Source organism: Mustela nigripes, chromosome 1, assembly GCF_022355385.1.
Source record: "Mustela nigripes isolate SB6536 chromosome 1, MUSNIG.SB6536, whole genome shotgun sequence".
In the NCBI taxonomy this organism is placed as follows: Eukaryota; Metazoa; Chordata; class Mammalia; order Carnivora; family Mustelidae; genus Mustela; species Mustela nigripes.
In genome coordinates, this window is record NC_081557.1 from 8,363,373 (window position 1) to 8,432,363 (window position 68,991).

At 40.9% G+C, this 68,991-nt stretch overlaps 1 protein-coding gene across 7 annotated transcripts; it reads right to left on the reverse strand.

Annotated features, from left to right (window-relative positions):
* Positions 1–9,680: 9,680 nt before the first annotated feature.
* On the reverse strand, positions 9,681–37,736 carry LOC132019787 (solute carrier family 22 member 10-like). 7 transcript variants are annotated; one of them, XM_059403394.1, is made up of 10 exons: positions 37,199–37,736; positions 35,887–35,990; positions 19,145–19,290; positions 18,865–19,033; positions 17,540–17,663; positions 15,719–15,834; positions 14,070–14,284; positions 12,541–12,649; positions 11,527–11,730; positions 9,681–10,192 (listed from the first exon to the last, which is right to left on the reverse strand). In XM_059403394.1, exons 1-10 carry the CDS (start codon positions 37,598–37,600, stop codon positions 10,132–10,134), a joined length of 1,650 nt encoding a protein of 549 aa, XP_059259377.1. In that variant the 5' UTR covers positions 37,601–37,736; the 3' UTR covers positions 9,681–10,131. The 7 variants fall into 7 exon arrangements, with proteins under 7 accessions (XP_059259377.1, XP_059259367.1, XP_059259396.1 ...); XM_059403384.1 differs by having other exon boundaries at positions 19,136–19,290; XM_059403413.1 differs by lacking the exon at positions 15,719–15,834 and having other exon boundaries at positions 14,070–14,154; positions 19,136–19,290.
* Positions 37,737–68,991: the final 31,255 nt, after the last annotated feature.

Consider the following 68,991-nt stretch of genomic DNA (forward strand, 5'->3'; position numbering starts at 1 on the left):
AGAGAGAGAGCATGAGCACGGGGAGGGCAGAGGAAGAGGGAGAAGCAGACTCCCCACTGATCAGGGAGCCTGATGCAGGGCTCAATCCCAGGACCCTGAGATCAGGACCTGAGCCAGTCAGACACTTAATTGACTCAAGCATAGGTTAAGTCAGACACTTAACCTCAAGCTTTTAAACAATAAGTTGTTTCTCCAAATGGGCAGAAATTTTACCCCACTCTCTAATGCTAATTCCTGGCCCTAGAGTCTCCAAACACTCACCCCACAGTAACTACCAAGTCTCCTCGAAATAAGACCCACCCATGGGCCTTATTACCAAAACCCTACTGTTTTGGTCTGCACTGACCAATGTAGCCCTAGCTCAGGGAAACTCAAAGCACACCACCCACACCCCCTAATAAGGGCATGGGCCCCAAGTCTTGTTGCTCTTTCTGTCTGCACCTGCCTTGCTCTCCCCAAGTTGCCCTTCAAGGTATGACCTCAAGTCGTAAACTTCTCTATGTTAGTTTCTCCTGTGGTCTTTTACTGAACCACAGGGTACCACCCAGTGTCCTGTGCTCCACTCACCAAATGCTAATTTAACAAAATTGTAAGAGGGCTACAGGAAAATGCAGAGCATGTTAATGGGAATTGGGTGAAGAGGAGCCTTGTTACGTAGCATTAGACAAGACTTACAGAACTACAGAGGTGGAGTTAAGGAGCTATGCCTGATGGCCCCATCTGTGTCTGTGTCTCATGTACATGATAAGATTGGCTACTTTGAACGGTTGCTACCATAAAAAATGAGGACTTTGGGAATACTGAAAGGAATAAAAATGTGGCTCAGAAAGAGAGGGCTGACAGAACCTTCTTTAAGTGACTGTCTGTGGCCGTATCCAGGAAGAAGCTCTAAAACTACAATTAAGACAGAGAATTTACCATAATTTCTAGCATCTCTTCATTGTTTTCTGATGTCACCATCCATTCCCCCAAATTGTTTTTCTTTTTATAAGAATCCTTTCAAGAATGACACCTAGGTGTCTCAGTTGGTGAAGTTGGTGTCTCAGTTGGTGAAGCGTCTGCTTTCGACTAAGGTCATGATCCCAGAGTCCTGGGATTGAGTCCCGAGTCGGGCTTCCTACTCAGTGGGGAGACTGCATCTCCCTCTGCTTCTGCTGTTCCCCATGCTTATGCTCTCTCTCTCAAATAAATAAATAAAATCTTAAAAAAAAAAAAAAAGAATGACTACAAAACACAAAGTAAATGAAATGTGTTCACTGGTAACCCTATTGCAAAAGGAGCATCGTGGGAAAACATGGCGGCGAGTCTTCAGGATAATTCTACTGCTCCATATCAAACTGGAAGGAAACTGACCCAACTCTCTCTCCACAGCATTACTTTGTGTTATTTCAATCCTTGACGGTGTCTAAGGGCTTCTTTAATAGGCCAATCTGTAATCCATTCTGGAGAATGCTTTGTGTGAGAAGCATTTTGACGAGAAGAATATTGTGATGTGCTGTCGGGGAAAGTGTTCTGTATTTGTTAGGTCTGGTGGGTTTATGGTATTAAGTCTTCTATGTCCCTGCTGATAGTCAGCCTTAGTGTTCTCTCTGTTTCATAAAGTGGGTTATGGAAAGTTCCAATTATTATTGTTGCATTTTCCACATCTGCCTTCGCTTCTGTTGATTTTTGCTTCATGTGTTTTAGGGTTCATGCTGATTAATATTCATGCTTATTATATCTTTCTAATGAATTGACCTGTTTATCATCCTTAAATGTCCCTCTTTTTCCTTTGTTGTTGTCTTTTTCTTTTTTTAAGATTTTATTTATTTGACAGGGAGAGACACAGCGAGAGAGGGAACACAAAAAGGAGGAGCAGGAGAGGGAGGAGTAGACTCCCTGCTGAGCAAAGAGCCTGATGCGGCGGTGCTCGATCCTAGAACCCTAGGATCATGACCTGAGCCAAAGGCAGACACTTAACAACTGAGCCACAGAAGCGTCCTGCCTTAGTTGTTATCTTAAAGTCTATTTTTGTGATATTTGTACAAGCACACTAGCTGTCTTGTGGCTGCTGTTTGAATGGTATGTCTTTTTTATAACCTGTTACTTCCCATTAATCTGTATCATTGAATCAAAAGTATATTTTCTGAAGACAGCATGCAGCTGGGTATTGCTTTTATCCACTTTGATTGGATTGTAGATGTTATTGATATGGTTGGCATCACATCGATTGTTTTGCTTTTTTTTTTTTTCCTTTATGCGTCCTAACTATTTTGTTCCTCTGGTCTTCTTTCAAAATCACCTTTTGTTTCAAGTGACTATTTCTAGGGTATCATTAAGTTCATTTAAGGATTTTTAACTGTGTTTTTTTTTTTTCCTCAGCGGTCGCTCTAGAGCTGAGAGCACATGTCATAACTTATCAGAAACAATTTTATGTTTGGATTCCAATATGACATAGAAACTTCACTCTGTTGTAGCTCTATTTCTTCCCTTAACCATTTTTGTGCTATTATTATTAGGCACACTAATGGGGGGTTTTTTAAGATTTGATTTATTTATTTATTTATTTATTTGACAGACAGAGATCACAAGTAGGCAGAGAGGCAGGCGGGGGTGGGGTGGGGGGTAAGAGGCTCTCTGCTGAGCAGAGATCCCGATGCGGGGCTTGATCCCAGGACCCCGGGATCACTACCTGAGCCGAAGGCAAAGGCTTAACCCACTGAGTCACCCAGGTGCCCCACACTAATGTGTTTTTGTAAGATTTTATTTATGTATTTATGGGGGGGAAGGGGCAGTGGAGGGAGTAAGAGAATCTCAAGCAGGGTCCACGCCCAGCGCAGAGCCCCGAGCAGGGCTCGATCTCACAACCATGAGATTATGACCTGCACCAAAATCAAGAGTTGGACACCTGAGTGAGCCACCCATACTAATATGTTAATAGGATATACTTTTCACAGTCTAAAATAGTCACCCCTTGCCTTCTTTCTTGTTTTTAAGATGCATTCGGTTAAAGAGAGCAGATGCAGTCCGTCTTCCCCAGGATCAGAACCCTCTTCCTTTCTTAAGGAAAGCTCTGTACCAACACCGCCCAGCAAACAGGCAATATCTGTTTCATTTTGGTGGTGTACATATGAATGCCTCTTTAAAACTGTCTTCTGTGGAGAGCCATGAAATAGATGCAAGGAGTCACGTATGCGGAGGTGCCCGGGGATTGAGGAAGCGAGACTGATTGGCTGGCTGCAAGCATGGGTGAGCCCGTGCTCGCAGCGTGATCAGGGAGAGGGGCGTGGACTAGATCGGTGATTGGCCGAGGTAAAGGATATAAAGCGGAGAGACTGTCGGGACAGAGGGAGAACTAATAAAGAAGCTTGCCACCCATCACGTTTGCCGGTCGTTCTTGCCGGCGAGAGCGACAGTCTTCTGTCCATAAATAAGTTCCATAGTTAAGAATTTTTAAATAAAAGAATGGGACAGGAGGGAGAACACGAAGCAGAATGACTCATGAGAGTTTTGTAACAAAAGAAAGATGATGGGAGTCAAGTCGTTGAGCAGATATGAGGAAGCGAGACCCCTTGTGAACATGAAGGGGTTGGCTTTGGGCAGGAGAAGGCCATGCTGAGCAACAGGAGAAAGGCAGAGTTTGGGGGTAAAGGTCAGAGTAAGAAGTGAGGTTCTCCTCTGCCACTTTCCCCTCACTGACGTAAGTAGCTGGGTTCTCAGCGGCGAGTACACACACATGAGAGGCAGTGTTCTAAGTTGGAGGAGAGACGACTGGATATGGAACCTGGACCTCCTCTAAAGCCAGACTGTACACTTACCTAGAAAGATAGCAAGATGGCCAGTGAGTCAAAAGGATTCACTTGGCATTTCCACTTTCACATTTCCTGAGAAAGTGAGCAACCACATTCATTGACTTGAGTCCCAAGCACAGCATGGAGAAAAGTTACTTCACACAACATGGCCAAGTCAGTTTCAAAAGGGGGCACGCAGCAGTTTCAAAAGGCACAGACAGAATGGGATCGGCATCCTACTCGGTATCCTACGGTTCCTACCCCTGACTCTGTGGAGTTTCCAGTCCAACAGAGCAGAACCTCATGTGGGTGAGGCCAGTGTAGTCAGAATTTTTTCATGGTGGGAGGTGAAATTCGGGGAGCCTTTGGGTGATCCCTGTCCTTAGCTCTGGTGTCCCCAAAAGGATACCTCGGCAGGCACAACAGCTTGCTTGAAGGAAGGATCTAAGGAGAGGAGGGCCGGAGGCACGAGGGGTCAGAGTTGGGGATACTGTTGGGCTTCCACAAATTGAAGTGAGGAGACCTTGAGGAGCGAAGTGAGCAGTGCCTGCAAAGAAATAAGAAACTAGGATCCGGGGTGCCTGGGTGGTGTCTGCCTTTGGCTCAGGTCATGATCCCAGAGTAGGCAGAGAGTATCACAAGTAGGCAGAGAGGCAGGCAGAGAGAGAGGAGGAAGCAGGCTTACTGCCGAGCAGAGAGCCCGATGGGGCACTTGATCCCAGGACCCTGGGATCATGACCTGAGCCGAAGGCAGAGGCTTTAACCCACTGAGCCACCTAGGCACCCCTGAAGAGTATGGACATTTTAATATGTATTTTTCTAATCCATGAACATGAAATGTCTTTCCATTTCTTTGTGTCATCTTGAATTTCTTTCATCAGTGTTTTATAGTTTTCAGAGTACAGATCTGTTGCCTCTTTAGTTAGGTTTATTCCTCAATATTTTATTCTTGGTGCATTTGTAAATGTGATGGATTTCTTAATTTTACTCTCTGTTTCATTATTAGTGTATAGGAATTGAACAGATTTCTGTACATCGATTTCGTATCCTGTGACTTTATTGAATTCATTTATCAGTTCTAGTAGTTTTTTTGACAGTCTTTGGGGTTTTCTATATATCGTATCATACCATCCACAAATAGTGACATTTTGACTTCTTCCTGGCCAATTCAAATGTCTTTTATTTCTTTTTGTTGTCTAATTGATGTGGCTAGAACTTCTAGGACGATGTTGAATAAAAGTTGTAAGAGTGGACATCCTTGTCTTGTTCCTGACCTTAGGAGAAAAGTTCTCATTTTTTACCATTGAGTGTGATGTTGGCTGTATGTTTTTCATATAAGGCTTTTAGTAGGTTGAGGTATGTTCCCTCTAGACCTGCTTTGCAGAGGGTTTTTATATGAATGGATGTTGTACTTTGTCAAACACTTTTTCTGCATCTATTGAAATGTTCATATGGTTTCTATTCTTTCTCTTATTGATTTGCAAATATTGAATCACCCTTGAATCCTGGGAATAAACCCCACTTGATCGTGATGTGATTTTTTTTTAATGCATTGTTGGATTTGATTTGATTTGCTACTATTTAATCTCTATATTCATCAGATTAAATCCCTGGCAGTCGTTTCTTCCTCTTCTTTCTTTTGGGGGTGAGTTCCTCCATCTTGTCATTCTGTCTGGGTCACTGTGTGTGTTAGGAAAGCCTATTGTATTCCCGCTCCTGAGAGTGATGGTTGCATTAAGAAGAGGTCAGATACATTCTTGGGCCTGTTTCGGGAAGTGTTTCAGAGTATGCAATCTGAGGTTGCGTTTTGCCTGCTTCTTCCCTTGAGTCAGTCCCCTGCAGAGTTTCTCTTTGCCTGTAGGGGGAGTGTTTAAAACTTGTCCTCCGCATGGCAAATTCTAACTAGGTGTGTTTTGGTCGGCTTGTTAAAGGAAGCTAGATCCTATCTCCCCTAAAGCTGAAGCTTGGCAGCAGCACTCTGTGATCAGTAGACTTGGTGTGTGCATGTGCTGGTTTTTTAGGGGAGGGGGCTCCTGCGATGGTTCTCAGCCTGACTTGCCCTAGTAAAGATGGATCTGCGGGGCTCAGGGCTTGGTGTAAGAAGCTACGGTCTCCACTAGGGGCGCTGTGCTGCTCGCTGAAGTCTGTGTTGGTGGTGGGGTCGGGGGAGATTGGCCTCACCCTACTCTCATCCCAGGAGTAGGGAATTCCCATTTGCTGCTGTTCAGGAAGTCCTCACAGAAGAACCAACAGTCTCCCCTCTTGTGTCCCCAGCTTCCATCAGATCCCTGCCTCCATCGCGTCTGTCGGCCCACCAGGTGGCACAGTTCTCCTGCGCTTTATGTCAGGTGTCACGCTGGGTTTCAAAGCTCCAGAGTCTGGGGCCCCGGTGTGGTGCAGACTGGCACTGATCCTCTGGGAGAGGGCCACACTGTCGGCGGTGCCAGCTTGTCCCAGAAAAGTGGTCAAACAACAATGTGGGGCTAGGGGTTTATGGTAAAGGGCAGCCAAAAGCTGGTTTCTAGGTTAGCTGCCTTCAGCAGGTGCCTCTGCTGCTATTCTAATTACGGGGCCCCTCCAGGGCTCCTGTCTTTTTTTTTTTTTTTTTTTTTTTTTTTCTTTTCCCCCTCTGAGACGCAGTGCTACCTCTCCCAAATGCACTCCAAGGAGGGAAACTGTTCCTACCCTGGGGCCCCGGGGGATCCTCAGAGAACGCTGTCCACTCCCTGGTCTCTACCGTCCTTCCTCCCTGGAGCACAGCTGCGCGGCCAGGCAGGACCCAAGCAACATCTTGAACTTCGGATTTTGAGTTCCTCTGCTTCTAAAGATTTGTGGTAGTCAGCCCCTCTCCTTTTCCCAGTCAGTGGTTTTGGGGAAGAGTTTTTCTTGTGCAATCCCCTGCGTGCTCTCTCTCTCTCTCTCTCTCTCTCTCTCTCTCTCCTCTCAAACTCCTCTCCATGATGAGGGCTCCCTCCCCTATGCAGAAAAGCACACTTCTTTTTTCCCCCAAATCAACTCTCAGCAGTTCCTACCGTCGGATGTGGCTGTTTTTCCCCCCTCTAGCTGGGCAGTTTGTTCTCTCAGTATTCACATCAGTTTCTCAGGGTGTTCAGAATGTGTTTGAGGGATGAGGCAAGCAAAGGATCTCCATACTACTCTGCCATCTGAACTTGAAACCCAAACCTATATTCATCAGAGATATTGGCTTGTTTGTATTTCTTTCTCTCTCTTTTGTGGTGTCTTTATCTGATTTTGGTATCAAGGTGATACTGGGTTCATAGAATGAATTTGCAAGTTTTCTTCCCTCTTCTATTTTTTTGAAACAGTTTGAGAATGGTATTAAGTCTTCTTTAAATGTTTGGTACAATTTACCTGTGAAGCAATCTGGTCCTGGACTCGTGTTTTTTGAGGAGTTTTATGGTTACTGATTCAATTTCATTGCTGGTAATCCGTCTGTTCAAATTTTCTATTTCTTCCTGCTTCAGTTTGGGTACATAATATGCTTCTAGGAATTTATCCATTTCTTCTAGGTTGTTGAATTTGTTGGCATGTAGGTTTTCATAATATTCCGTTCCAATTATTTGTATTTCTGTGGTGTTGATGATCTACTCTCTTTCATTAGTGATTTTGTTTATTTGGGCCCTCTCTCTCCTTTTTCTCTGGCTAGAGGTTTATCAATATTGTTGATCTTTTCAAACAACCAGCTCCTGGTTCCCTTGATCTGTTCTACTGGGTTGTTTTTTGTTTTTGTTTTTGTTTTGTTTGTTTGTTTAGTTTCTATGTCATCGATCTCTGCTCTGATCTTTATTATTTTTTTACTTTTTTTGCTGGTTTTGGCTTTTGTTTGTTCTTTTTCTTGTTCTTTTAGGTGCAAGGTTAGGTTTTCTATTTGAGATTTTTCTTGCTTCTTGAGGTAGGCTTGTGTTGCTATAAACCTCTTTCTTGGACACACTTTTGTTGCATCTCAAAGATTTTGGACCACTGTGTTTTCATTTTCTTTTTCATGTAATTTTTTATTTCTTCTTCAACTTCTTGGTTAACCCACTCATTTTTTAGTAGATGTTATTTAACCTCTATGTACTTGTGCTTTTTCCGGTTTTTTTCTTGTGGTTGATTTCTAGTTTAAGAACATGGAGATCAGAAAAGATGCATGGTATGACTTCAATTTTTTTTAATTTGTTGAAACTTGTCCCATGTGCACTTGGAAAAGAATGTGTATTCTGCTGTTTTAGGATGGAATGTTCTGAATACGTCTGTTAAAGCCCCCTGGTCCACTGTATCATCCAAAACCACTGCTTCCTTGATTTTCCACTTAAATGATCTATCCATCAACATAAGTGGGGTATTAAAGTCCCCTACTGTTATTGTACCATTATCAATTATTTCCTTTATGTTTGTCATTAGCTGTTTTATGTATTTGGATGCTCCCATAGTGGGTGCATATTTACAATTTTTATATCCTCTTGTGGCTTGTCCCCATTATTACTATATAGTACCCCTCTTTGTCTCTTGTTAGAGTCTTTGTTTTGAAGTCTATTTTGTCCAATATAAGTATCGCTACCCTAGTTTTCTTTGGATGTCCACTGGCATCACTTTCAATCTGCAGGTGGCTTTCCATCTGAAATGAGTTTCTTGTAGACAGCATATAGATGGGTCACTTTTTTTTATCCACTCTGTAACCCTCTGTCTTTTGACAGGAGCATTTACTCCATTTATATTCAGGGTAATTATTGATAGGTGTGTATTTATTGCCATTTTGTTATTTGTTTTGTGTTTGTTTCTATAGATTTTCTCTGATGGTTTCTTCTCTTGCTCTCTTTCATGGTTTTTTGGCTTTCTATAGTGATATACTTGAATTCCTTTCTCTTTATTCTTTGCATATCTATTACTGGTTTTCAAATAGTGGTTCTCATTAGGTTTGTATATAACATCTTCTGCATTTAACAATCTATATTAGTTGCTGGTTTGAATGCATTCTTTACTCAAATTTGAACCCATTCTTTACTCCCCTCCCCCAACCCATGTTTTAATATGTCATGTCCAGGGCGCCTGGGTGGCTCAGTGGGTTAAAGCCTCTGCTTTTGGCTCAAAAGCAGGGTCTTGGAATCGAGCCCCACATCCGGCTCTCTGCTCAGCAGAGAGCCTGCTTCTTCCTCTCTTTTTCTGCCTGCTTTTCTGCCTACTTGTGATCTCTGTCTGTCAAATGAATAAATAAAATCTTTAAAAATAAATAAATAAATAAATGAATAAATATGTCATGTCCTATTTTACAACCTTTTATTTTATAAATCTCTTGACTGATTTTTAAAAAGTAAAAGAAGTAAAAGTCAAGAAGTCAAGATTTTTAAAAGTAAAAGAAGTAAAGTCAAGAAGTAAAAGCATTTTTGAAAACGTTTTTACTGCTTTTGTGTTTTTTACTTTTCATAATCTTGCTTATGGTCTTTCCTTTCCACTCAAAGAATCCCCTTTAATATTTCTTGCCAGGCTGGTTTAGTGGTCATGAGGTCCTTTAGTTTTTGTTTGCCTGGGACACTTTTTATCACTCTCTCTATTCTGATTGATAGCCTTGCTGGATACAGTAGTCTTGGCTGCATATTTTTCCCTTTCAGTGCTTTGAATATATCATGCCACTCTCTTCTGATCTGCAAAGTTTCTGATGAAAAATCTGCTGATAGTCTGATGGGATTTCCCTTCTAGATAACTATCTTTTTGTTTAGCTGCTTTAATTTTTTTTTCTTTATCACTACTTTTTGCCATTTCAATTACTATGTGTGTTGGTGTGGACCTCCTGGGTTGAATTTGGGGTTGGGGGGGGGTAGGACTTTCTGTGCCTCCTGGATCTGGATATCTATTTCTTTCAGATTTGAGAAGTTTTTAGCGATTATTTTTTCCAATAAGTTTTCTGTCCCCTTTTCTTTTTTCCCCCATGTTTTTATTTAAATTCCAGTTAGTTAACATACAGTGTGATATTAATTTCTGATTTGGGGTGTACAATATAGTGATTCAACACTTACATACAACACACAGGGCTCATCACAGCAAGTGCTCTCCTTAATCCCCATCACCCATGTGATCCCTTTTCTCTCAGCCAGCTACATCTTAATTCCATGGTTTTCCTTTGTTTCTGAATATGTATTAGTAATTTACCAATAAATTTGAAACTTTCAACCACTTTCCAAAAATATTAGATTATTCATAGAATTACGTGTTCCCAAAAATTATTTAACTGCAAATTAATGTAAGTGAGATTTGTTTTCCAGTATATTTTTCTTGGTAGTTTGTAGATATAAAAGAACATTCTTGTGTTTTATTTTTATTTCATAGTATTTCTTTTCCTCACCAGTCAGCTCATGGAAACACCTTAAAATTTTGTCACTTTTACGAAGGAATTTATTTCATTTACCTTTCTTGAGAATTCTTTGCTAGAAAAGCAAAACAGAAACAATCAGTCAACCAATCAACCATTCAACAAGCAAAAACAAATATTAAAAAAAAAAACAAAGATAAAAATAAGTTTGTGTGCTTTCCATGCACAAGTACAAACAAGTCCTCCAACTATCAGCTTTTTATAACCCAACAAAATTCATGGCATATTGATATTAATGTTGGAAAAGTCTCTGCTGCCTGTGCAGATCCAAGAAATTCCTGCAGTAAGACCCAAGAAGACAGTTTTAAAAGTTGCTACCCTCACTTGGTCTTTTCAGATTTCCCACCAGTCACCCCTTTGGAAAGTCAAGAAGTAGACTGACAATCTTAAGAGAATTCCCTCATTTGTCTGGATTGAATTGTGTTTCCCCATCCCCAAATTCATACATTGAAGTTTTAACTCTCAGTATCTCAGAATGTGAAATTATCACATTCCGATATAGTTGTTGAAGATATAATTAGTAAAGAGGAGGTCATACTGGAGTAGGTTGGGCCCCTGATCACTATGACTGGTATCACAAAAGGAAAAATTTCAACACAGAGACCTGCCTGGAAGAATGCCATGTGAATACTGGAGTTATGTTGCCACAAGCCAAAGATACCAGAAGCTGGAAGAGAGGCTTGGAACAGACACTTCCCTAAGGACTTCAAAAGGAATGTGGCCCTGCTGACACTTGAGCTCAGACTCCCAGCCTCCAGAACTTTGAGGAAATAAATTTCTGCTGTTAAGTCACTCAGTTTGTGGAACTTGAGTATGGAGACCCCAGGAAACGAATATACCCTTTATCTCATTTAAAATATTTTGCTGGTTTTTATTTTCTCTATCCTCAATCTTTCCATTACTCATGGCAGCAAAATTGTCTGAATACCAAGATGCCTAAACAAGATTTCTTTCCTCTATTATCTTTCCAAAAAAAGTTTTAACTCTATGTGATCTTCCTAACATGATTCCTTTATTGGCCATGATATTTCTTTCCCCTTCATATCCAAGTGTCCTGTGGATCTCAGAATCATGAAATACCATCATGAATGTGTGTCTCTTATGAAGCTAGGTAATATGTGCCATCACAACAGAGCTAATTTTCATCTCTTCACCACTGAAACTACTGATGAGATCTGGGCAGAGGGGATTTCTGCAATCTAGATTGGAACTCACAGGGGTTAGAAGTGACCCTGCCACTAATGAAAGGCAGTGGCCTGAGACGAAAGTATCCCAGGCAAAGCAGAACCTTCTCAGTGATCTGAAGGACTCATGTGGTGTTTTGCCTTCCTCATCCAAAGACCTAAGGCATACAGTTCCTCCCAGGAGGTGGCTAGAAGATTTACTCACTTATTTTTCACATCGTGGAGGGTGTCAAGCAGAGGCAGATTTCTTGTTTCAGGTAGGATGAGGACAGCAAGACCAGCAATAATGGGCGAGACTCCGTAGATGATCCAGGGCAAAATGGAAAGATACTCCATTAGCATCATCAAGAGGGGAGCCAGCGTTGCCCCACACCTACTAGCCACTGTTTCTAATCCGAAAGCTCGTGCCCTGCAGGTTAAACAACAATACATAATAATCTGATAAAAATCTGCACAAGCAACCTAAGATACATTATTCTGACTTCATAAAAGATGGAAGATGCTAGAACACAATTGTTAAATATATGGGGTTTGGTGACAAACACTTGTTTTTTAGATTTGCTCTATGATTTCCCAGCTGTCTTTGTTAGGCTCAAATTCATAAATTGATTTTATAATTTTACACAAATATTATATATTGCACCTACCCTGATGAGTTGTCTGGAAGATTAATGAGATGATGCATTAAAGTACTGCTCACCACCAGCACTGGGTGTTACACACAAACAATGAATCAAGGAACACGACATCAAAAACTACTGTATGGTGACTAACATAATATAAATAAATAAATAAATAAATAAATAAATAAATAAATAAAAAGGCACTACTCAGCACAAAGCATGACACAAAGTCAGTTCTCAATAAACTTTGGCTAAAATGTTATCATATTACTGTTAAAATTACAAATGATTGCTTTTATAATAAACAGGTCTTTTTTGAGAGAGAGAGAGAGAGTGTGTGGAAGGGGATGAGCAGAGGGAGGGAGGGAGAGATTCTCAAGCAGTCTCCATGCTTAGCACGGAGCCCTATGCAGGGCTCTATCTCAAGACATTGAGATCATGACCCAAGCCAAAATCAAGAGTTGGACACTTAACCAACTGAGCCACCCAGGTACCCCTATAATAAATAGGCCTTATTATGTTTATTCTTGCAATAAATGCCTATTAACTGAGAATGTCCTCTTTCATGCCCTGGCAGAATGTCCATAAACTCATACCTGAGGACTGTGGGGATGAGCTCCAACATGTGGACACCAAAACTAGTGACAGAAGCAGCAGCACAGCTGATTCCCACGCTTGCCAAAGCCACACGCAGGGTCTGCATTTCTGGAGGCAGAAAGGCCAGTGAGACTAAAAAATCTGGGCTGAAGGAATCAGCGTCCACCAAATTTAGCTAGGGGGGAAAAAAAACTTTGTATGGTGTGGGTTTGTTTAAGCTATACTATAGACAATTTTATAGTGCCAGAAGAGCGGGGTGGTTGATAAACTGAGAAATGTAGAGTTGTCAATGTAGGTGCTAAAAAACACATGAAATTACCTGGGTTAGTTGCAGCAAATCTCTCTTCACACCTGAAAATCTTTAGATTTTCTAAAGAAGGAGATGAAGAGTTTAATCTGGCAGAGATTTGCTTTTAATAATTCTGCCCAGTATTACAGCCCTATTGCAGAAAGTGGGACAGTCCTGTGGACAATTACTGGGTCTAAGATTTAGCTCTAAACTTGATAATTTTACAGTTGTCTAAACTTTAAAATAAAAGTGCAGAATTTAAAGTGACAAGTCATCCCGGTTTTCCTGGGAATTAGGGGGTTTTAGCAATAGGGATTTTCATTGATAAAACCAGGAAGATCCCAGGTTCTTATGAAACCAAGAATGGAAATTTCTATTTGGGAAAAAAATGTCAGAATTTGGGAACCAATAAAGAGAAGTTTCAAATAATATGAAAAGAAATCTAATTATAGCTTTACACTATTAGAAAAGACTCTATTGTAAGGGAGTAAGCCTGTACCACTAATGATATTCTGAGGAGTAGAGTCCACAATCTGTAATGCTGTAGGGTACATTCCTGCACTGGGATATAGCTGAACCATAATGCCCAGTAACAATCTCCTGGTCATTACATCCCATCATTCTATTAGCATACAAAGTCATCTAACTGGAATGGACTAGACTTCTAATCTGCTTAATTCCCTGTTCCTATTGTACACTCCTTCACTACTTGGAAAAAAGGGGAAATTTTTCATTTCCTGGAAGTCAAGAAGACTCCTATAAGCAAGGGCTATTGTCGTGGTGACCTAAGACCATACACACACATGTGGATACAGAGCAATCAGGAAACTGACTCGTCTTCAAAGCTGGTGACAAGAGCCCAACCAGAACAAGTGACCACATTGTGTCCTCACCTGAGATATAATTGCAAAACCTAGGCCCTTCATGCTTGTTATTAAAAATGTGAAAGGCCAAAAGGCAAGTGATCAATTACTATCCTGAAGAAACTGTCAGGAATAAAAACACCAGTTTCTAGATACTTCCAGGATGTGACAAAAAGAAATATATGTCTGAGCTGCCCATTATGGACCTTTGACTCTTTTCCCAACAAATTCTTAGCAGGATTTGCCTTAAACCCTCAGATCAGTTTGGGGGAATACTTAGCTCTTTACTCCTTGCTTCAGACAAGTGTGACCAGTACAATCCCTAGAGGATGGGGGAAAAGACATCTCTTTCCCCTACAGTCCAGCCTTCTCTCACCTTGGGGCACAAACGTGTTGACCAAAACAGAAAGTCCCACCAGGAACATGAAAAGTGTCTGGGTTGTTCGACGGCCCATATGATTCTGTACTAAAAGAGGAAGACATCGGATAATGGCAGTGAGGACCCCAAAGATCGCCTGGAACAGGAAAATATTGCTCCCAAGGTGCTGTAGATTGATCATGATGCCATAAAAGGGTATTGTGATTGCAAATCTGTAATGAACAAAGGAGGAAAGACACATGCCGTAAGATTTAAAGCCTACGTGTTGCAGTTGATGTCTACTTTAACCCAGACAGCTAGTGATTGGTGTTAAAGAGTAAAGACCTAGTCTGATTTGTATAATACATTATTTTAAGGATAATTTTAAAGTTACCATAAATAATTGTCTGGCAATATATATAGACAATACTCCTTCTGTTGTTATTTCGTCTTTGTAAGCAAAGAGTTGGCAATGACTGGGAAACTTAACCTGTCCCAATCACCAAACTGGATGATACAAAGATTAAAATCTAGGGAGAAGAATTTCTTTTTTGGGGCACCGGGGTGGCTCAGTGGGTTAAAGCCTCTGCCTTCGGCTCTGGTCACGATCCCAAGGTTCTGGGCTCAAGCCCCACATCGGGCTGTCTGCTCAGCAGGGAGCCTGCTTCCTCCTCTCTCTCTCTGCCTGCCTCTCAGCCTACTTGTGATCTCTATCTGTCAAATAAATAAATAAAATCTTTTAAAAAAAAAAAGAATTTCTTTTTTGAGTGTCATCAGGATGCTGTGAGTCTTTCTTCTCCTTCAACCCCAATACTGTGAAGAACTCAACTAGTTCTTGCTCAAATTGGTCAACTAGTGACGGAAGCTGCGAAGAGATTACCTGTGTCCCCCCTTTATCTGAGGGGCACCTGAGGTCTGCCACAGTTTTAGGGAATTTAAGGCTCATATATGATTTTCTAGGGCTAAGAGAAAATGCCAGAATTTAAGAAAACATGCACCAGCTGTACCATAGGAAATATAATCACAGGTTCCCACCAGGGATCTACAAATTATCATGTGAAAGTCAAGACTAGACAACACACCTCTATGGTAATGGGGAGCAGGACTGTTGGTAAGTTTTATGTGGCATGCAAGCAAACAGCGAGGAGGGAATGAGAGCTGACCCAGTGTCATGGTGGTTCTCACTGTAGGGGATCTATGAGGGGACTCTCTGGGGAATTAGAATTTCTATCTTAATCTAGGTGCTGCTTATATTTTTCCCCGTTGGTATGTTTATCAAGCTGTATATCTTCACAATCTCTTCATGTTACTGCTAGTAAGATTTTATTACACTGAATGTCAACTAACTAGAATTTAAATAAAAATTTGGGAAAATTGTAAGAAAAAGTGAAGGAAACTAAATGTCAAAATCTGTATTGTGGTGGAAGCCCCAGCATCGATCTCCCAGGATGAGAATGGAGCAATATGATGCAATTAATTCCTCATCATATGGTGAGTTTCCTTATAACCTTTTGCCCGTCTCCCAGCGCAGCAGTATCCAGTCTGTTTTCCTCACCTTGTATCTTCAAATCAGCACACCCTGCACCCACAACACTGCTAGAACCTTTGAAATAAACAGATTCGTGTCTCCCCCTTTTTATGGTTGTCATGCACTCTGTGAAACCCACCTCACAAATAGTAGGATACAGGTTCTCTTACACAGGATGGGGGTGTGGAACAAATCCCAAATGGTAACTTTGGTCTGTGCTGCCTCCAGCTCATCCTGCATGCTGGATCTCAAACCCTTTAATAGCAACAAACATGTTTCATTTGCCAACATGGTGTCAGGCATTGTGGTGAGCACCGGTACCCAACAGGACAGGAGAGATACACTCCCTTTCTTTCCAGCATAACTTATTGTACATGCAATCACAGGTGTGAACGGGCTATGAAAGATGTAGAGCATTAAAGAAAACTCAAGGATATTAAACACCAAAATGATATTTTTTATTAATTTCACAGGCAGAATTTAGTGATTCATCAGTTGCATAGAACATCCAATGCTCATCACATCAATTGCCTTCCTTAATGCGTTTCATCCAGTTACCCCTACCCCGCACTCACCTCCCTCCAGCAGCCCTCAGTTTGTTTCCTAGGGTTCAGAGTCTCTTACAGTTTGCCTCCCTCTCAGTCCTCATCTCATTTTAGTTTCCCTTCTCTTCCCCTCTGTTCATCTGTTTTGTTTCTTAAATTCCACATATGAGTGAAATCATATGGTCTTTGTCTTTCTCTGATGGACTTATTTCATTTAGCATAATACCTTCTAGGTCCATCCACATCCTTGTAAATAGCAAATTTCAATAAAAACAAATACATAGATCAATGAAACAGAAGAGAGAGCCCAGAAATGGAACCTTAACTCTGAGGTCAAACAACCTTTAACAAAACAGGAAAGAATATCCAATGGAAAAAAGACAGTCTCTTCAATAAATGGTGCTGGGAACATTAAACTGCCACGTGCAGAAGAATGAAACTGGACCATTCTCTTACATCCTACACAAAAATAAACTTAAAATGGATGAAAGACCTAAATGTGAGACAGGAATCCATCAAAATCCTAGAGGAGAACACAGGCAGCAATCTCTTTGACCTTGGCAGCAAAAATGATATTAAAGGAGGGCATTTGTTGTGTTGAGCACGGGTGTCACATGAATCAGTAAATTGCACTCCTGAAACCAAAGTTACACTATATTTTAACTAACCAGAATTTAAATAAAAATTTGAAAAAAGAAAGTAAATGAGGCCACGGAGAGGTGCAGGTCATCCACAGGAGTTATAGGTTATAGATTTAGATCAAGAAGTGAACTAAAGGGGGGTGCCTCGGTGGCTCAGTGGGTTAAACCTCTGCCTTCGGCTCAGGTCCAGATCCCAGGGTCCTGGGATGGAGCCCCGCATCGGGCTCTCTGCTCAGCAGGGAGCCTGCTTCCCTTCCTCTCTCTCTGCCTGTCTCTCTACCTACTTGTTATCTCTGCCTGTCAAATAAATAAATAAAATCTTAAAAAAAAAAGAAGAAGAAGAAGAGGTGAACTAAAGGAAGAGATGGGTTGCACAGTGATCAAAGCAGCTTCTGTGTAAGGTGGCCATGAAAGACTAGGGAACCAAGCTTGCCTTCTTGGCTGCCCCTTTTAGGAAAACAGTTTGTCTATCTCAATAAGAAGGTGGAGGGGCACCTGGGTACCTGGGTGGCTCAGTGGGTTAAGCCTCTGCCTTCAGCTCGGGTCATGATCTCAGGGTCCTGGAATGGAGCCCCGCATCAGGCTCTCTGCTCAGCGGGGAGCCTGCTTCCCTTCCTCTCTCTCTGCCTGCCTCTCTGCCTACTTGTGATCTCTGTCAAATAAATAAATAAAATCTTTAAAAAGAAGAAGAAGAAGGGGCTGGGGGAGGGGGAGGAGGAGGAGTCTGCTTAGTCATCCTCCTAACCCGGTAACCACCTTCCGTTTCCTACTCACCTCCATTGTCAGGGCATCTCCAGCATTCTGCATTCCATTTGTGTATGCAACTTTTCTTAGTGCCTCCAAGCCCTCCTCTGGTTTATTGTTGATAATAAGCCACCGAGCAGATTCCACCAGCCACCTGAATGAAGAAGAGCACACAAGTGCAGTCAAGTCTCTCTTGCTTACTTGTCATATGATTATTGACTATGGATGCTTTTAGCCTTCCATCTAATATCCACCACTTCTTGGGTTAGGAATAGAAACTCGAGTTTCAATTCACAAATACTAGGAAAATGTAAGAAAGACCAGTCCATTGCAGTACATCTTTATGGCCAGAAACATAGACTCTGGAGGCAACTCGCCTGTCTACTTACTCAGCAGATTTTCAAAGAAGCATAGGAAGCTTAAGCTTGAGAGTTCCTCATGCATAATTTGGTTCTACCAAATTTGTGCTCATAATATACAGTCTTTAAAAAAAAAATAAGTCCCTAAATAATGTAAATGTAAAACCCAACAAAGAAGTACTCCTCCCACTACCAGCTATGTTGGTAACTTATTATGTAAGTCAGTCACTTATTTACATCTGCCTCAGTTTTCTCATCAATAAAATGGGGGCAGTAGTACCATCTTCCTTATAGGATAATTATGAGGATATAATGGTATAATGGATAAGTCTGGCATGGATTACACTCTCCTCTGTCTCTGAACTCCTCTCATTGTATGAAATCTATAGTGTGTCTCCATGACGAACTAAACCTGACTCTCCTTTAGATGGTTTGAAGTACAGGAATGAGGTTACCCATAAATAAGTGTTTGTTAAAATTATTTAAGGGAGAAGGGAGTTAACATTTGATGTCAATCATTCAATCTGCATGCCAAACTTTAGTATTGAAGAAACCATGCTGCTCTTTTTGAATAAATTTGCTGCCTCTTCCTTTTATTCAACTTCACCTACAAAAATGAAAATCTGAAAACTACCATAACTTGATTCACTCCAAAGCCAAAAAAAAAAAAAAAAGAATTAAAAGAATTTATTTCTGAAATATTTGAGTCTATAGTTTATATTAAGGAAAATAATACTGGAATAACTCTATGACCACTACACTGGGTAGGACTGAAAGCAAAACAAAACCAAAAATACCTAGGACTCCCAGACAGAAAGGTCCTTATTACTTCCTGTTCTGCTTATGAAACTGCACAGACTGAACAGATGAAAGGCATGGGTTTTAGGTTCAGACAATAAGAAAGGGTCTGGGAAATAAGAAAATCAATATATTGCAATTCAGTCCTCATTTTTGTCCCAGGTTCCCATAAGGCAAAACGAGAAAGAAGGATCATACCTGGAGGAGAAAAAGAAGACAAGGAAAGGTACAGACACCACCAGCTGCAGAGTGCGCCACTCTCGAAAGACAAATGCCAGTCCTCCCAAGAGTATGTGTCCCACACTGAAGGCACAGGATATCACTGTTATTACCATTACTCTAGATGGAGGCCTTATCCACTCTGTGACTGAAAGAAAACCCAATTGGGATATTAATATCAGATAAAGGTGAAAGTTCAAGGTCAAATTCAAGGCTTGGATAATGGAGAAGAACAAAATTGTTGACTTACTGAGCATACCATCATTTGCCAGGATGATGATGGAAGAACAACCAGACAAGAAGCGGAGTAAGCAGTAAATGTGAAAGTTGGAAACAAAAGCTGCACTGGTCCCAACGATGGTAAGCTGTAGGAGACACCACCTGAGAATCAACTTTCTCCCAAACCTAAGAAACAGAGTCAGATTAGATTATGGGAGCAATGAGAATTTGTGCAGAAACACACACACACACACACACACACAAATTAAGAAAACCAAAAGCATACTCTGAAATTTAGAGAATATTTTAATGAGTGATTCTTTGTACCTGAGAGTTTGACAAATGAAGAGCTAAAACAACAGAAATCTCAAAAATAATAACTGTGTTCATAATGTAGACAAACAGTAACAAAACTTTATTATCCAATCACCAGGAGGCCTTTCATACCAAGTGATAACATATAAAAAAGAAAAAATACTGGAAATTGTAGTATACTATGAGCATCCATTGTACTATCATATGTATTTAGCATAGTAGGGAGTCTGTAAATCGTCTAGAACGCAGGAGAGCTGTGTACTTGGGTCTCTAGGACCATACAGGTTAAGGTTAAACTGATACGGAACTGATGGTTACATCAGTGGAACAATCAAAGTTGCTTAATGGTTGTGTAAGAGGGACTCTGTTAAAGCTGGATATATAGGCCTCAAGCAACATGCCTTATCTAGAACAGAATGTAAGAGTGCCACAGCTCAAAGAAAGAAAATTAGAGAAATTTCTCAGAGGAAAGAATTACATGAGATGTAGACTGAGGGGAGAAACGTGAAAGACAAAGAAAAGGAAACTCTGTGGATCACTAGGCATCAGGAAAATGGAGTCATAGTTGGAACAAGTGGGACTAAATAAAATCTGCTCGTCTACATGCTCAGTAAGAAAAATACATGGACAAAGTTTAAGATTGGGAAATCCTCTGCAATATTTGAAAAAGAATTCCAAAAATATTCAAATAATTCCCCCCAAAAGGCAAAAGGTGTGAAACATAGGAATGAAAACAACAAATGATCCCACATCACAATCATTATCGTCACCCAAGAAATAAGACAGAAAACAAAAAATAAATAAATAAAATGGTAGACTGAAACAAAACCATAACAACAATCACAACCAAATGTATTGCTAATAGCCCAGTCTATCAAATAATAGACATTACCAGAATAGGTTAAATATATATATATATATATATATATACACACTGTCAATAATCGTACTTAAAATACTGTAGGGTGAAAGTACATGATAGAAAAAGATATACAATTCATATAGCAAAAGGAAGAACACCGCAGTCTTTATATTAATATCAAATAAAATGAATTTCAAAACAGAATACATTTGCAGAAATAATGCTGAAAATGTCAAGTGTATATACACTCAAAAAATTACAAAACACATGAATCAAAATTGACAAAATCTGAAATATAATTCACAATGATAGTTGGAGACAGTTTTCAATATATGTATTGTGGGAAGATATATATAATACAAAAGTTGCCATTTTAATCTTTTGCAGATGTACAATTCAGTGGTTAATTACAGTCATCATATTTCACGATCATGACTATTGCCATTTTCATCACCCTAGACAAAAAACTTTATAAACATTAAGCAACAACTCCTCATTCTTCCCTTCCCTCTCTTCCTTCTAGTAATCTCTAATCTACCTTCTGTCTCCACTAATTTGCCTAGTCTAGATATTTTTATGAAATGTAGGCAATGCTTACATTTGTCCTTCTGTGCCTGTCTTAGTTCAGTTAGCATGACTGTTTTGAGGTTTGTTTGTGTTGTACCATATGCCATTCTTTTTTCTGGATGAATAATATTACATATATATATATATATATACACACATATATATACACACATATATGTGTATGTATATATATACATGTATATGTGTGTATACACACACACACATATATATACATATATATATAATATTTGTTTATCCATTAATCTGTTGATGGATACTTGAATTGTTTCACCTTTGGCTATATAAGTAATGCTGTCGTGAACATCAGTGTACAACTACCTGTTGAAGTCCCTGTTTTCAATTTTTTATAGTATACACCTAGGAAGGGAATTTCTGGTTCACATGGCAATTCTGCTTAGATTTTTGAACTGTCTTCCACAATGACTTCACTACTTTCTGTTCTCAACATCAGTGCACAAGGGTTTCAATTTCTCCACATATCTATTCAAGATCTTTGCTGATTTTTATGATTTATCATCTTGTTGTTGAGTTGTAGGTGTTCTTTATGTATTCTGGATATTAAGCCCCTTTCAGATATATGATTTGCAAATATGTTCACTGATTTGTAGGTTGTCTTCTAACTCTCTTGATAATGACAATGTTAATTTTTATGAAATCCAATCTACTTATTTTTCTTTTGTTGTTTGTGCTCTTGTTTACAAGGTTGTAAACATTTATTTCTATGCTTTAAGAATTTTATAGATAATTGATTCATTTAGAGCTAATTTTTGCATAGAACATCAGGTAGGGGTAAACCTCATTCTATTTTTTTACTAACATATAATGTATTATTTGTTTTGGAGGTAGCGGTCTGTGATTCATCAGTCTTACACAACTCACAGCGCTCACCATAGCACACACCCTCTCCAGTGTCCATCACCCAGCTACCCCATCCCTCCCTTATCCACTCCAGCAACCCTCAGTTTGTTTCCTGAGATTAAGAGTCTCTTATGTTTTGTCTCCCTCTCTGGTTTCATCTTGTTTCACTTTTCCTTCCCTTCCCCTAATAGCCTCTGTCTTGTTTCTCAAATTCCTCAAATCAGTGAGACCATATGATTTGTCTTTCTCTGATTGACTTATTTTGCTTAGCATAATACGCTCTAGTTCCATCCACGGCATTGCAAATGGCAAGATTTCATGGGTTTTGATGGCTGCATTATATTCCATTATATATATATACCACATCTTCTTCATCCATTCATCTGTTGATGGACATCTGAGCCCTTTCCATAGTTTGGCTATCGGGAACATTCCTGCTATAAACATTGAGGTGCATATGTCCCTTTGGATCACTACATTTATATCTTTGTGGTAAATACCTACTAGTGCAATAGCTGGGTCATAGGGTAGCTCTATTTTCAACTTTTTAAGGAACTCCATACTGTTTTCCAGAGTGATCGGACCAACTTGCATTCCCACCAACAGTGTAGGAGGGCTCCCCTTTCTCCACATCCTCACCAACATCTATTGTTTCCCGACTTTTTAATTTTAGCCATTTTGACTGGTGTGAGTTGGTATCCCTCTGTAAACTTCATTCTATTTTATGTGAAAATTCAGTTCAATGCCATTTGCTGAAGAACATGTTCTTTTCTACACTGACACCCTTGTTCAAAAGTCAGTTGGCTATAAATGTATGAGTTTACTTCTGGACTCTCAGCTCTACTACAGTGATTTATATGTCTATCCATATGCCAAAACCATAGTAATCATTTACTGTAACTCGGTAGTAATTCTGAAGCCAGGAAACACAAGTCCTCTGAATTTATTCTTCTTTTTCAACACCATTTGACTATTTGGATCCCCATGCAATTTCATCTGAATCTGAAGTTCAGCTTTTTCATTTTTGCAAAAAACAATACTGGATTTTGATAGAGATTGCATTAAGTACTACTGACTTATTCCTAATATTACATCTTCCTACCTCATTAACATGGGATAGTTTCCATTTATTTAGTTCTCTAATTTCTTCTTTTTTCTTTTTCTTTTCTTTTTAGAGGGAGAATCTTAAGCATGCTCCACCCTGCTGAAGCACAGACCCCAATGCAGGGCTCAACCTCACTACCCTGAGATCATGACCTTAGCCAAAATCGAGTCAGATGCTTAACTGACTGAGCCACCCAGGTGACCTGACCTATCCTCATTTTTAAAAAATTATTTTCCCCTTTTGCTGTTCAGCTTGGGAGCTTCCCATTACCCTGTCTTCCAGATCACTGATATGTTCTTCTGCATCCACTAATCTACTGTTGATTTCCTCTCCTGTGTTTTTTATTTCAGTTGTATTCTTCAACTCTAATTCTTTTTTAAATTTAAACGACATATCAGATAAAGGACTTGTGTCCAGAATCTATAAAGAACTTAGCAAACTCAACACCCAAAGAACAAATAATCCAATCAAGAAATGGGCAGAGGACATGAACAGACATTTCTGCAAAGAAGACATCCAGATGGCCAACAGACACATGAAAAAGTGCTCCATATCACTCGGCATCAGGGGAATACAAATCAAAACCACAATGAGATATCACCTCACACCAGTCAGAATGGCTAAAATTAACAAGTCAGGAAATGACAGATGCTGGCGAGGATGCGGAGAAAGGGGAACCCTCCTACACTGTTGGTGGGAATGCAAGCTGGTGCAACCTCTCTGGAAAACAGCATGGAGGTTCCTCAAAATGTTGAAAATAGAACTGCCCTATGACCCAGCAATTGCACTATTGGGTATTTACCCTAAAGATACAAACGTAGTGATCCAAAGGGGCACGTGCACCCGAATGTTTATAGCAGCAATGTCCACAATAGCCAAACTATGGAAAGAACCTAGATGTCCATCAACAGATGAACGGATCAAGAAGATGTGGTATATATACACAATGGAATACTATGCAGCCATCAAAAGAAATGAAATCTTGCCATTTGCGACAACATGGATGGAACTAGAGCGTATCATGCTTAGCGAAATAAGTCAAGCAGAGAAAGACAACTATCATATGATCTCCCTGATATGAGGAAGTGGTGATGCAACATGGGGGCTTAAGTGGGTACGAGAAGAATAAATGAAACAAGATGGGATTGGGAGGGAGACAAACCATAAGTGACTCTTAATCTCACAAAACAAACTGAGGGTTGCTGGGGGGAGGGGGTTTGGGAGAAGGGGGTGGGATTATGGACATTGGGGAGGGTATGTGCTTGGGTGAGTGCTGTGAAGTGTGTAAACCTGGTGATTCACAGACCTGTACCCCTGGGGATAAAAATATATGTTTATAAAAAATAATAAATAAATAAATAAATAAAAATTTAAATTCAGTTAACCAGCTTATAGTACACCATTAGTTTTAGATGTAGTGTTCAATAATTTATCAGTTTTGTGTAACACCTAGTGCTCATCGTATCAGGTGCCCTCCTTAATGCCCATCACCCAATTACCCCATCCCCCCACCCACCTCCACTCCAGCAACCCCCAGTTTGTTTCCAAGAGCTAAGAGTCTCCCACGGTTTTTCTCCCTCCCTGATGACTTCCCATTCTGTTTTCCTCCCTTCCCCTATTGTCCTCTACCCTGTTTCTTATATTCCACATATACATGGAACTGTAGTAATTGTCTTTCTCTGGTTGACTTATTTTGCTCAGCATAATACCCTCCACACTGGTCCTTTTTTGTATTTTCTATCTCTTTATTGGAAGTATCAATGAGTTCTTCCACTCTTCTCTCCAGTCTGTATCTTTACTATCATTACTTTAAATTCTTTATCAAGCATATTGCTTATCTCCATTTAATTTTGTTCTTTTTCTGATGTTTTTTTTTTCTTTTAGAGCATATTTTTCTGTCTCCCTATTTTGCTTGACTTTCTCTGTTTGTTTTTATAAATCTGGCAGAAGAGTGACTTCTCCTAAACTTGAAGGAACAACCTTGTGTATGATTGTCCCCAGTGTAGATTGTGTGTGGCGGGTGACTTTTGCTGGCTTCCTGGACCTGTGGCTGATATGCGCTGGGGGTCCGGGGGCTTTCCATGTAGCTGTCAAAACAGCTAAAGCTAAACCAGATGCAAGCCAACTAAAACAAATCAGGTGGTTCTGGAGTGTTCTGGGGCACTTTGCCCCCTTGTCCCCTCAGCATAAAGACTAGGGTTGTAGTGAACATTAACCAGGAGTGTCCCAGTGTACACTGCCCTGTGACTGCCTTGGTGGGATGCCTGGAGCTGGTGTGGGCTAGGGATCCAGGTTTCACTAAGGTGGCATGCCAGTTAGGGCACCCAGGCTGTGCTCTGATCTGGGCTTTCATGTTAGAGGGGAAGTGTGGACAGAGTCCATTAGCTCCACACACCTGGAGAGCATTCGAAGAGCTCCCCTCCACCCTGTTTGGCAAAATTCTAGGCTAGCTCTTTGATATGCTAGTTGCTTTTTTTAATTAGAAAAATATGTGATTTTATTTAAAATTTTTATTAAATTTTTAAATTTAATTTTATTTTTTCAGTGTTCAAAGATTCGTTTTTTATGCACCACACCCAGTGCCCCATGTAAATGTGCCCTCCTTAATACCCACAACCAGGCTCCCCCATCCCCAACCCTCTCCCCTCCAAAACCCTCTGTTTGTTTCTCAGAGTCCACAATCTCTCATGCTTTGTCTCCCCCTCCAATTTCCCCCAATTCACTTTTCCTCTCCATCTCCTAATGTTCTCCGTGTTATTCCTTATGCTCCACAAGTAAGTAAGAAACCATATGATAATTGACTTTCTCTGCTTGACTTATTTCACTCAGCATATTTGCTTTTTTAAACCATGGCTTTAAGGAAGAAGGAGAAGGAGGGGTAGGATAAAAGAAAAAAGAAAAGAAGGGAAAAAACCAAAAACCAAAAATCTACAGCTTTTTTTCTGTGTCCCAGCTCGACCAGGGCTGGTGTGAGGTTGTGGACCCAGGGATCTCTGAGGCAGCAAGCCAGTTATGGCATTCAGGCCCTGCACTGGTCTGGGCTTTTAAAATAGACAGGGAGCATCAGCCAGTCCCTCTGACCTGGAGAGTGTTCCTGCAGCTCCTCCTCCATCTGGCTGGTGAAATTCTAGTGCTGTCTTTACTTATGCTAGCTGCACTTTTTTTTTCTCAATTCTTTTCTTTAAATTCCAGTATGTTACCGTACAGTGTGATATTAGTTGCTTTTTTTTTTTCTGTGCCCAAGGACAGAGGAAGCTGTTCCCAGTCCTTCAGCACTATCCCTCATAGCGTGGGGATGGAGGTTCCCTTGGTCACCATGTTGCTATCTCTCTGGATGTTCTCTTTGCTGTTCTGTCTTCTGTTGTGCAGAAGATGTTCAGTGGCCTTCAGTTCAGTTCATCCTCAGGAGGGCTGTTCTACATTTAGGTGCTCTTTGGTGTGTTCCATGGGGGTTGACTCCAGGGTCTTCCTATGTCACCTTTATGACTTCACACATACACCCCCATTACACACACACACACACACACACACACACACACACTTTTATAAACTTTCATGTTGTTGTTTAGTGCCACATTGTTTCAACTTGAAGAAATCCCTTCAGCACTTCTTGTTAGGCAGTTCTAGTGGTGGCACATTCCCTCAGTGATTGTTTATCTAGGAAAGTCTTTATTTCTCTTTCATTCTTTTTTTTTCAGGTTTTATTTGTTTTTCATCTCATCTTATTCATTCATTCATTCATTTTTAGCCTTTTAAATTCCAGTATACTTACTTGTGTTACTTATACCTGTTACGTGAGTTTCAGGTATACAATATTAGTGATTCATCAATTCTACACATTAGTCAGGGTTCATTAGGACAAGTGTACTCCTTGATCCCCATAACGGATTTCTCCCAAGCCCCTGCCCACCTCCATTCTGGTAACCATCAGTTTGTTCTCTGTAGATAAGGGTCTGTTTCTTATATCTTATATCTTATTTCTTATATCTCTTTTCTTATATGTCTTTTTTCCCTTTGTTCCTTTGTTTTGTGTCCTAAATTCCACATATGAATGAAATCATATGGTACAAAGAGACAGTTTTGCCAGATAAAGTGTCCTTGGTTGGCAGGGGTTTTTTTTAAAGATTTTATTTATTTATTTGACAGACAGAGATCACAAGTAGGCAGAGGGGTAGGAAGAGAGAGAAGGAAGCAGGCTCCATGCTGAGCAGAGAGCCCGATGTAGGGCTCCATCCCAGGACCCCGGGATCATGACACAAGCCAAAGACAGAGGCTTTAACCCACTGAGCCACTCAGGTGCCCTGGTTGGCAGGTTTTTCTTTCAATATTTTGAATATATAATTCCACTCTCTGTTGGACTGCAGGGTTTCTGAGAAGTCTACTGATTGTCCTCTGGCAATTCCCTTGTTTTTGACAAATCACTTTCTTCTTGCTGCTTTACAAACTCTCTCTTTAACTTGTGATTATTTGATTATTCAGTTCTACTGGACTTGCCATTGACCTTTTTTGGGTTCTACCTATTTGGGAACTTTGGGGATTCATAAATCAAGATGTCCATTTCTTCCTCTAGATTTGAGGATTTCTTAGCCATTATTTCTTTAAATAAGCATTCTTCTGTCCTTTTCTCTCTCTCTTCTCCTTCTAGGACAACCATAAGGCACACATTGTCTCACTGGATTTTGTCCCATAAGTCTCATATGCTTTCTGAACTCTTTTTCAACTTTTTTTTCTTTCTGTTCCTCTAACTGGATAATTTCAAAAGACCTCTCCTGAAGTTCACTTATTTTTCCTTCTGCATGATCGAGTCTGATGTTGAAGCTCTCTGTTGAATTTTTCACTTCAGTCACTGGATTCTTCAGTTCCAGGATTTCTATTTGGTTCTTTTTTAATGTTTTTTCTTTTGTTTCTTTATTACACTTCTCATTTTGTCCATGTACTGTTTTCCTAATTTCATTTAGTTGTCCATCAGTGCTCTCTTGTATTTCTCTGAGCTTCTTTAAGATAATTATTTTGAATTCTTTCTCAAAAAGTTGAAGGATTTCGATTTCTTTAGGGACAGTTATTGGGACTTTATTAGTTTCTTTTGATGGTATCATGTATCCCTGATCCTTCATGATTGTATAGCCTTGCATTGGTTTCTCTTCATTGAAGGAGCAGACACTTCTTGACTTTATAGATTGGTTTTGAGTCCCCAGACTGTTGGGACTGCCTCTGAGATCATGGTTGGGTGAGGCTGGAGCTGGGTGATGTGGCTGCTGTGGGGTCCATGATGATACCCATTTAGTGGGCCTTTTACTGGCGGTATAAGTTGGTGTGGCTCCTGCCAGGCCCCTGGACTGGCAAGACTGCCCTGATCCTTGGTGTGCAGTGTCACAGGGCCACTTCAAGACCTGCGGTAAGGTCTGAGTCCAGTAGGTCTGTAATCAAGGTCACCAATGAGCATGGCACTTCCTGGATCACTTAGTGGATGTGGCTTGTGGCAAAGTCACAGAAAAATTGGGTTGGAACTGGACCTACAAGGGTCAGGTTCCTTTCTGGTCCACAGCTAAGACCACAATCAGTGGGCCTGTTACTAGAATGCTTCTCAAGTCTGCCCTTCTCAATCTTAACCTCTACTGAGTTTTGAAAATCTGACCTGAATCCTAAGGTTCCAACAAAGGCGTTTTTGTCTTTGGATGATGGCTAAATCATTGTTGCGATATGGGGATAAACCTAGGGACCTCCTATTCTGTCCTCTTGCTGACATCATTACACTTCTTTTCACTCTTTTAATGTAGGTATTTATAGCTATGAATGTCCCACTGAGCACTGTCTTCACTACATCCCATAAATTTTGGTATGTTGACATTTTTATTAAATTGATCTGAGTATTTTCTAAACCCCTTTGTGATTTCTTCTTTGACACATTAGTTGTCTTTAAGTGTGCTGTTTAATTTCTATGAATTTGAATTTTCCAGTTTTGCTTCTGCTATTGACTTCTGGTTTCACTCTCTTATAATCAGAGAAGATATTTTATATAATTTTGATCTTGAAGTCTATTGATTCCTGGTTTTGCACCTTATAATGCAGTCTAGTCGAAATAATGTTCCGTGTACCCTTGAAAAGTGTGTATATTCTGCTATTGTCAGGTAGAGAGTTCTGCATGTCGGTCAGCCATGCTAGTTTCTGCTCAAGTCCTCTAACTCCTTACTGTTCTTCTGTCTAGATGTTACTCCATTATTAAAACTGAGGCATTGACTATGGAAAACCATATGGAGGTTTCTCAAAACATTGAAAATAGAGCTACCTGATGACCTAGCAATTGCACTACTGGGCATTTATTCCAAAGATACAAATGTAGTGATCCGAAGGGGTAACTGCACCCCAATGTTTATAGCAGCAATGTCCACAATAGCCAAACTATGGGAGGAGCCCAGATGTCCATTGGCAGATGTATGGATAAAGATGTAGTATATATGTACAATGGAATATTACACAGCCATCAAAAAATGAAATCTTGCCATTTACAACAACATGGGTGGAACTGGAGGGTTTATGCTAAGTGAAATAACTCAATCACAGAAAGACAATTATCATATGATCTCACTGATATGTGGAATTTGAGAAACAAGGCAGAGGATCATAGGGGAAGAGAAGAGAAAATGAAACAAAATGAAGCCAGAGAGGAAGACAAACGGTAAAAGACTCTTAATCATAGGAAACAAATTGAGTGTTGTTGGTGGGGAGTGGGGAAAGGGTATGTGGTAGTTAGGTGATGGACACTGGGGAAAGTATGTCTTGTGGTGAGCTCTGTGTGTTGTGTAAGATTGATGAATCACAGACCTGTAACCCTCAAAAAATAATACATTATATGTTAATAATTTTGTTAATTTGAAAAAAAACAGGAAGAATGATAAAGAATAGAAGAGAAAAAATAAAGACTTCCAAGATTAGAAATGAAAGTGGAAATATTACTAAAAATCTTTAAAGTAAAAGAAAATTATATTTAACAGCAATAAACCAAATAAATACAATTAGTCTGAACAAATAATTTGCAAACTAATCCACATTTTATTTGCCCAAACTTTCTTAATTTTTGACAAAGGTATCAAGACAAGTACCTGGAAAGGAAAAAAAAGTTTCAACACAAGACGCTGGAAAAAGAGTGAAAGAAAAACAAACAAACAACAACAACAACAAAACCCTCAACCTTCTACCTGATATCATACACAAGTAAAAGTTAAAGTATAAGAAATAAAGTATAGGAAAATATTATGTAACCCTGTGATAAACAAATTTTTTAAGTAAGACAAAAAATGACTAAGAATAAAAGAAAAAATAATAGACTAGACTATATTATAACTAAATACAACTGCTCTTCCAAACAAATAATTTTTTTTCTTAAATATTTTATTTATTTATTTGACAGAGAGAAATCACAAGTAGATAGAGAGGAAGCCAGAGAGAGAGAGAGAGGGAAGCAGGCTCCCTGCTGAGCAGAGAGCCTGATGCGGGACTCGATCCCAGGACCCTGAGATCATGACGTGAGCCGAAGGCAGCAACTTAACCCACTGAGCCACCCAGGCACCCCAAAGAAATCATTTTTTTAAAAAGAAAAATCTATAAGCCAGATTGAGAAAAAATATTTCCCTAAATACCTCTGATAGACTTTATCAGAATATATTGATAGCTTCTATAGATCAATAAAAAGATAACAAACCAAAAGAGCAAAACACTTATGACTTCACAAAGTAAGACAAAATAATAACCAACAAGCACATTTAAAAGAGATTGCCTTTGCTAGATATTGGAAAGTAGCAAATTCAAACAATGAAATACCACTTTACAGCCACTAGTATTAATAAACACTGAAATCTCATTATCAAATATTCTTAAAGAAACAGAATAACTAAAATCTCATAATTTTTCAGTGTAAGTTACAAATGAAGCAACCACTTTGGAAATCAGGTATTTTTATAAAGTTAAAAATAGACTGTAAAGCAACAATTCTGCTCTTAGACATTTATCCAAGAAAAATGAACACTTATGTCCTGAAAGAGAATGCTTTTAGCTGAAGTTCAGAAGTTAAAAAGAAAAGAAAAGAAAGAACTGAAATGAAATCCAACCAAATGTAGGAATCTCAATTTTTTAGTTCAGCTAAGGAAGCCAAACACACAAAAAATACTGTTTTATGAGGTCTTAGAACAGATAAAATTCTATGCTGATATAAATTAGCATAGTGTTTAGGGATGCGAATTGCCTAAAAAATGTTCAACTGTTCCATCTGGGTTGATAGAAATTTCCATATTTCCATCATGGCTGGTTGAACTGGTGGTTACACTTGTTTATGCATTTGTCAAAACTCATCAAGCAGCATTCATAAAAATTGCATTCATTTTAAAGTCTGCATAATTTGTAATAAATAAATAAATAGTGGACAAACAAATAAACCACATCCTCAGCACTCAGGGCAAGGTGAATGTCATTTGTGAGACTGTGAAGGTCCCCAAGGACACCTGCAGACACAGACATGGTCTGCTATTTTGCTGTTTTCTGTATGTCTTTTATCTTTTTCATTATTCATTTCTTCCATTACTGCCTTCATTTATGTTTACTTGATTTTTTCTATGTACCATTTCAAGTCTCTTTCTTTTTTAAAGATTTTATTTATTTATTTATTTGTCAGAGAGAGAGAGCAAATGGAGGCAGAGGCAGAGAGAGAAGTAGGCTCCCCGCTGAGCAAGAACCCCGATGCAGGACTCCATCCCAAGACCCCAGGACCATGACCCAAGCCGAAGGCAGTGGCTTAACCAACTGAGCCACCCAGGTGTCCCCTCAAGTCTCTTTTGTTTCCTTTTGTGTCTATTATGAGATATGTTCTTTGTGGTTACCATGGAATGACATTTAACATCCCAAATTTTAAAAATATGGTTTGAATTGATGCCAACTTCAATAGCATGCAAAATTCTAAATGATATTTGACATGCCTAAAATATATATAAAACTAAAGAACCTACACATAAGCCCTACAATCTAATTGATGAAGTTGTTTCCCAAGAAAGATACAGGTTAACAATTCTGATGCTGATGCACATGTGGAATTGAACAAATGACTATGTGGATGGTGGTTGGTAGAACACAGATTTTTCACTTTGGGGGAGGGAATTCACAGATAAGCAAGGGAAGGAGACTAGAATGGTCATTATAGTGATAGATTAGAGTTGGAAACATTAGTATGAACTCATGTGTATCTTAATATACATACAGATGATTACACATAGAAGTATTTATGCACATTTATATATATGGGTTAGAATACACACTTGCAGGTCCTTGTTCTTTCACCTAAGAGGACTTAGAAACAATGGCACTCCAGATCAAAAACCAGACCTAGTACCCATATATTATTTAATTTTTTTGCTTTTCTGTTTTAACATACGAAACCTGTACATAATTAATGTTTACAACTTGAGTTTGGAATTAAGTATAGACTGTGAAATCATCATTACAACCTATGCCATACATATTAACTGCAAAAGGTTTCTTTCACCATTTTATATTTTATTTTTTATAAGAACACTTAACATAACAAAAACATAAATAAGAGGAAGTAAAAGGTAGAGATTTTATATGTGAATGAACTTAAGGTTTGTTTTTATTTCATTCATTTATTTTATACCTATAAAATAAACTGTTATATCTATATTTTTTGTAAGCCTCATAGTAGCCACAAACGAAAAACTACATTAGATTCACAAAGGATAAAGGGAAGAGAACCAAAGTATGCCACTAAGGAAAATGATCTTTCAAAAGGAAGACAGCAAAAGAGGAAGAAAAGAATAAGGGACATACAAAACAGCCAGGAAATAATGAATAAGATGGAATTAATGAGACTTATCTATCAATAATTACTCTAAATACAAATGGACTGAATTCCCCAATTTAAAAAAGAGAGACAAAGAGGGTTATTATATAAGGGGTCAATTCATCAACAAGATATATCAATCATAAGTAAATATGCACCTAACATAAGAGCACTCAAATATATTAAGCAAATTCTAACAGGTCTGAAGGTAGAAGCAAAAAAAAACCACAAAAATTGTAGCTCCGTTCTCAGCAATAAATAAATCATCCAGACTGCAAATCAATAAGGGAACATTGGACTTCAACTGTATTTTAGAAAAAATGATCATTATAAACACACATAGAACATTCACCCAACAACAGCAAAATACACATTTTCGTCAAGTGCACATGAAACATTCTCCAAGACAGATTATATGTTAGGTCAAGAAAATTTAAGAAAATTAAAATTATATCAAGCATCTTTTGCAACCACAAGGGGATAAAACTAGAAATACAGGGGGAAAGTTGGAAAATTTGCAAAGATATGGAAATTAAACAACTGGAAAACCAATGAGTCAAAGAAGAAATCAAATGAGAAATAAATAAAATCTTGAAACAAATAAAAATGGTAACACAACATACCAAAATCTGTGAAATAAATAAAAGCTATATATGACAGCCTGTAGCTAACATTCTACTCAGTAAAGGGCTGAAAGATTTTCTTCTAAGTTCAGGAAAAGATAAGGGTGCCCACTTATAGCACTTCTATTCAGCATAGCACCGGAAGTCCTAGCAAGAGCAATTAGGCAAGAAAAAATAAATAAAAGACATAAGATTGGAAACAAAGAATTAAATTGCCTCTGTTGCAGGTGATACAATCTTATATAGTGTAAATCCTAAATACTCAACCAAAAAATTGTTAAAGCTAATCTAAAAATTCAGTACTATGGTCAACTAATATTTGATAAAGGATCCAATAATACAAAATGGAAACAATATGTTCTCTTCAATAATGTACTGGCTAAAATGGAAAATTACACGCAGAAATGTAATTTGACCCCCATCTATCGCACTTACAAAAATTAACTCAAAATGGATTAAAGACTTAAAAATTAGACCTGAGCTTAACCAACTGAGACACCCAGGTGCCCCAAGAAAAAAAATTTTAACCATCGAGTTAAACATCATGGAAATCCAACAGAGTTTTTAAAAGCATGGTCCTCTTGAAAGAGAAACAGTAATGACAGTAATATGAATGGTGACAGCAACACTATGACAGATTATTGAATGAAATGAATTAACTTGAATAAATGCTGTGAATTGTCTTCTCTATTCAAAAAAAAAAAAAAAAAAAAAAAGAATTAGACCTGAAACCATTAAACCCCTAGTTAAAAGGGAAAAAAAAGAGAGAGAGAGAGAGAGAGAAAAATCTTCTTGACATTGGTCTTCACACAAGTTTTTGGATATAATAACCATTCAAACTGCTGTAAGGTTATATTTCTTTGTAGTTTTGATTTCCATTTCCCTGATGGTCAGAAATATTAAACACCATTTCATAAGCCTGTTGCCCATTTCTGTGTCTTCTTTGGAGAAATATCTGTTTAGTTTCTTTGCCTATTTTCTTACATTTTTATTAATTTTTTTAATTTCTTCTCAGTGTTCCAGAATTCATTGTTTAGGCCACCACACCCAGTGCTCCATGCAATACGTGCCCTCCACAATACCTACCACCAGGCTCACCCAAGCTCCCCTCCAAAACCCTCAGTTTGTTCCTCAGAGCCCACAGTCTCTCATGGTTTATCTCCCCCTCCAATTTCCCCTAACTCCCTTCTCCTCTCCATATTTTTTAATCTTGTTATTCATTTTGTTTTTGGTTTTGCTCTTGATTATATTGGTTTCCTTTATATTCTGAATATTAATCCTTTATCAAATATATGGATTGCAAATATTTTTCCCATTCTGTAGATTTTCTTTTCATGTTGTTGATTGTTTCCATTGTCGTTCAGAAGCTTCTTAGTCTGATGTAATCTCACTTGTCTATTTTTGCTTTCATTGCCTATACTTTTGGTGCCAAGACCATGGTTCAGAAGCTTTTTATTTATGTTCAATTCAAAATCTGTAGCTTAGCTATAAGGCTCGGTCTTCTTCACCAAATTTTCTACTCTCCTATCCTGTCATATCCACCTTCTTCTCCCCCATCCCCATAGACCCATACACATATACTACCCTATATGAATTAATATAAACTACCCTATATAAGCTCATATAAACTCATCAATCAGCATTTTATGATGAATCATCAAAAAGGACTCTGTCAAAACATTAGTCAATATCAACACTTTGACCCTGATATCTTTTATGAATTACATTTAGGGTGATATACTCAGAGATCTCAATTTTCACTTGAAAGATTAAATTAAGTTTTTCTAATAGACAATAAGGGATACTCTAAATCTCCATTTCCTCCAAGGAAGACCTGAGTCTATGCATTCCATGGTTGGCTGCCACTTCACGATGGGCACTGCCAGGTGCAGGACACCCCAAACTTCTCACAACACAAATCATGACATGCAAAGTCTTTAGACTAATTACTTCATATGGTTGCAAAAATTTATCTCTAAAAAGCCTGAATACCCCCCCTTTATTTTTTAACAAAAATCAAGCAGCCAGATTTAGCCACAATTATTTCTTAATGTAACTTCAATGCCACCTCATTATGTTTTATATCAATGTCTATTAATTACAGTTGGACAACAATGCCATGATGATCAGTCTGAAAACTTATAAGCACTTAACTCCCTGGGTCCAGTAGGGAATTAACAGAGAAGCCCTGCTGAAGCTTCCAATGCTGTTCTCCGTATCCATGTCTTTAGACAAGCTGAACCCCCTGTCTTAGAGTACCTTTCTCTCCCTGCCCATAGGTAACTCCTTCTCATCTTTGTAAATGAAGTATTATGGTATCTTCTGATAAATACTGTTCTAAAATGCCCATAGGTTTTATGGAGATGTCACTGTTGTACCCTGTACAAAGATATGTATGACAACAAAATGGCATTTATCATACAGACTCTAATTCTCCACTTCCATCTCTAGCTCCTAAGGAACCAAGGCAACCCATAACAGCATAAATTGCATTTTGGAACCCAATAAAGACTTCTTTATGAAAGAGTTAATCATAAGCTGGTGAAAACACCATAGAATAAGAGCAGTGAGATCTGGAGACACTCACCTGTCTGAGAGATGACCACCTATGAGGCCTCCCACCAGCATTCCAGCCATGAATAGGGATTGAACAACTGATTTCTGTGACTGATAATTACATACTAGGTCCCACTGGAAGAGAAGGAAGTCAGCACCGAGTAGTTTCACAGCAGCTTACAATCCCGCAGTGTGCACTTGCTGCAACAGCCGTCAGTGGACATGCTCCCCAGGCTTCCTTTCCTACATCTACTTACATGTATCACCCAAGTCTCAATTTAAGCATGACTTTCTCCAGAAATCCTCAACTAAATCTTCTGGGGTATTATTGGGGCCCATCTTGATATGTGCTTAGCATTCCGTACCTCAGTGGTTCTCAATCTTTGCTACACACTGAAAACACTGAGGAGATTTTCTAAAATACTGTTGCCTGCATTTCCTACCTTAAGTGAAAAACTCTGATTTTTTTCTCTGAGAAGGAGCCAGGGCATGGAGATTTTTTTTTTTTAATTAATACAGTTACTTCCAATTTGCGGCTAGGCTGAGAACAAGTGACCAGATAATAACTTTTCACACACTATATCAAGTACTTACTTGTCTAATCATTAGTATTCAGACTGTATTTAGTGGAATCCATGTCTAGTTGGTTGATTTCACTGACCTCAAATTCAACATCAGTGTTTGGCAGTTAAGAAAGCAAATATCATATGATCTCAGTAATATGTGGAATTTAAGAAACAAAACAGGTGACCATATGGGAAAGGAGAAAAGAAAAAATGAGAGAGGGAAACAAGGCATAAGTGTTACTTAACTATAAAGAACAAACAGGGTTGACGGAGGGAGATGGGAGGGAGGTGGGCTTGATGGATGATGGGTATTAGGGAGGGCACTTGTGATGAACACTGTGTTGTATGTAAGGAGGAATCAATGAATTCTACCCCAAAAACCAATATTGCACTCTATGTTAAGTAAAATTTGCTAGAAGAATGAAAGAGAGCTGGCTACAGTACCCACACAGTAACCCAAGACTTGAACCATGTTCATCCCGTTATTCTAAACACCCAGGGCACCTGGGTGGCTCAGGTGGTTAAGCATCTGCCCTTGGCTCAGGTCATGATTCCAAAGTCCTGGAATCCAGCCCTGCTTCAAGTTTCATGCTCAGCAGGGAGCCTGCTTCACCCTCTCTCTCTGCTGCTCCCCCCACTTATTCTCTCTCTCTCTGTGTGTCAAATAAATAAATACAATCTTTAAAAAGAAAAGACATTCGATGAATTAATAAATAAACAAACAAATAAATAAAAACCCAGACCGTATACTTAAAAGAGTTAAACGGGGCCTCTTACCTCAGTCACGATGGTGGAGGGGAAAGAGCTTTGGTCATACACCCAGCCATCTAGACAGGTCTCTTTGTCTGGCTCAGTCATGTTGGTGACACTTCCATTCAGATGAAGAAGCTGCCACTGGGGATGGATAAAGCGGTGACATTTCTCTGGCCTCAAATCTGAGTCCAGTGGGATGAAGATTCTCAGGAGGGTCTCAGGGCTAAGGATCCCACTATCGTTATCAGAAACTGTGTCATTGTCAAGGGTGTGCACCCAACAGCGATGACCAGGAATGACGGTAGTGAAGTTCTCCAGAAACATTTGACATGCTGTCATCACCAAAAAGGGAACAATTAAAACCATCTGAAGGATCTGGAATTTCCCCAGGCCACCAACTTGATCCAAGAGCTCCTGAAAGGGCATTGAGTGTGAACAGGTGATCCTCAAGAGAAGACTTTAAAGAGATAAATTCAAAGGGAGAAAACTGTTTCCTTTTATTAATTCACACTAAGCCAGTGCCAGTTTCTTATCAATCATTCCTACAACAGAGCCAAGGAAAGAGTATTGCTAGTCCTCCCGGAATCAGGAGATGTTAATTTTTTAGTAAAGTCACAGAGAAAATTATTTACCAGAGGCATTTCTGCTGGCAAAGATACCTGTTTAAAATTTTAATCTCTAAATGTGCTTGTCCTCAATGATCTTCTGAGTGAGAGTTGGACTTTGGCATGGACACAACTCTCTAAATAAGCTAAAATAAGCTTGTCAATGCATCCTCAGCCATTTCCAAAATACAGAGTTTGAGAGACAAAAAGTGAATGGCTGTGTGATTTTTCTGTGGAAAGAACAAAAAGCAAGTGTTTTTCTTGCTTGGTACTGAATTTAGGTTAAAACAGTTAAGGTATACAATCCTTTGTTTTTTTGAGGGTTTTTTTTTTTTTTTAAGATTTTCTTTATTTATTTGACAGAGAGAGAGAGAGAGAGACAGTGAGAGAGGAAACAGAAGCAGAGGGAGTGGAAGTGAGAGAAGCAGGCCTCCCACCAAGCAGGAAGCCCAATCCGGGGCTCAATCCTAGGACCCTGGGATCATGACCCAAGCCGAAGGCAGATGCTTAATGACTGAGAGACCCAGGTGCCCTACAATCCTTTGTTTTTATAGATTTTATTTATTTATTTATTTGACAGACAGTGATCACAGGTAGGCAGAGAGGCAGACAGAGAGAGAGAGAAGAAAGCAGGCTCCCCGCTGAGCAGAGAGTCCAATGCAGGGCTCGATCCCAGGGTCCTGGGATCATGACCTGAGCTGAAGGCAGAGGCTTAACCCACTGAGCCACCCAGGTGCCCCAATCCTTTGTTTTTAATTAGAACAAAGTGGCATGTGGTGCAATTACCTTTCCGTGACTGATATTGTACTTCTGTTTAAATTAAACCAGGAACTCATGTTACTAGATTCCTTACCATGTAAATACAGGAGGAAGGACGTGGTAAGTCCGTGCAAGGGTTTATTTATTTGCTTATGTAATATATTTGAGGATCTTTTCTGTGCTTGTGTTTAGAATCCTTAATTGGTGATTAAGGATTTTTTCTTTTTAAAAAGATTTTATTTATTTATTTATTTATTTGACAGAGAGAGACATAGAGAGAGAGGGAACACAAGCAGGAGAAGGGGGAGAGGGAGATGCAGGCTTCCTGCTGAGCAGGGAGCCCAATGCCAGGGTCAATCCCAGGACCCTGGGATCATGACCTGAGCCAAAGGCAGACGCTTAACGGACTGAGCCACCCAGGCGCCCCATGGTGATTTTGTCCTTATGAATGAGGCCTCTTTATCTCTGATAGTGTTCCTGTTCTGCAAGCACATGTTTTCTCATACTTATATAGCCATTCCAAGTTTTTTTTTTACCTATAGTTTGTATGTATAGTTCATATCTTAGCTACTGTAAATGCTGCAGTAAGTATAGGAATGCATACAACTTTTTGAATTGGTGTTTTTGTTTTCTTTTCTTTTTTTAATTTAAATTCAATCAGCCAGCATATAGTACATCATTATTTTCAGATGTAGAGTTCAATAATTCATCAGTTGCATATAACACCCAGTGCTCATCACATGCCTTCCATTAATGCCCACCACCCAATTACCCTAGCGCTCCATCCATCTCCCCTCCAGCAACCCTCAGTTTGTTTCCTATAAGTAAGGGTCTCTCATGGTTTGTCTCCCTCTCTGATTTCTTTCCATTCTGTTTTCTCTCCCTTCCTCTATGATCCTCTGTGCTATTTCTTACATTCCACATATGAGTGAAACCATATGATAACTGTCTTTCTTTGACTGACTTATTTTACTCAGCATAATACCCTCCAGTTCCATCCATGTTATTGTAAATGTTAAGTATTCATCCTTTCTGGTGGCTGAGTAATTTGATCAAATACCTAGCAGTGGAATTACTGGATCACATGGTAGTTCTATTTTAATTTTTTTTAAGATCCTCCATTGTGTTTTCCAGACTGTCTGCACCAGTTTGCCTTCCTACCAACAGTTCATGAGGGCTCCCTTTTTTCCACATCCTCATCAACACTTGTTATTTCTTGTGGGTTTTTTTTTTTAATTTTTTATTTTTATAAACATATATTTTTATCCCCAGGGGTACAGGTCTGTGAATCACCAGGTTTACACACTTCACAGCACTCACCAAATCACATACCCTCCCCAATGTCCATAATCCCACCCCCTTCTCCCAAACCCCCTCCCCCCGGCAACCCTCAGTTTGTTTTGTGAGATTAAGAGTCACTTATGGTTTGTCTCCCTGGGTTTTTTTAACCATTCTAACAGTGTGAAATGATATCTCATTGTGGTTTTGATTTGTATTTCCCTGACAATGAGTGATGCTGAGCAACTTTTCATATAACTGTTATCCATTTCTAAGTCATCTTTGGAGAAATGTTTATTCAGGTCTTTTGCTTATTTTTAAATTGGGTTATTTGAGGGGTCTACTATTGAGTTGTATGAGTTCCTTATATATTTTGAATATTAACCCCTTATCAGATATATGTTTTGCAAATATTTTTCCATCAATACTATATAAAACTATTCAGCAATAAAAAGAAATAAAATACTGATACAAACAAAAATATGCATGAATCTCATATATACTACACTGAGCAAAAACAAAACAAAAAGCAAAATTAGTTCCTAACAAAACTTGTACTGGAGAGGTGAGGGTTAAGGGATACTTTGACTGAAGAGTGAGCACAAAAAATTCTGAGATGATACAACTTATCTGTCTGTTGATAGGACTGTGGATTTACACTACTATGTGAATTTATACAAATACATTGAATTTTGAATTTGATCTCAGGGTCAAGAGTTCAAGCTCCACACCCAGTGTGGAGCCTTCTGAAATAAATAAATAAATAAAACTATCTTCTCCCATTATTGCCCTGTATATTCTTTAGCTTCTAGCTTTTGAATGTCTTGTAAATGCATAAATATTACTTAACTTTTACTATAATTGTGTGCTTATTATTCTCTTGGTTAGAAATTTTTCCCCCAAACATTCAACCACTGCTTTATTGTCTCTTCCTTCAAGAGTAGTTAAAAGTTCGCTTCTATAAAGATCATTACCCTGGTCCATGGTCCAGCCCCTCCCCTGGACTTATTAAACATTGCCTTTTAAATTTTTCCAGACCGCATTGTTTATCCTCCTTACAATTATCTTATGACATTGCAGTGTAATTATTTATGTACCTGTCTCTTATTAACTAGATTATGAGACCTTGAAACACTGACGTCATGTTTCACTTATAAACATAAATAAATATATAACATACAAATACATATAAACATACAACACTGTTTTATTTATAGCAATAGTAGGGAAAGTGAGTCCCAAATGGTATTTGAATGACTCAATAAATCTGGTAAAAATAAACTATTACAGAATAATATTTCCTTCCTCCATTTTGAAATTTCCTCATTTTGAAAATCTTAAAATCACATCTGAAGGTTTTGAAGGGGCGGGGAGAGGGAGGTTGGGGGAACCAGGTGGTGGGTATTAGAGAGGGCACGGATTGCATGGAGCACTGGGTGTGGTGTAAAAACAATGAACACTATTATGCTGAAAAAAAATTAAAAAATAAAATAAAATAAAATTCTCTTATAATTCTTGTAAAAAAAAATCACAAAAATCATGGTATGATCTAAACTGAAGCAGAACTTCAGTTACAAACATATTCCAGTTTGCTTTAACTAAGGATGGCTTTTATCAACCTTTAACCAAAATTCAGTCTTAATGAAGAAAAATCCCTTCTATGTGCTCTTTGTACAGAAACATCACAAAGCAGTTTACCTTTGAATATTCACACATCACCTTTCTGAAAATAATAGCAGATCCTTGAACAGGTGTATTTCCACCTAAAGTCTACTTTAGGAGGAGCGTGTAAGGTCACTATCTCAGTATCTCAGGAGCCTGTAAGATCAGTATCATTCACTGAGTAGTCTTTTAAGTAAGTTCAGTTGTCAGCTACTAAGTATTTTGCTAGATAATTATATCTGTGACTTTACTGAAAATATCCACTTGCCTCAAAAGATTTGAGGGCAGAGAGAAAGTCCAAGATGGCAGAGAATAGGAGACCTTAATTTCATCTGGTCCTAGTAATTCAGCTAGCTAGCTGTCTAATCATTCTGAACATCTACGAACTCAATCAGAGGTCTAAGAAAAGAATAGCTGCAACTCTACAAATAGAAAAGAGACCACTTTCTGCTAGATAAGAGGTACAGAGAAGTGAATCCAAGGAAATATATGGGAAGATAGACTGTGGCGGGGAGGGAGCCTCTATCAGCCAGCTACCACCAAGTGATATAGCAGCAGAGCACAAAAATGGAACTTTTAGAAGTCTTTTCCAGTGAGTGACAGCACTCAGGCTGCTAGGTAGGGATGGAACCCTAGCTGGGGCAGTGTGATCTCAGGACCCTTGGGGTCACAGGAAGACAGGGGTGCCTGAGTGCAACAGAGCTCCCAGGTATTGGAGCAGGGAAGCCAGCTGCAAAGAGTGAGCCCAGGAGTTGGGTTGGGGTTGTCATAAATGATGAACTGAAGCACAGTCAGGGACTGCTCTCTGAGCAGGGACCCATCAGCAGCAGAATCGGGAAGATCTCCCTTCTTCCTCTGGGAGGAGTGGCTGGGAAGCATGCCCCAGGAGTCTCCAAACTCCCACAGGGTCATGTGTCTGAGGTAGAAACACTCAGTCACAGGCCAAGTCAGTTTTTCTCTGAGGGCTCATTGAAGAGTGGGGCCCTGAGCTTTTGGCTCCTCTAGGACCAGAGATTGGGAGGCAGCCATTTTCATTCTCATCCTATAATGCCACACAGAAAGCCTTCAGGGAACAAAAGTCACAGAGAGCAAACCCGAACAGATTACTTAGCCCTGGCCCCTGGCAAGAGCAGTGTAATTCCACCTCGGGCAAACACACTTGAGAATCAATACAACAGGCCACTCCCCCAAAAGATCAGCAAGAACATCCAGCCAAGACCAAGTTCACTGATCAATGAGAACTGCAGCACTCCAGCCCTAGGGGAATACAGCACATAGAACTCACAGCTTTTTTCCCCATGATTCCTTAGTCTTTCAACTTTAATTTTTTAAATTTTCTTTCTTTTTCTTTTTTATTATTTTCCTTCTTTTTCAACCAACTTCTCATTTTATCAACTCCTTTTAAAAATCTTTTTTAATTTTTCATTTTTACATTACATTCTATCTGTTCATTGTATTTAATCTTATTTTTATATATGGTTTTTTTTTCTTTAATGTTTTGGGATGCAGTTTCTTCTAACAGACCAAAATACATCCAAAATCTAGTGTATGGTTCTGTTCAATTCACCCACCTGATCATATTCTCCCCTTTTTTCTTCTTCTTTTTTTTTGTTTTTTGTTTTATTTTGTTAAGTCCTTTTTTTTTTAAGTTTTCATCTTTACAGTTAACATTCTATCCTTCCAGTGTACTTAATTTTATTTTTGTATATATTTTTTTCTTTACAATTTTGAGATGTAGCTTCCTCTAACAAACTGACCAAAATACACTCAGGAGGTAATATATTCCTCCTGTTCTATTCACCTGTCTGTTTATATCCCTTCCTTTTTGCTGCTATTGTTTCTTTCTCTTTCTCTTTTGTTCTTTTTTTTTTTGTCTTTTAATTTTCATTTTTATAGTTACATTCTATCCTTTTACTATATTTAATTTTATTTTTGTACATATATAAGTTTTTCTTTCTTTAAAATTTTGGGATCTAGCTTTCTAAAAAAACAGACCAAAATACACACAGAATCCAGTGTATTGCTCTATTCTGCTTACTTATCTGATTATATTCTCTTTCTTTTCTATTTCTCTTTTCTCTTTCTTATTTTTTTTCCTTTTTTTTTTTCCCTCTCCACCCCCCACCCCCAAGTTTTGGATCTCTTCTAGTTTGTTTAGTGTATATTTCTCTGGAGTTGATGTTGCCATTTTAGTATTTTGTTCTCTCAATCATCTATTCTTATCTGGACAGAATGACAAAACAGAAAAACTCACCTCAAAAAAGAGAACAAGAGGCAGTACTGACTTCCAGGTACCTAATCAGTATGGACGTAAGTAAAATGTTGGAACTAGAGTTCAGAATAATAACTATAAAGATGCTAGTTGGGCTTTAAAAAGAAAAAGCATAGAAGACACTTGAGAATCCCTTTTTGGAGAAATAAAAGAACTAAAATCTAACCAAGTCAAAATAAAAAATACTAGTAATGAGATGCAATTAAAAAAAAAAAAAAACCGGAGGCTCTAACTGCTGGAATAAATGAGGCAAAAGAGAGAATTAATGATCTAGAAGACCAAATGATGAATAATAAAGAAGCTCAAAAAAAGAGAGATAAACAACTATTGGATCACAAGGGAAGAATTAAAGAGATGTGATAACATAAAGCAGAACAATATTAGAATAACTGGGATCTCAGTAGAAGAGCAAATTATACTGGGAACTTCCTTAATCTGGGGAAGGATCAAAATCCAGAAGGCATAGAAAACTCCCCTCAAAATCAGTAAAAATGGGTCAATACCCCAACATATAATAGTGAAACTTACAAATCTCAGAGACAAAAAGAAAATCCTGAAAACAGCTAGGAATAAGAGTTCTGTAACCTACAAGGGTAGAAATATTTGATGGTAGCAGCTATTTTTCTCCCTGGCTAAGGGAGAAAAATATGCAGCCAAGAGTACTATATCCAGCTAGGATGTCATTCAAAATAAAAGGAGAGATTAAAAGCTTCCAGTACAAACAGAAACTCAAAGAATTTGTGATCATCAAACCAGCCCTACAAGAAATATTAAAAGGGATTCTTGAAGTGAAGAGAGAGCCCAAAAGTAATATATACCAAAAAGGAACAGAGACAGTATACAATAACAGTCACTTTACTTTACTTTTTTAAATTTTTTAACTTTTGCCTCTTCAACAGAACAGCAAAGATAGCCTAAACCCAGCATAAGAGAAATAATAAAGATTAGAGCAGAGATCAATAAAATAGAAACCAAAAGAAGAGTAGAACAAGTCAACGAAACTAGGAGCTGGTTCTTTGAAATAATCAATAAGATTGATAAATCCCTGGCCAGACTTTCAAAAAGAAAAGAGAAAGGACCCAAATAAATAAAATAATGAGTGAAAAAGGAGAGATCACAACCAACACCAGGGAAATACAGACAATTATAAGAACATATTGTGAGCAACTATATGCCAGCAAATTTGACAATCTGGAAGAAATGGATGCATTCCTAGAGACATATAAACTACCAAAACTGAACGAGGAAGAAATAGAAAATCTGAACAGACCAACAACCAGTAAGGAGATTGAAGCAGTCATCAAAAATCTCCCAATAGGGGTGCCTGGGTAGCTCAGTGGGTTAAAGCCTCTGCCTTTAGCTCAGGTCAAAATCCCAGGGTCCTGGGATGGAGCCCCACATCGGGCTCTCTGCTCAGAAGGGAACCTGCTTCCCCTCTCTCTCTCTCTCTGCCTGCCTCTCTGCCTACTTGTGATCTCTGTCTGTCAAGTAAATAAATAAGATCTTTTTTAAAAACCTCCCAAAATACAAGAGCCCAGGGCTAGATGGCTTCCCAGGGGAATTCTACCAAACATTTATAGAAGAATTAATACCTATTCTCCTGAAACTGTTCCAAAAAATAGAAATGGAAAGAAAACTTCCAAACTCATTTCATGAGGTCAGCATTACCTTGATCCCAAAACCAGACAAAGACCCCCTCAAAAAGGAGAATTAAAGACCAATTTCCTTGATGAACATGAATGCAAAAATTCTCACCAAAATACTAGCCAGTAGGATCCAACAATACATTAAAAGGATTATTCACCACAACCAGGTGAGATTTTTCCTGGGCTGTAAGGTTGGTTCAGCATCCACAAATCAATCACTGTGATACAATACATTAATAAAAGAAAAAACAAGAACCATATGATACTCTCAGAAGATGCTGAAAAAGCATTTGACAAATTACAGCATCCTTTATTGATCAAAACTCTTAAAAGTGTAGGGATAGAGGTTATGTACCTCAATATCATCAAAGCCAACTATGAAAAACCCACAGTGAATATTATTCTCAATGGGCAAAACTGAGCTTTTCCCCTAAGGTCAGGAACACGGCAGGGATATCCACTATCACCACTGCTTTTCAATATAGCACTAGAAGTCCTAGCCTCAGCAATCAGAAAACCAAATTGAAATAAAAGGCATCTGAATCGGCAAAGGAAAAGTTAAACTCTCACTCTTTGAAGATGATATGGTACTTTATGTGGAAAACCCAAAGGACTTCACTCCACAACTGCTATAACTCACACAGGAATTCAGTAAAGTGTCGGGATATAAAATCAATGCACAGAGATCAGTTGCATTTCTATACACCAACAGCAGAAAGAGAGATTAAGAAGTTGATCCCACTTACAATTGCACCCAAAACCCTAAGATACCGAGGAATAAACCTAACCAAAGAGGCAAAGAATCTGTACTCAGAAAACTATAAAGTACTCATGAAAGAAATTGAGGAAGACACAAAGAAATGGAAAAACATTCCAAGTACATGGATTGGAAGAATAAATATTGTGAAAATGTTTATACTACCTAAAGCAATCTACACATTTAATGCAATCCTTATCAAAATACCTTTTTTTTTTCAAAGAAATGGGACAAATAATCCTAAAATTTATATGGAACCAGAAAGGACCCCAAAGCCAGAGAAATGTTGAAAAAGAAAGCCAAAGTTGGTGGCATCACAATTCCAGACTTCAAACTCTATTACAAAGCTGTAATCATCAAGACAGTATGGTACTGGCACAAAAACAGACATGTAGATTGAAGGAAAAGAATAAAGAGCCCAGAAGTAGACCCTCAACTCTATGGTCAACTAATCTTTGACAAAGCAGGTAAGAATGTCCAATGGAAAAAAGAGACATTCTCTTCAACAAATGATGTTGGGAAAATTGGACAGCCACACACAGAAGAATGAAAGTTGACCGTTTCCTTACACTACACACAAAAATAGACTCAAAATGGATGAAAGAACTCAATGTGAGACAGGAATCAATCAAAATCCTTGAGGAGAACACAGGCAGCAACCTCTTTGACCTCAGACACTGCAACTTCTTCCTAGAAACATCACCAAAAGCAGGGGGAAACAAGGGGAAAAAATGAACCATTGGGACTTCATTGAGATAAAAAGCTTTTGCACAGCTAAGGAAATAGTCAACAAAACTAAAAGACAACTGACACAATGGGAGAAGATATTTGCAAATGACATATCAGGTAAAGTTCTAGTATCCAAAATCTATAAGGAACTTATCAAACTCAACACTCAAAGAACAAATAATCCAATCGAGAATGGGCACAGGACATGAACAGACATTTCAGCAAAGAAGACATCCAGATGGCCAACAGACACATGAAAATGTACTCAACATCTCTTGGCATCAGGGAAATACAAATCAAAACCACAATGAGATACCACCTCACACCAGTCAGAATGGCTAAAATTAACAAGTGAGGAAGTGACAGATGTTGGCAAGGATGCAGAGAAAGGGGAACCCTCCTACACTGTTGGTGGGAAAGCAAGCTGGTGCAGCCACTCTGGAAAACAGCATGGAGGTTCCTCAAAAAGTTGAAAATAGAGCTACTCTATGACACAGCAATCACACTGCTGGGTATTTACCCTAAAGATACAAATGTAGTGATCTGAAATGGCATGTGCACCTGAATATTTATAGCAGCAATGTCCACAATAGTCAAACTATGGAAAGAACCTAGATGTCCATCAATAAGATGAATGGATAAAGAAGATGTGGTATATATATACAATGGAATACTATGCAGCCATCAAAAGAAATGAAATCTTGCCATTTGCAGTGACATGGATGGAACTAGAGGGTATTATGCTGAGCAAAATAAGTCAATCAGATAAAAATGATTATCATATGATCTCTCTGATATGAGGAATTTGAGAGGCAGGGCGGGGGATTGTGGGGGTAGGGAAGGAAAAAATGAAACAAGATGGGATGGGGAGGGAGACAAACCATAAGAGACCCTTAATCTCAGGAAACAAACTGAGGGTTGCTGGGGATAGAAGATAGGGATAGGGTGGTTGGGTTACTGACACTGGGGAAGGTATGTGCTATGGTGAGTGCTGTGAAATGTGTAAACCTGATGATTCACAGACCTGTACCCCTGGGGCATATAATACATTATATGTTAATAAAAATAATTAAATTTTAAAAATAGAACACTTGATAGAATTCTGCAAATGTCTTTCAAGCAATTTACGTTCAACTAAAATCATATGCTCGTGGATTAATGTCAGTATTTAGCAGGGTATTTCAAGATGAAATATGCAAAATCTCCTTACATTTCATGAGTAATAAATAATATTCACAATTTATTTTGATAATAGCTAAACTAACTTTGAACTCTAATTAAATCAAATGTTATCTCAAAGAAAGAGAGACTCCTATTCTTCTCATTGGTAGACTTGTTTGCAAGATCAGTCAAAATAATTGGAAATTTGTTTTATCTCTTGGTATATAAGTACCTATATAATATCTTCAAGTGACACTTCAACTTTGGGCTTTGAAACTCCTACTTCAGAATAATTTACTGAACAGAATCTTTATTACACCTTGTCCCACAAGTGACTTATGAAATGAAAAAATGACAGCCTCTGATCAGCATGATAAAGTTCAGTTCTTTTACTGATTTTTTTAAACCCCTGTCTTTTTAAAGAGATTTTATTTATTTACTTGACGGAGAGAGACAAAGAGAGCACAAGCAGTAGGAGCATCAGGCAGAAGGAGAGGGAGAAACTACCCATTGAGCAAGGAGCCTAATGTAGGGCTCAATCACAGGACCCTGGGATAATGACCTGAGCCACAGGCAGATGTTTAACCAACTGAGCCACCTAGGTGCCCCTCTTCTACCCATTTCTTAGTTGGATTATTTGTTTTGGGGGGTGTTGAGTTTGGTAAGTTATTTATATATCTTGGATCCAACCCTTTACCCGATATGTCATTTGCAAATATTTTCTCCTCTTTGGTAAGCCACCTTTCAGTTTTGTTGACTGTTTCCTTTGCTGTGTAGAAGGGTTTTGTTGTTGTTTTTTTTTTTTATCTTGACAACGTTCCAATAGTTCATGTTTGCTTTTGTTTCCCTTGCCTCAGAAGAGTGTCACCATTTCCTCCTCTTCCAGTGGTAGCTCCCTCAACTGAATGGGATCTTCACAAACATCGACAAGTGAGATCAGTTAAATAAGAAACTGGGCATGGCCGCGAGGATTTGAACTTCCAAAATCTACCTAGGACATTGAAACATGCCAAAGTTAAGAATCATTGTGCTACATGACAAACAGAATGTAAAATGATAGTGTAGCAGGTTTCCTAATAAAATCTCCAGAGACTGGGATGGCTTCCTGCAAAGACACGTGCTTAAGCTGACCCTTGAAAGATATTTGTCAGTAGTGAGAGTTGGTAGGTAATAATTAATGGAAATGTTACTCAGCTAAGAGAAGCAGGTTGTTTGAAAGTTCATAGGTGGAAGACAGCCTGAATATTTGAAAAGCTGGCAGAGGCCAGTATGCTTAGAGTGCGGGATGCCAAGCGAATGACTGCCTACAACTGCCATAATAAAGTACTGCAAACTTGGTGCCTTAAAAACCACAGACATTTATTCTCTTATAATTTTAGAGACCGGAAGTCCAAGTCAAGGTATCAGCAGAGCCATACTCCCTCTGAAGGCTCTAAGGGAGAATCATCCATTGCCTCTGATTGTTGCAGGCAATTCTTGGATTTCTTTGGCTTGTAGACCCATCAATTTCTACCAACATCATCACGTGGCATTTTCCTATGTGCTTCTGTGTTCCAGATTTCTCTCTTCTCTTAAGGACACCAGTCATGGGATTAGGGTCTATCCTGTTCCAGTATGACCTATCTCTATTTGATTACACTAGCAGAAGAAAACAGGAGAAAATCTCCATGGCAATGGCCTTTGGATATGATACCAAAAGCACAAGCAAGAAAAGAAAAAAATCAACAAGTGGGATTCTATCAAACTATAAAGCTTCTGAATCACAAAAGAAACAATTAACAAAATGAAAACGCAACCTATAGGCTGGAAGAAGATATTTGAAAACCGTACATCCAAGGGGTGAGTATCCAAAATACATAAGGAACTCATACAATTCATGCAACAAACAACCACAACAGTTAAACAATTTAAAAATGGGCAGAGGACCCGAATAGACCTTTTTTTAAAGAAAACATGAATGTGGCCAACAAGTATTGAAAAAAATGCTCAACATCACCCATCCTCAGGAAAACCCAAATCAAAGCCACAATGAGATATCACTCACACCTGCTGGGATGACTATTTTCCAAAAAACAGGACATAATAAATGCTGGTCAGGATGTGGAGAAAAGGAAACATTTAGGCACTATTGGTGGGAAGGTAAATTGGTGCAACCACTATAGAAAACAATATGAACATTCCTTAAGAAATGTAAAACAGAAGTACTATATGATCCAGCAATCCCACTTCTGGGAATATAACCAAAGGAGATCAAATTACTATCTTTAAGAAATATATGTATTCTCATGGTTTTTTTTTTAAAGATTTTATTTATTTATTTGACAAAGAGAGAGAGATCACAAGTAGAAGAGGCAGGCAGAGGGAGAAGCAGGCTTCCCGATGAGCAGAAAGCCCAACACGGAGCTTGATCCCAGGACCCTGGGATCATGACCTGAGCCAAAGGCAGATGCTTAACATCTGAGCCACCCAGGTGCCCCAGTATTCTCATGTTCACTGCAGCCTTACTCACAAGTGCCAACACATGGAACAACCTAAGTGTCCACTGATGGGCGAATGGATAAAAAATATATATAGTATTTATGTACTGTTATTATGATATATTATATATTATTTAGCCAATCAAAAATAGAGAAATCCTGCCATTTATGACAACTGGATGGACCTTGAGAGCATTATGCCTAGTGAAATAAGTCACAGAGAAAGAGAAATACTGTATAACTTGTGTGTGGAATCCGAAAACACTGAACTCCTAGAAATAGAGAGCAGAGGTGATTGCCAGTAGCAGGGTCGGGGGCGGTGGATGCAATGAGGAGACGTTGGTCAAAGGGTACAAGCTTCCAGTTACAAAATAAATTCCAGGGATCTAAGGTACACCACGGTACTATAGTTAACAGGTCTGTGTTATACACTTGGAAATTGCTGTGAGAGAACAGCTTTAATGTTCCATCAGAATAATAGTAATTGCACAACAGTAATTATGAGAAGAATATGTTAATTAACCTTATTGTGGAAAACATTCAACAATGTGTACATGTAGCTAGTCATCACATTGTACACCTTAAACTTACACAATGTCATATGTCAATTATATCTGAATAAAGCTGGTGGGGAGGATAAGATAGCAGAGATAGGGAAATGATCCACCCTAAGTTATATGGGGTGAGGAATAATATATCTGAAATGTCTTCTTGCAGAGAGCCTATTTATGCACCTGCCTGCTAGTGTATACACCCACACTCTGTGATCCAACCTCCTCTGCCTCCTTGCGGTTTTTCTCCCAGGTTTTACTGGAGTTTATCCATGAACTTCTCTCTCTTACTTCTCTGGCACCTCTAGGGCTGGGCTTGAGGAGCGATACCAATAGGTCATGCCAGTTTCAAAACTTATCTAAAACTGGAAGCCCGTCTTAATTTTTCCTGTCTCCATTAACACACTAGCTTTAATGTATTAGTCTTTTTTTAATGGAACCAAAAGAATTCTGTGTGACAAAGTGGAACAGTTGGTCAAGAGCAGATGAATGTGCTCACGACTTAGAGAATTTCCCACTCAGCTGAACTGCCATTCCTGGTGATGGTTTGGACTGTTTGGAATTTTAATTTGTTTGTTGTCTCATTTATACACACAATTGACTGAGGGTCAAGTACAGAAAGCGTTGGAGAAACTGATGTTGAAACACAAGTTAATAAGTAGTATGATAATGGTAGTAATTCTACAAATTCATTTTAACTAGATCTTCATGGAAATTCTCTAAACAAAATTCTTACATAGCACATAGCCAGATGTCCCAAGTATTTTGAAAATCAATGCTAAGAAAGAAAAATCTAAAATGATTACATCCAATTTGTCTTTTCATTGGCTGAGAATTAATTCTACCCACACCTGCAATGAAGAGAAAATGGCATCTTGAAACTTTGCCTATTTTCATCATCTAGAGATGATTTTTTTTACTATGAATATCAGCCCAGTGGTTTTTCTAGTGTTATGAAGCAAAATGCCTTTCACCTTTGAAAGCTTTATGTCTAGTTTGGATGCCCCAAAACCTATTTAAATAAATGTAGTAAATGAAATTAATTATAAATTACATTAATAATATCTATTACAACCCCAGACTGTTTTTTAGTTTTTACTTATTGAAAAACTGCATTTGTGCACACGCACACATGCACACACACACACACCAGTCTGGAAGAAAGAAAAAGACTCAAAGATGTCAAAGTCATTCATAGAAAGACATCCAGATCTTTACTTGATGAGAACAGCCAAGGAAATCTGCCTAACTTACAGTACTTACTTTTTGAGTGAGCAAGAAATTTTTTTATAATATTCAATCTCTTGAACTTGAAAGGTTTTTTTTCCTAGAACTGCTGGAGTCAACTTGATGAAGTTCTAGAACCTAGGTGAGGTTCGGTGGGCTGAGGTCCAGAGCCGATGACCAAGAAAGAATTCTTGAGACATCTCTGGTGCAAAATGGTGGCTTATTAAAGCATGGGGACAGGACCGGTGGGCAGAAAGAGCTGCTGAGCCGTTATCCTGAGGAGTGGCTGATTATTTACACAGGAGTTGGGTAGGTGAGAACAAAGCGGGTGATGTTAGTCTCTAAGGAATTTTGGAAGCGAGGTCTCAGGCTATTGTTGGGAGAAAGGTTATTTATTACTAGTAGTAAAAATCTTCTTGTGAGACCCTTTAGATGTATATCAGTGGGCCACATGCTTGGGAATGATTCTCGACACTATCTTGGAGGTCTAGAGATAAAGCTTCACATTTCTCCTATCAAGTGTCCATGTTAGTGAGATTTGGGTTTAGAAGAAATTTAACTTTATTTAAGGCTTGAGGAACTGAGTTATTTGCCTCTGGAAATTGTGCTATTGTTAGATAGCTTCTTTGTTGTAAATCTCTAGGACATTTGTAAACCAAGGGACACTCCTGTCTTGCAGGATTGTGATCTCTGCAAATTAACTATTTGTTTCTCGCTTATGGCAGTCAGGGGTGCCTGAGGAATGTCACACACATTACCGAGGAGAGAGGGTGGAGAGGGGGTGCAAGGTGCCAGCTTTTGCTTTGTCCTCAGCCAGCCTCCTGCTCCCTCATCAAACTAAACTAATACAGTTTTCTTCTTATATCCTTCAGTTGGCTCGTTTTTTTTGTAGGATCTCAGGGAAAACTGAATCCAATCTGCTGTCAAATACATCATTTGTATTTTTCACTTCTTAAAGCCCTACTATTTTCACAATCATGTTATTTTATAAATTTTCTTATCCCAGCAAATATTTTCAATCTTGTTTTTACTTTGTTAGCTATAGTAAGGATAATTGTTCTCATGTATCGGATAAACTCCAACATTTCAATATTCTTGCAGATCTCATTTTGTTGAAGGAAGATAAATTTCTTAAGCCAAACTCACTGTTACGAGGCTCCTATAATGTGATTTATTAATACATGTCTCTGTGTGTAGTAATTATTTTTAATTGTAGTGAAATACGTACAACATAAAATTAACCATGTTAATCATTTAAAAGTGTTCCTTCAGTGGCATGAAGTACATTAACAAGTTGTGTGACCATCATCACTATGTAGTGAGACTATATTAACTTAAAACGCTTCTGTGAAGCAAAAGAAACAGTTAACAAGATGAAAAGGCAACCTACAGACTGAGAGAAAATATTTGCAAGTTGTATATCTGATATGGGGTTGATTTCCAAAATTTACAAGGAACTCATACAACTCGATAGCAAAAAAAAAAAAAAAAAAATCCAATTAAAAAATAGGCAGAAGAATAAATAGACATTTTGCCAAAGAAGACATCCAGATGGCTAAGGGTGACATGAAAAGGAGCTCAACATCATTCATCAGCATGGAAATGCAATTCAAAACCACAATGAGCTAACACTTCACCCCTGTTAGAAGGGCTCTAATCAGAAAGCAAGAAGTAATTGTTGGCAAGGTGGAGCAAAGGTAACCCTTGTGTGCTCTTGGTAAGAATGTAACTTGGCACAGCCACTATAGAAGACAGAGTAAAGGTTTTTTTAAAAAATTTAAAACGAAACTGCCATATAATCCAGCAATCACAAAGGAAACGAAATCACTCTCAGATGTTGAAGAGATTTACAGACCCTCACATTCATTGTAGTGTTATTTAGAATAGCAAGACATGGAAGCAACCCTAAGAGTCCAATCGAATATTTTTGAAAAACTGACCTCTTTTACAGGCATATCACAAAACATAAACACTGCATGAGTTCCTAAACTTAAAAAAGGAGTATCTTTTCCAGCTCTATCACTAAAATTAGCCCCACAGTAATGGTGCTTTTACCTGCCACCAACACTCATGCAAAACCCCAGATTTTATTTTTTTTAAGTTTTTTTAAATTTATTTATTTGACAGATGGAGATCACAGGTAGGCAGAGAGGCAGGCAGAGAGAGAGGAAGGGAAACAGGCTCCCTGCTGAGCAGAGAGCCCGATGTAGGGCTCTATCCCAAGACCTTGGAATCATGACCTGAGCCGAAGGCAGAGGCTTTAACCCACTGAGCCACCCAGGTGCCCCCAAAACCCAGATTTTAATCACGAATGCTGTCCTCCACTGAAAGGAACCAGGGCTTATTGAAAAAAGCTCACAGTAAGTTTGGAAACAGGAAAAATACAGGATGAACACTCCAGTTTCCAGAAAGCAGTGATGCTGTGAAAATACTAGGGCAACATTTTATTTTTTCTTTTCTTTTCTTTTTTCTTTTGTTTAGAGAAGGGGAGGGGTGAGGGGCAGAGGGAGTGGGAGAGAGAATCCCAACCAGGCTCCACACGCTGCACAGAGCCTGACACTGGCTGGATCTCACAACCAGGAGATCATGACCCGAGACAAAAATCAAGATTCGGACGCTTAACTGACTGAGCTCTCAGGCATTCCTAGGACAATGTTTAAAGAATCAAGAAACCAGTTTATAGGGGCTCCCTTTTGCAATGTTGAAATAATTTTGGCTCGAGAAGTACAAGGAGGAAGAGAAGAAGGAGAGATGGGATGGAAAGAATAAAGGGAAGGAGGGTTAATTGAAAAAAGTTCAACTTTTGAATGTATGTGTGTAAAATTCCAAGAATTAAAATAAAGTTCAAATAAATAAATAAATAACATTCAAAAAGGAAAGGTTAATACGAAGAGGGGGAGAGGTGCGTGGAATAAAATAACAGAAAAAAAAGGAAGTGATTGTTGTTAACAAGGAGAATTTACATATTTGAGCCTTTGGTTTCTTCCAGTGTAGGTGTATTCCTTTCCATAATTAGTATGCATTTTTTTCACTTGTATAAGTAGAGAAGGAAATCAATCAAATAATCTGGAAAGAGTATGGAGTGTATGAAGAACAGGACTGCATCAATGATAAATCAAGTAGATGGGAGCTCCAACAGCTAGCAGTGCCTTAAAACAGCCAGCTACAAGGGGCAGGGGTCAAGGGTGTGTTCCAAAGGGATGAATCAGCCCAATGTAAAAAGGAGAGAGCTGACCCGTCCGGCTTCATCCCTCTCGCCCTAGGAGATAAGAATTCCACCTGACTCCATTAATATACAGTAAGATGCTCAGAGGGCAAACAGAAGATTTAAATAATGCTAACTGACCAGTTCTGCATAATCCTAAAGATTCTAAAAGAACATCGACGGGGGTTAGGGAGAGGATCCAGTTTGTGAAATCCAAAAATCTACCTGATGTAACAAAGTAAACTATAAACAAAGAAGAAAGCTAAGCCTAAAAACTAGTGGCTGGGATCTTTTTTTTTTTTTTTTTTTAAGATTTTTATTTTATTTATTCATCAGAGAGAGAGAGTGAGCAAAAGCAGGGGGAGCAAGAGAGGCAGAAGCTGGCTCCCCGGTGAGCAAGGAGCCCCAATCGGGACTCAATTCCAGGATCCTGGGATCAGGACCTGAGCCAAAGGTGGTCGCTTAACCCACTGAGCCACCCAGGCGCCCCTTGTGGCTTGGATCTGAATTACCTCAGGAATCCCCTCCTCTAACTACAAATCAGTTCATTTGCAACCCAGATTGCTTCTTTAACCTCAGCGGGTTTGAGGATCTGTGGTTCAAAACTGCCAGGAAGCCTCCAATATCTATTTTCCCTTCCTTCCATACTACAGAATTTTGACCACTCAGGGAAAAAAGCTACATCTCACAGCCTGTCTTGCAGAAAAGGGTGACCACATGTATCCTTAGCAGCGGTGTTTGCTGGACAATGGGATGTGAGCATAAATAATGTGCATAACCTCTAGACTGTCTTCAAAGAGAAGGTTTTACTTTGGAACCTAGGCAACCCACTTCCAAAACAAAACAAAACAAGAAAACCGCTAATTCTGAACCATCACGTTGTGTGTGTTGTATTGTTATATTGTCACTGGCTCCATCTTGCACTTCTGCCATCGCTAGGCTGTTGCCTTCCTTCTCCATCATCTTCCCAAGGATTCATCCCACTGTCTGCACTCCAGAACCACACCCGGAAGGGAAGAGATGCAAACAAGAACCGCCTTCAGATCCCCAACTCTTAACACTGTGCTCTCATGCCCTCTAGTGGAATGATCTGGTACTTGACGTAAGGGTTGAGGCCAGGCTCTGTCCAGCAAGAAGGCAACGTGGGAAAAGGTCCTGGGGCACCCGAGGTCAGTGGGAAACAGGAGCATTGTCTGGATGCCTAAAAGAGTATCAGCAGAACCTAGAAGAATCCTGATCATGCCTTCTAACACCTGGCTCAGGACTCTCACCACTTTGTCAGTGGAAAGAACCAAAAGTCGATGTCAGAACTAAGTACAGAATTACCATGGTTCCTTGCCTAAATTCATTTATGTCACCTGCATGGTAAACAGGTTGGCTGAGCACTCACAGGGCACCGGGCCAGGTTCCGTGTCTCATGATCAGCACACAGATAAGATGCTCACTTTTGAAGATTTACATTCTAATGGGAGGAGGAGGGGACAGGGACAGAGGAAGGAACAGATCCTATCAAGTGACAAAGGTAATTTTCAACTTCTAATATTTGCGGGCCCTGCTCCTGGGCCCCCAGTGAAACTATATTTTTACCCAGGTCAGAATGACTTCACCAAACTTCAAAGCATGGGCTCTCTTTCTGCCCTGAGCACACACTGTACATCTGTTTCATTAGCAGATGACCTAAAAGAAACATTTCAAACTAAAGATAAGGGTAAAAAGCTCCCCGAGCCCCATTCCACATCTCTGAGGTCTGCAACTGCGCAGACGCTAACAGCATAAGATAAAGTTCGTCACTGTGTGAAATGCCCTTCATCGTGATGATTTGTGACTCTTGCGGGAACAACAACAAAACTATGTGGCACTGTATCCCACATTCCTTCTCCAGAGCAGTCTCTTCTTTGTGAAGATTGTGGAACCCTGGGACACTGTCTTCACTGGGGCTCGAAGAAAACTCACTTCCTTTCTAAAAGAAATTCTAAAAGTTTGGGTCGTTGTGCATCGACACGAGGAAGAAATAAATTCATACAAGTGGTTTCAGATGGAGGTAAATGAAAGACCCCCGATCCGCACCCAAGAAGCAGACACCAAGCCTCCACTGGATGCAAGTTGCAAGAGGTTTATTGGTTACACAGGCGCCTGCGGACGCATCAGCCTTTGTGGGCTGAGCGTGCCGGGCTAAGTTGGGGAGCAGATTATATAGGGCAGGGTTGGGGTGGTGGGAAGCAAGCTTACAGAAGCAGATGCATGGTTACAGGGATCTGATTGGTTAACTTAAATCAAGCATTGTCAGGCACTGTGTTCAAGGCAAGGACATAATGGTTTGTTCTGGCGGGAGGCGGTGGCAGGAAGCGATCCTACAGAGCAGATATGCATGGTTACAGAAGTCTAATTGATTAATTTGATTCAGGCATGATTGGGCATTGGGGTCAGGGCGTTCTGGTGGTTCCTTGGGTCAGCACTCTGGAAAGTCCCAGTTACATTCTACTTTTCATTTGTCTTTTCTTTTGACAGACCGGGTGATCACAGACATCCTGCCTGTGCAGGATATATGTTGTCATTCGGCTATGGGAACAATCAAGCCTTCAGCAAGGGGAGAGGGGGTGCTGTGGGGACATCAGGTTACTTAAACAAGCCTTTAGCAAGGGGAGAGGGGGTCTTTCAGTAAACAGGGACCAGACTGTGTGGGACTTTGAAAGTCAAGGGGTATGAGGAGAGGTTTTAATGTGGCGCCCACATGCTTGGACTCAGGTTTCTACAACAGCACTCTGGAGGCTAGGTGGAAAACGGACTGTAGGGAACAGGGATGGAAGGAGGAGAACCAGTCGGAAGACTCCTGCAGCGGTCCCAAGGAGGGAGGAAGAGGTGGCTTGACTTAAGGAAGAAGCAGTAAAGGACAAGAGCGTAAGGGCCTACTTCGCCAGAGCGAGCCATTTTGTTATTTATGCAGTAAACTTAGATTGACCCTGCACACCCCCCCCCCCAGAGGAACTTACTTAGAAACAAGTCTGGGAAACCAGAAAAATATGACTGACCAGCCCCTGATAACAGAGCCCATATACCAGGACGCGTCAGGTCAGGGGGAGGTAACAGAGCCCAGAAGACAAGGATGAGTCAAGCCAGGTGGAGACATGCAATCAGGAAAGCACCTCCCTAACCACCCAAGAATGTGGGCCCTGCCTTTTGGGCGCCAATTCTGACCAGAGTGATAGGCTCGTTCAAATAACTACTATAGGGTAAACTGTAATTCAGTTGGCCCCCTGTGTGTGGCCAGGCTCGACCACATGGCCTTTGCTCTATAAAAGTTAGTCTGTGAGACTGGGAGGGGTCGCCTCTTTGCAAGAGATGGCCCTGACGGGTCAGTTTGATTCTCGATGCTTGGCGCGACATAAAGCTTTGCTTGACCCTCACTTTGTATCAGTCTCCCTCCTTTGACCATGGACCCTACAAAGAGAAGAGGAAGGACTGGGCTTCACTGGGGAGGTAAAGCCAACAGCATTTGCTGGATTAGATGGGAGGGGGAGGAGTTGAGGGAAAGGGAAGGAAATCCAGGATTTTTACCTACTTCTCATTTCAGACCAGAGTCTCCATCACTCTCAAGGTAGCCTCTTGTTTTCTTTTTTTTTTTTTTTTTAAGATTTTATTTATTTGACAGAGAGAGATCACAAGTAGGCAGAGAGGCAGGCAGAGAGAGAGGAAGAAGCAGGCTCCCTGCTGAGCAGAGAGCCCGATGCGGGACTCGATCCCAGGACCCTGAGATCATGACCTGAGCCAAAGGCAGCGGCTTAACCCACTCAGCCACCCAGGCGCCCCGCCTCTTGTTTTCTTAATAAACTCTAGATTTAAAGAACTCACCACAGGACTAGATGAAAGGATCCCAGCTAACATTGAGATGATCGTTGATCCAAGAGTGCATATAGCCAGGTAAGAAGCCTTCTTCCAGAACACACTCATCTCTACTGTAGAAGCTCTTGGCCTGGAGCAGAGTGAGATGAGCCAGGTTCTACAGCATTCCAGCACCCTCCACTCCTATGGGAGATGCCTGTCCCTCATCTGAACAGGCACTGCCCAAGAGGCTTTAGAGATGGCCGGGAGGGACCCTCCTACACTGTTGGTGGGAATGCAAGTGGGTGCAACCACTCTGGAAAATATGGAGATTCCTCAAAAAGTTGAAAATAGAGCTACCCTACGACCCAGCAATTGCACTACTGGGTATTTACCCCAAATATACAAATGTAGTGATCTCAACAGGCACCTGCACATTACAGGCACCTGGACATTATGGCAGCAATGTCCACAATAGCCAAACTATGGGAAGAGCCCAGATGTCTATTGACAGATGAATGGAAAAAGATGTGGTATGTCTGTCTGTCTGTATGTATGTATAGGAATATTATGCAGCCATAAAAAATGAAATCTTGCTATTTGCATTGACATGGATGGAAGTAGAGGATATTATGCTAAGTGAAATAAGTCAGTCAGAGAAAGACAATTATCATATGATCTCACTGATACGTGGAATTTGAGAAACAAGGCAGAAGATGATCATAGGGGGAGAGAGGAAAAAATGAAACAAGATGAAATGGGAGAGGGAGATAAACCATCCGAGACTCCTAATTTCAGGAAATAAAGGGTTGCTGGAATGGAGGGAAGTGGGAGGGATCGGGTGGCTGGGGATGGACATTGGGAGGGTATGTGCTATGGTGAGTGCTGTGAAGTGTGTAAGACTGATGATTCACAGACCTGTACCCTTGAAACAAATAATACTGTATATGCTAATAATAAAAAAATAAATTTTTTTTAAAAATCACAAGTGAGTGGGGGGAGGGGGTAACTGGGGGATGGGCATTAAGGAGGGCACTCGATGGAATGAGCACTGGGTGTTATAGGCAACTGATGAGTCCCTGAACTCTACCTCTGAAACTAATAATACGCTGTATGTCAATTAGTCGAATTTAAATAAAATAATTTTTTTTTAAATCACACACACACAGAAAGATATGTCTTGGAATAAGCCCTCCCCAGGTGTCCTAAGGATATCTTCTCCTCCTGACCCTGGTCAACAGCTTGGGATTCCTTGACAGGAACACTTGCTGAGGGAAATACCCCTCCAGCCTGTAATTTTTCCCAACTAGTTCAAATGTCTTAAATTCTACTCTGTTCAGTTCTGTTCAGAATCTGTTATGGGTTGAATTGTGTCTCCCCAAAAAAGATATGTGGAAGTCCCAGCCTCCATTACCTCAGAATGTGACTTTATTTGGAAGGAGGTTATTGTGAATGTATTTAGTGAAGATGAGGTCATACTGGAATGAGGCGAGGACGCCTCACCCAGCCCCAGAGACGTCCTCACAGAAAGACACAGACACACACACGGCAGATGTCACGTGGGGAAGAAGGATTGGGGTGATGCATCGGAAAGCCAAGGAATGCCTGGGGCCACCAGAAGCTAAGAGAGGCCCATCAAGCAGACTCTTCTAAGAGACTTCAGAAGGAGCCAACCCTGCTAACACCTCCATTTTGGACTCGTAGCTTCCAGCATGGCAAGACAATTTCTGTTGCTTCAAGCCATACAACTTATCGTATTTTGTTACAACAGCCCCAGGAGACTGATTCCAGTCAACTGAGTGGAAAAGAAGCCAACCACCAATAGGCTGTTGAGGGTCCCTCACAGAATCCACTCTCTCCTCAAGAAGCAACATGGCCCGATGGAAAGGGCACAACTGGGGTATGGAACTGAGCAGATCGGGTTTGAACTGTGGCTTACAGGCTACATGTACTTCAGAAACAGTTTTAACTTCTCAAAGCCCCTCCTCATTGACAAATACAAAGGGAAGAGAAGATAAGTCAATCCTACCCAAGAGCCTGCTGAGGCCTTTGATGTCAGTGTAACTGACGATTCAGGAGCATAAACGTTAGTTTTTAAATGTTTGGGTGAAACAGAAAGCAGCAAAAGTGATAAGCTGTCATTTCTGAGATTTGAGTTATCAAAAGGCTACGGAGGGCACCTGGGTGGTTTAGTCAGTTAAGCGGCTGACTTTGGCTCAGGTCATGGTCTCGGGGTCCTGGATCCAGCCCTATGTCAGGTTCAATGGGGAGTCTGTTTCTCTCTCTCCCTCTGCCCTCACTCATGCTCTCTGTCTCTCAAATAGATAAGTAAAATATTTATAAATAAATAAATAAATAAATAAAAGGCTACGGATTCCATCTTTTTTTTAAAAAAAAAAAAGATTGTATTTATTTATTTGAGATCGAATGAGAGTGAGAAGCATGAGGAGCAGCAGGCAGAAGGAGAAGCAGCCTCCCTGCTAAGCAGGGAGCCCAATGAGGGGCTCAATCCCAGGACTCTTGGATCATGACCTGAGCCAAAGACAGATGCTTAACTGACTGAGCCACCCAGGCGCCCTAAACGTCTACATTTTGGACTGGTTTGTTAGGCAGCAATAGACAGTTGGTATAGCTCCTCAAGGTCACCTCAATCCGGTAATAAATGTTCATGTCCAGAGAGGGTCAAACTCTGCATTCAGGGAGGGGATAATATCATGGGCCACTTCCTGATCATTCTTATTTCCTGGGGGAAAAGATAATTTGCACAATCTTGCTTCAGGTGAGTCTTTGCTCCAAGAACACTTCTGGTCTACCCTGCCATTCCTCTCTGAGTGACATTGGCCATATTGCGCTCTCTCTCTCTCTCTGGGTCTTTGTCCTTTTATCTATGCACTTAGGACAAAGGATTTTATAAGTGGTTCTCAAATACCGATCTATGACAAAGTTCGTATCGGTGTGCAGTAAAATGAGAAAAAATAAGATAGTAAATATTCCTACTTCATCTAAAATTCTCCCATTTAAAGAACTCTTGTTCAGTTTCAGATCTTCTCCTCCCTATGATGATAATGTTAAATTGTCCTTCTATTTTTTTTTAATTTATTTGTCAGAGAGAAAGAGCATGAGCTCAAGCAGGGGGAGTGGGAGAGGGAGAATCAGACACCTTGCTGAGCAGTGAGCCCAATGCAGGACTCGATCCCAGGACCCCTGGGATCATAACCTGAGCCAAAGGCAGACACTTCACTGACTGAGCCACCCAGGCATCCCTAAATTGTCCTTTTAAATAATGAGAATAAAATGGAGCAGGGGAGGCTATAGGTGAAACAAAAGTTACCAAATGTTGATAAATGTTGAAGCTGAGTGATCTTAATAAATGTTTGAATAATTCCATAAGGAAAGGTTATAGTAAATGATGATACAAGTCAGAGCTGGTGTTTGGACATGTGTTTGGTATGTAGTCTAATTATAACATGACAAAACACGGTAATTCTAACAATGCACACTAGAGAAGGAGGAAAAGGAGGGGGAGGGGAAGGAGAAGATGAGGAAGAACCGTCGCTGGGAAAAGTCGGTGAGCGCAGACAAGGCTTAGTTGCGGTATGAGGCACTGGGTGATTACTCCTCTGCCCCCCCCCCACTTCACACCTCTCCTGCAATATCCCCCCACTCCTTCCTTCTCCACTGAGTGCCAGAAACTTCACACCCTGATTCCAAGTGAGCAAAGGTCCTATCAGGGGTCTCTATTTCATGGAAGGTCAGATGAGATGGTGTCTGTGAACAGAGGGGATGGTGTCTGTGGGAGGGGGTGGTGACTACACCTGCTTCCCTTCTCACCCGTAGAGTAAACCAGGTGGACTGACTCCTGGGCCTGGCCACATGCCCTTCCTAGGAGTCCTGAGAATATAGAGGTGCACAGAGCCTTGCTATGCTGCCACCACACCTTCCTCCATTACCTACGGCTGACCGGCAGGGACTGTCGACACCCTGACCACAGACCATTGGTCTTGGCCATTTTAGTCATTGATGGCCTGACTCCCTATTGCCTCACCAACAGGCTTTCTCTGGCCCCTGGAGCCTGCTCTCTGCAAACAGGGAAGCCTCCAAGTGCAGGGGAATTAATTATTTGCACAACATTCTGTGACCTGTGGCTGCCAGAGTTCATGTCAAAATAGCCCAGCTCCCTCAGCCTGGGTGCAGGAATAACTCAGAGACACAAGCTCCATGCTGTCTCCTGCAGTTCCCCTGTGGGATTCAGCTCCAGGTGCCCACAGGGGTATCTGGCTTGATGAAACACCATCTATTGGTCCCCCACCCTTCCCCATCCCACTTCCCCACTGCCCTTTTGTGTGTCCTGGGACCACCTCCTAAATAAACCACTTTGTCATGTCTCAGGCTCGGTATGCTTATAAGAGAGCCCAAAGTAAGAAACAGACACCAGAAATTGTGGTAGACAGAATAATGTCAGTAGTATCCACATCTTAATCCCCCAAATCTCTGAAAATGTTACCTTACAGGGCAAAAGGGATTTTGCCAGTCTTGTGATTGCAAGAAAATTGCAGGATCAAAGTCATCCTGGATTATCTGGATAGGATCAGTGGTTGAGTCAGAGAAGATATGATGATGGGAGCAGAAGTTGGAGCAATGTGGTTGCTAGAAGGAAGGGGCACAAGACACAGAATGTGGGCAGCTTCTAGAAGCTGGAAAAGGCAAGGAAACAGTCTCTTCTAGAGCCTCTAGAAGGAACACAGCCCTGCTGACACCTTGATTTAAGCCCAGCCAGACTCCCTCAGACTTCTAACCTCTAGAACTGTAACAGTAAATTTGTGTTGCTTTAAGTCACTACGATTCGTTACAGCGGCCACAGCAAACTCATACAGTAATAATCAACCTCTCTTCCCCCCCCCCAACCCAAGCACAGAATGCTTCCCAACGTATGCCCATGGGCAGGAATTAGTACACAAGGAATTATCCATGTACCACTCCTGTGCCAGGAGCACCTGCCCTCTAGATCCGGATCCTTGGGACACATCGGAGCCATCCTCTCCCTTCCCACACCCAGTGAGGGCCCAGCCCTCACCGGCCTGTGTGCGCAGGCACATTGCCATCGGGAGGCACCACTTCACCGACTCTATGTGTGAAAGATGTTCCCTGGAGCACAGCACGGAAAGCTCCAGGAATGCAGCCCAGTGGCCCTGGGAGCCCTCCCGTCCCTGACCTAAGGGATGTAGCCGCTGGGGTGTGAGACGCCTTGCTGAGGCTGCTTTGGGGCTGCCGTTTTGTTTCAGGGACATCCTGACGGAGCCCACGACACACGTCACTGAACAGTCGATGCGTTATTTCAAGCAATGTGGGAAACGGACACCTTGAGGCCAAACCCAAGCCCCTCCCTACCCCATCCCCCGACCCAGGTGGGGATGAGGGATGCCCGTCGCGCTATAACTCGTTGGTGGTCAGGAAATGTTAGATGATAGCGACTGTTTCCCCCAGTCGGTTGATCAGGGCCCCGGCTGCCTTATTATCGTCCTTTGCCCCCAGCTGAAGCTGTCCACAGGGTCAGTCTGGACACGGAGAGAAGCGGCAGTCCCGCCGCCCGCGCCCCTCGCGGCCACACGGCGTCGCTGCCGAGCCGTCCCGGGCCGATCCGGAGGCTGGCGGGGCTACCCGGCCGCGGGGCGGTGGGTCTCCGCGGGGGGAGGCGTGGGCCCCTCCCACCGCTCAGCAGCCGCGATCCCACCCCGGGCTCTTGTCCTGGGCCCGGGTCCGGCTGGCTTCTGCCGCTTGATGGTCCGAGGCACGCCGAGGTGCGCAGCCGCCGCTGTGACCGTTCATTCAGGAGGCGCCCCCCTTCCCTGGGAGAGGTGCCTCCAGGAAGGCTGGCGGAGGAGGCCCCAGTGGTCCTGGAGGCCCCGGGGGGGTGCTGGGAGACTTCCATGCCGCTTCCCCTCTCTCTCTCTGGAAAAGATGCACGTTTTCGTGCACCCAAAAATCGCTGGAGGGCGCCTAGACACTGACTGCGAAAATACAAATTAGACAAAATCTCCTGCCAACCCAGAACACCTCTCTGCAAAAGTAGAAGGGAAGGAACGTAGGTTTATTATTAAATAAGGGTTCAGCCGGGATGCGCTGCACAGCACGGGCAACCGGCAAAGAGACAGCAAAGGAAGACTTCGCTCCTTTTCTAAGGCCAGGTAGATGGCCCAGTACACACATGGACACACATAGACACAACCTCTCCCCCACCAAGAGGACTTGACAGCAAGTCGCACACAGTTCATGCTAAACGTTCCTAGCAATTACGGTAGTTACCTGTGTTTGCTAATTGCCTTCACGCGGAAGAAAAATACCTTCCTCCCGTCTCTATGACAGGAGGTAGGTTTGCAACTTGGAAGCAGGCACCGGTGAAGTCAGGCCGATACTCCCCCACGGAAAAGGGGGGACGGGCGCTTTCTTCCTCCATGATTCCATTTCAAGGAGATGGATTCCAGGTCCTTCAGGAAACATTCTTGGGATGTAGAGCTGGCAAGAGTCTTCGCTTATGAAAAGACTTACATATATTTCAAGGAGGCAAAAGAGGCAGAACTTAAAATTGCAAGGTTTCTAAGCTGAATGCTCTAAGAAGAGAGAGGGAGAAAGTCTCTTCCCTTTTTTTTTTTTTTTTCAATAGGAAGAATTTAACTTGTTTTGTTATTTTTTAGAGGATTTTCTAAAAGATGTTATTGTTTGTTTGTTTGTTTGTTTGACAGCAAGAGAGAACACAAGCAGGGGGAGTAGCAAGCAAAAAGGAAGAGGGAGAAGCAGGCTCAAGCCCTCCCCAGGCGTTGGTCCCAGGACCCTGAGATCACGACCTGAGCTGAAGGCAGACGGATGCTCAGCCAAGCCCCACCCAGGTGCTCCTTGTTTGGTTACTTTTAATTTGTATTTTCCCTGACCCCCCCCCCCCCCCCCCCGTGCAAACACACGTTCCCCCTCAAAGCCACCACCACTTCTGTCTGACCCCACCCCAGATCCTGCACCCTAGCCGCCGGACACGCGCAAGCACGCATGCCCGTCACACGTAAACGCATGCGCACACCAACGCCGTGCGCACACATGCGCACACATGTGCACACGCGCACAAGCGCACTACAGTGCGTGCGCATGTCCTCTCTCTGCTCCTCCTGTGTTATCAGAACCATTTTCTTTTCTGGGTTGAGCACACTAAACCCAGCAAGAGTTAAGACGGGGTCTTGTTGACTCCCAGGCCAACTACAGAGGCGGAAGCCAAAATAAATCATTGCTGTTGTCAGCCGCTGAGTTTTAGGAGATAACTGATCAGTATAATAAACCTTTAGTTCTTTTTTAGCACCTGATTTGTAGTTCAGGATCCAGCAACACGGAAATCCACCCCTCCCGATGTGTGTGTGTGCACACACGTATTTGTGCACCTGCATGTGTACACGCGTGTGCACACACACACACACACACATACATAGGCACAGCACAGCCAGGAGAAATTGCTTGACCATTCAGTCCCTACTCTGTGTAGAGCTGGTGCAGCTAATGACATGCCCCACACCACTCGTGGTTGGCTTTGCAAACCCAGCTTCTGCCCTCAACCCCCTGGCACTTCTCTGGCTCACGTTGTTGGCCATGGGCCCAGGGGCTGTAGGCACTCGGCCAGGACAAGAAGGTGAGGAGTAGAGGAGGTATCTAGAACTATAATGTAACCAAAGGCCTCCTGTCATCTCTAAGTCAGAAGCCAGGGGCACCTGGGTGGCTCAGTGGGTTCAGAGTCTAACTCTGGATTTCCGCTCAGGTCATGATCTCAGTGTTGTGAGATCGAGCCCCCTGTCAAGGTCTGTGCTCGGCGGTGAGTCTGCTTGAGATTCTCTCCTTCCCCCTCTGCCTCTGCCTCTCCTCTTTCCCTCCAAAAATAAATAAATAAATCTTGGGCACCTGGATGGCTCAGTCATTCAGCGTCTGCCTTCTGTTCGGGTCATGATACCGGGATCCTGGGATCGAGCCCCATGTTGGGCTCGCTGCTCAGCGGGAAGCCTGCTTCTCCCTCTTCCATTCCCCCTGCTTGTATTCCCTCTCTCATTGTCTTTCTTTCTGTCAAATAAATAAATAAAATCTTCAAAATAAAATAAAAATAAATACATCTTTAAAATGTGTGTGTGTGTGTGTGTGTATGTGTGTGTGTAAAGCCAAATGTCTAGGTACTGAGGCTGGGTGGCTGCCAGTAAATCAATGCCAGATGCAGCCCCCATCTTGGACCTCTCAGCACCCCCAGGAGGCTGCCAGATTAATGGTTCCCATGGGGTCAGAGCAAACAGCAACATGGACATCTCCATCACACAGACTGGCACCAGACTGGGAAGGGGCGGTGCGCAAGAAGGAAGGCCAGTGAGTGGCCAAGCATGCCCCCAGCCAGAGGACACCCCTGTACCAGCGAAGAGTACAAGGAAATCAATGAAGAAAGAAATGTGGCATCTCAGCGGGGATGTCCTCCAAAGCAGGAGCTGAGAGGAAGAGCTGACCCGTGAAGTTTAATGTCACAGGGAGCTAACCGACACTAGCATCTCTGATGTGGGCTTGGAATGAACCAGGATTGCATGGCATTCCCCTCTAGCAAGTACTTTCAATAATAATCATAATAAAGACTGGGTCTGGCTGGTTCAGCAGAGGTGGGGATGAGGCTGAGCCTGGGGCGGGCCGGGGGATCTGGGTCCACCCGGCTTCTCTGCTGTGCACTCCTGGTCTGTGCATCCTACCTCCCGACCTACCGCAGTGTGGCCTCTGTCTGCTTTCACGGTCAGCTGGTAGTGGGTAATGATGATGCTCTCTGGTCTGTGCTGTCTTCTACAGAGACTCCAAGAAGTAACTAAAGCGGACAGCACCTCCAGTCGGAACTTTCCTGCCCTCAGGGCTCTCTGCTGAGACCCCAAAGCCCAGAGGGCCACCTCGGCTGGCTCACTGAGAGGTAACAAAAGCAAGTCCTATCTGCTCCCCACCCCCAGTCTATGCCCACGACATTGAGAAGTTCAAGAAAGACAGTTCTGAGCTGGAACTTTCTCCAAAGGAAGTGGTCAGCCCAGGAGGAGGGAGAGAGTGTTGACGCACACCCCCCCAAAACATGCCACCCCTCAAGTCAGGTGCCAGGGACTTAGGAGTGCCACCGTGGGGGGGTGGGGGCTGCCAGAGAGGACATGTCATCCCCACACTGTCATCCAGGGCGCGGCTGAGCCGCTGACCCTCTGAGCCTTGCAGTCTCCAGTGCAGAGTTCAGGGAGAGAAGGTGGGAGGAAATGGAGACCAGAAATCTGGAACAGTCTCCAGCCTGGCAGAGGAGAGGGAAGAGAGGGCTGCAGGGGCGAGACCTGCCCCCCACCATGGCCAGAGTGGACATCCAGAAGGGAGCTGGACTGGAGTGTTCTCAAAGGGACCTCACCCAAGAGGGCTGCCTGTGGGCACAGAAAGAGGCTTTGTCAGGAGCACTGGGCAGGGTCTGAGCACTCCCCGGGATCAGACGTTCCCTGCATGGGGATCAGCACTGGCCGAGCCCTCCAAGGGGCAAGGCCACCAATCCACATTCCTTGTGTGACAACAGCATCATCAAGGAGCACTACCCTTTACCTGGAGTCCCCTTCCTCCCTTCTGGACCCCTCTGCAGGAGCCAGAATGCAGCTGCCT

Bases quoted from the DNA above. Each gene is read 5' to 3' on its own strand.
- LOC132019787 (XM_059403384.1), bottom strand. From the start codon at position 37,600: ATGCCCTTTCAGGAGCTCTTGGATCAAGTTGGTGGCCTGGGGAAATTC. The intron at 17,664-18,864 runs GTATGATCCTTC...TTCTTCATTCAG, and splicing joins GTCTTCTTTTTCTCCTCCAG to GTGGCTGGTGGAATCTGCTC. The intron at 14,285-15,718 runs GTGGGTTTCACA...TGTTCATTACAG, and splicing joins TGTATCCTACTATTTGTGAG to ATTTGCAATCACAATACCCT.